The sequence below is a fragment of the Labeo rohita genome, chromosome 5 (genome assembly GCF_022985175.1).
Source record: "Labeo rohita strain BAU-BD-2019 chromosome 5, IGBB_LRoh.1.0, whole genome shotgun sequence".
Taxonomy (NCBI): domain Eukaryota; kingdom Metazoa; phylum Chordata; class Actinopteri; order Cypriniformes; family Cyprinidae; genus Labeo; species Labeo rohita.
Window position 1 is genome coordinate 45,907,811 of NC_066873.1, and position 72,089 is coordinate 45,979,899.

A 72,089-nucleotide genomic window follows, 5' to 3' on the forward strand; every position below is an offset into this window, starting at 1 on the left:
ATTATCATGCTCTTGTCGCTTTATTTTTAACTCTATCTCCTTCAACTTAAACAAAAGTAAAGGGTCTGATTTAGATGATGATAATTCAGCTGTTTCAGCCGTTTCTAAACCCTCACTTTTTTCCATTTCACTATCTATATCACTTTCTACCAGCAACAAACCTTGCTCAACAAGTTTAGCGTACACTTCAGCTTTAATTACTTTTTTAGTTGCAGAAGTTTATATGGAAACATTCAAAATTTCAGCAATTTGCACAAGCGAAATGTATTAAATTGCTGTATACTAGGTTTAGAAATAAACGCTCCGATATCTAACAGTGTAACAAAAAAGCAAACAATGGTATCATTTAGACATTTGTTAATCACACTCGTTCAAAAAATTATAGCTGCGAGCAGCAATTACCAAATTAATTGTTGCTTACTAACAAAAAAGCAAACAATGGTTCGAGCATTTAAGGCCTTTAAGGTGCTATGCAAGATTGTTCAAAATGAGTTTTGTCATATGATATGAAGATCTAGTGTTTGTGTGAATATATGAACATATATTTAGCAATTTGAGACCATTTACCATAGAAATCCTGTGTTTTTGAAGCTTATAGCGCCACCTATGGTCCGATCTCTATGAAACGTTGCATGCTTGTTAAGAGTCATCTGCCACATGTTCTTACCAAGTTTTTGGAAAGTTTTGAGTTTTTGTTTAGGGTTTATAGGCTTTTGGGTAGATGTGGCCACACCCCTTTTGTAAATGACCCCGTTATAGCTAACCAAAGGACAAAATTCAATTTTATTTTGATAATTATTGATCTTGGGAGTCCAGAGAATATTACTGCAGTGGTCTGCTCAAGATTGAGTGAAAAACCTAGGACTAGTTCGCAAAAGTAGGTTTTTAACATATTTGTGAATATTTAATGAAAGACTTGAATGACATCAATGGTTCTTGAGGCAAAGTTGTTCATCATGAGGAGATCTATCAAATGATATGGAGATCTAGTGTTTATGTGAATATACTAGCATTTATTTAGCCATTTGAAGCCATTTACCATACACAGCTTGTGTTTTTGAAGCCTTTTTAACTGTTATAGTGCCACCTATGGTCTGATCTTCGCGAAACTTTGCATGCTTGTTAAGAGTCATCTGACACATGTTTTCTCCAACTTTTGTAAAGTTTTGAGTTTTTGTTTAGGTTTTATAGGCTTTTGAATATATGTGGCCACGCCCCTTTTCTAAATGACCCCGTTATAGCTAACCAAAGGACAAAATTCAACATTTTTTTGATAATTATTGATCTAGAGAGTCTGGAGAACTGTGCTGCAGTGGTTTGATCGAGATTGAGTGAAAAACCTAGGACTAGTTCGCAAAAGTAGGTTTTTAACATATTTGTGAATAATTAATGAACGGTTTGATTGACAGCAATGGTTCTTGAGGCAAAGTTGTTCATCATGAGGAGATCTATCAAATGATATGCATATTGTGTGGATGTGTGAAACACCACGTGATTACAGAGCCATAAAACTCGTTAGCGCCAACTAGTGGCCGATTTCTTTCAAAATTCTTACAGACCTTTAGGGCCATGAGTCGAACATGCCCAGTGAGTTTTGTTCCGATCGGCCTCCGTTAACCTTGTCTAATAGGTGCTCAAACTTCATTGGCCGATAGCGGCCATGTTTTTTGAGATACGCCAATGTCCTCATAGACCCTTATGGCACGTTGGACAGAGACACTGCATACCAATTTTCAGGTCGATCGGACCAACGATTGCATAGTTATAGTCATTTTTATGTTTTTTCAGGCTTATAGCGCCACCAAGTGGCAGAGCTGTGCAATTTTTTGTATTTGTCCAAAGATTGAGTTTATACACATGTGTATCGAGTTTGGTGAAGATATCTCTTTTGGTTCATGAGTTATAGTCATTTTAGTAAAAATGGCCCCCCACCTGACAAACTTTTTGGGGCCCTTTCGCAACGATGAGTCAAAATTTTACATTTTTTTGATAATTATTGATATTCACTGTCCAGAGAACATTTCTGCACTGGTTTGGTTCCGATCGGGCGAAAAACCTAGGACTAGTTCGTAAAAGTAGGTTTTGAATTTACTTCAAAATGGCGGAAAACCCGGCCCCGTAGAGCGAATCTGATTTTTAGGCTTTTTATCGCCTTGACCCAAGGATTCCAAATATCAAATTTTGTGAGTCTATGACAAACGGTCTAGGAGCTATAAGCATTTTTGCATTTTTGATCACTGTAGCGCCACCTATAGGCCGATTGGGCCGGTTCTTTGCGCCTGAGTAGCGAGGGTGACTACTACCTTCTGACCAAGTTTCAGCTCTCTAGGCCTTACGGTTTGGGCTGCACGATCAGTTCTAGGGAAGAATAATAATAAAAAAAATCCTAACAATTACAATAGGGTTTCAGCACTGCGTGCTCGAACCCCTAAAAAGAAATACCGGAAAAAACAAGTGGACGAGCCCCCATTTGTTACGAATAAAATTAAACCCCTACTCAAAGAGAAATAAATTAACCGTAACAAGTAAACAGGGATCCTCTTTAAAAGATCCCTGGGGTCCCCGCTCTCACTCCCCAAAGTTTCACGACCACAAAACACAGTTAGAATGCAAGAGAAGAAATTTATTAAATTAGAATGGACAAAAAAAACAGCATAAACTTCGGGAGGGGAAACGCCAAAAGAAAATACAATAAACAAAACTAACTACCGTTCGCAAAACTAACCTAGAAAAGAGATTATAAATAAAAAATACAAAATCTTCCCTCCCTACTAACAAAAACAGGAGAAAAACGAACATAACAAACAGGCACCCACCTCCCAGCCGTAGTCCACTTAACAAGGATCAGGAAGTAAGGTGACAAACATAACAGCTACCAAACACAACTCAATTGTACTTATTCACAGAATAACAACAAATGTCTTACTTAGCGATCCTTTCGCAATCACTCAACATAATCGACAGAACACATCAAAAACGGAAAGGGGAAACCAGGAGAGCGGGGGAGCCGCCGAATCCTCCATCGCAGCAGCTTAAATACTGCGGCCATCATGCCGGTCGCCAAACGTATCCGTCCTCATGAGCCACTCCACCTGAAAACAATTAGGGGTAGAACAAGAAAACACAAGCTACACCGTAACCAAGCAACAACCTACAACCTCTCGTAACACACACACACATGAAAGCATGTGTTACACACACACACAAACAGACACATCTTAGATAGAATCATGGCAGTTTTATACTACACTTATTACACGGCTCTCTGGAATGCTTGATTCTGATTGGTCAGTTGAGACATTTGCAGGTTCGTTCTTTTCAAATAATAACCGCTCCAAAGTAATAACGCATAGCCGGTACTACTTGTATGTTTGAAATCCCTCCGCGCCAACAAAGATTACCGTTTGGCGCCATCTTGTGAGAAACACTGGACAACCACAATTAACAATGGAAAAATTCGACATTAATTTTAACATGTACGGTAAAAACAAAAGGTTTGAACAGTGGATAGATTCGGACGAATCAAATGACTCCCCAATTAAGACGAAAAAACGAAAATTGAACTACGAAGAACAAACAACGACAAGACACAGAGAGCTTACTGAGACTGAACTTGACAAAATAGAGCATGACAGCTACGAAGCCAACACACAAAAAAATACAGAATGGGCAATAAAACTTCTCAAAGACTGGCTAAAAAGAAAAAAATGGAGACAGACTACGACAAGTATGAAGCAGAGGATCTTAATAAGGTATTACGATCATTTTATGCATCTGTTCAAAGTGCGAAGGGTCAGATTTATTCAATAGCCAGCTATATGGCCATCAGGACTGGCATTGCCAGATATTTTAAAAAGTTTGATATCCTGAAAAGTCCAACCTTCAACTCCAGCAGTGCAGTTTTTAAATCTACAATTAAAGCCATTCGTAAAGCTGGCAAAGACATTAGTCACCATCATCCACCGATCTCACCAGCAGACATGCATCTAATACGAAACTCCGATGTGCTGTCGCCCGACACAGCAACTGGTCTAGTTCGGAAAGTGTGGTTTGATGTACAACTACATCTAGCAAGACGAGGCAGAGAAGGGAACCGAGATTTAAGAAGGGATTCTTTTACCATGAAATGTGACGACAATGGCACCGAATACATTACTCTGTCCCACAATGCAGAGACTAAAAACCACAAAGACCCGAAAGATCCATGTAAAGAAAATTACAGAGGCTGCATCTTCGCTGAACCCAACAACCCTAAGTGTCCTGTTGCTACTTTCAAAAAATACCTGGCACTCTGTCCGTCAGACGCAGACGCATTTTATCTTCATCCACTACGACAAAACCAGGAAACACTGAACAAAAGAACAGTCTGGTACTCTAAAGAGCCGATGGGACATAACTACCTTGCCAAGATGATGCCCACAATCAGCGAAGCAGCTGGCCTCTCACGAAGATACACAAACCACAGTTTAAGAAGCACGGCTGTGCAACTTCTCTCGCGTGCCGGATTGGAAACGAGAGAGATTATGACTGTGACCGGACATAGATGTGAAAGCAGTCTTAAGACTTACTGGACTCCGACCACCGCTGACAGACAAATGGTAGTATACTCTCATCAAATCCTGACAACAGCTTGGCAAGCAGTAAGTGTTTGTATTAAATATAATATTTATCATAAAATTCAATCACCAACATAGTTTAATGATAAGTTTTTTTTATTATTTCTATGTTTTTTAGGTGCCATCAACAAAAAGTCCATAGAGAAAACTTTAGCTGACTCTACCAAAAACATCAACTTCAACATCCCCGCTGGGACCACATTTACAATGTCACAGTTCACAATTAATGGAAACGTGCAATTTAATACTTGTAAATAAATAAAATACATCCGTTATTATATATTCATATGTAGATGTTATAAATTGTCTTACTAACATTTGAATGTTAGTCACTATATCGTTTCGCGGAAGGATAAAAATGTTAATTTAAAACAAATATGCCAATAAAATGTTTCAAATTCATATTCATGTCCAGTTTTTTTCCTTATGTGGCAAGTAGCCGTGTAATAAGCGGGATAATGTACAGGCAGCCTGTAGTTATCGCGAAATAAGCCCCTTCAGCGTGATACAAGACCCTCCGCTTCGCGTCGGGTCCTGATCACACTGTCGGGGCTTATTTCTGCGATAACTACCGGCTGCCTGTACATTATCCCTTACATAACACATGATACGTTTCAGTCACTTATTTTCATGGGCCAGAATAAACGGAGAAAGTGATGTAAAGTCACACATGAGACAGTGTGATGCTGTGTGTCTCTGTGTGTTCGGTCTGTGTTGATTGTGTGACTGTGACGTCTCTGTAGCGACTCCTTATTCACCATCAGCTGATCCTGAGGAAACTGGACTGACGTCTAAATACTGAGAATCCTACAATAAAACACACAGACAGTCACATATGAGTATGAGACAATACTGCTATCACACCAGCAGATCCATTTCAGAAAAAACACAGCCATATTAGTATATTCATATTACAGCCAGCGATATGAATGAACAACTGATCATAGATTAATAACAGTAAATGATCAACAACTACTATGACTTACAGACACTGTAAGAGATGAAAATATTCAAATATTCATAAATCAGTCACATAACTGAATTACATACAGTTTATACAGAGACTAAAGTGGAGCTAAATTATTATCTTCTTTCCAATTACACACAGGAGGTCTGTTACTGAACTTGAGTCAATTTAAAAACTTGAAATAAACAAAGACTCACAATGGTCTAACATCTGCAGTTTATAATGTGGATCATCTTTCAAATCAGAGAGCAACTTCACTTTTGATTTTCCTAGACTATTCCCAGAGAGATCCAATTCAGTCAGGTATGAGGGGTTTGATTTCAGAGCTGAAGCCAGAGCAGCACAACCTTCATCTGTGACACCACACTTGCTCAACCTGTAGAGAACAATGACACTTTTGACTCTCTCAAACATGGTCATAAACATCTAAATTTAACCTATTTAAATATAACATATTTTGTGCTAATATATAGAGTTGATACTCCGCTCCTGGAGTCAAACTCCGCTCCTGGAGGATCACTGTCCTGCAGATTTTAGCTCCTACCAGACCTACCTAGAAGTTACTAGTAATGCTGAAGGTCAGGTTTTAAGCAATGTTTTGATTTTCTGTCATGATTGTGAAAACATTTGTCATTGTAGATCATTCCTGCTGCATTACAATTGCAATAGTAACTCACATCATTGTTTGGGGAGAAAACTGGACAATGTAATACTTTTTTCAACTTCTTCTACATGTAAAAACACTAAGGGAAGTGGGTTGAGGAGGTAAAAAAGACAATTAATATTGTCACTGACTAAACCGTTGGTCTATCACTCAATAAGATAATCCTGAGTGTTTTTGGAAGTTTTGTATTTTGTTTGGTTAACACTACCTTTGTGTAGCATCTGGACCAATCAGACATACATTAATTGTTACATTTAAGTCTAGTCAAGTCAAGTCACCTTTATTTATATACCGCCTTTAACAATACAGAATTGTGACAAGGCGGCTAAATTGAAGCCAACAAGCCAGCTATATGCTGGAGCTCTGGAGACAACCCCCAAAGCAACTAACACCCCAAAAGGGCTCAGTTGCCAGGATGACGATCTGATAAGAGGTTATTGCCCAGAGGAATGCACATTTGCCCATGCTACATTTGCCCATAGGAAAGACACAATGCCTATAGAAATAGACTCTTTCCTAGTCATTCACAGGCAAACCTTTCTTTGACCTTCCTATCACACATAGCCCAGGTCATTGTGTACAGTATTACTGCATTTTAATTTTGTCTGTTGTGTTTGTATTTGTCTTTCTACTGTTTTATGCATGCGTTATGATAGATGACTAGTCGTATAACCCACCTATGCCATGTTTGGTCTCTTTGAATTCGTATTTTGATGATCTAAAAGATGGTGTAAATTAGATGTTGATACCTATGCAACATATTAGTGTTTTAAGAAACCTTAGTAGTTTTTGCATCAACACCCAATGGAATTACATATGCAAAATACCATGCTCACAGACAAAGAGTCGTAAACTTTCCCTCCAAAGGTGAAAGTTACCATTGGTTCGTGGACCTCCTGGAGGCACAGCCTCCAGAGAGCTTAAAGGCATCAAACGATTGATCGCCTCCCTCTCCTCACTCATCTGCAACATCTTCTGATTGCTGCCCGTGTGGAGGAATCCACGGGGAGCCTGAGCCGGCACAGGGCGTGCCCGGCGGGCCCGACAGGCCCAACATACAGAGCTGTGGCTCTCGACCACAAAGAGCCAGACAGTTCCACTCAACCCTGGAATTCATCTTCATTACTCGCCTCAGTCAGTCAGTGGTTCTTTTGGAACCTAAGAAGATGAGCTAGAACTCTTCAGGACGTCCCTAAGCACGCGCCAGGCCTTGCGGCCTTGTCTTTCCATTCCCCAAAGATCACAGGACTTCAGCTTGGTCCCTCTCAGCTCTTGGTTCTTCACTTTTCACATGGGAAGAAACTCCCAGTCACCATCGAGTCAGAACATCTTTGGAATTCATCACTCTTCAGACCCGGAAGAACGTGATTGCAATTCCAAAACCACCACTGCTCCAAACCATCAAGACTTTCACCTGAGACTGCATTTGGACACTTGTTCAACGACCAAGTGTATGCAAGTATCGTACATTTAACTAAACAAACAGAGGTTTAGCAAAAGCTGTAGACAGCACTGATGGTTTCACTCAGGTGGCTAACTGACTCTTTTCACAGCTTCATTTCCTTGTCTCTCTCTAACTGCTTCTCACTGACCATTTCCCCATGCATGAGTGATTTCATGTTTGTTTGTTTAGATTAGTTATGTGTTAGTCCTTCGTTAATAAATATTGTGCACAAATTACATGAGTTTTGATTCTGCCTTGAAAATTAATGTCCCTTTATGATTCCGATTCGAGCTGCATGCTCTAATGAAATGGTACTTTAAGAAAGATATTTTCTGTGGCCAAGAAAATATCATTTCTTAGAGTTGATATAAAGATTATACTGAATGTTCACTGGGCGAACAGATTAGTTGATGGAAAAATTTATTCTGCTACAGTTACTACTGGCAGTTGATATAAATAATTGTAATTAATCATAATTAATTGTAATTATTTATACACATTTCCCTTTGAGCTAAAATTCGCTACATTTGCCAGTATGACTCTTACAGTTTTGTGAATTTGCAGAACTTGTACACAGCCACTACAACAATGTTCACAAGCTTGTGACGTGTTGAAATAAATATACAAAAAAACACAATGTGTTTGTCACCTTCTTTTAGCTTGTTGAACACACTTTCATTTGGACATTTCTAGCATGATGGCTGAAGCAGCTGCATCCGGCAAAAGCAAAAAAGGTAAGCAGGTATTTGTATTCATTTCAGTCTCATTAGCGGAGCTGGAGCATGATCCCCAAAAGCCCGGGACATACCAAGCCATCGGTCGGCCATTGCTCAGTAAGCATCTGTCAGGCTAGTTTGTTTGCCATTGGCAAGAGTGAGAACTCTGATTGGACGTTAAGTTTAGCGAACAAGTCAGTGCCCAAGAATTGAAGTGAAAGTAATGAAAACAAGCATGTAAATGAGGAATGGGCAACGTCATTAATGAAGGGCTACTGTCCTGCAGAGTTTAGCTCCAACCCTAATCAAACACACCTGAGGAAGCTCATCAAGGTCCTCAGGATCCCGACAAAATCAGTGAGTTTGATCAGGGTTTGAGCTAAACTCAACAGGGCAGTGGCCCTCCAGGACTGGAATTGAGGAACCTTGCTTTATGGATTAAAGGAAGGTGTAACTGGACATCTTAAGCAGCATCAAGTGTCTGTGATTTATTTGTATATTTGGTTTATACACATTGGGCCTCATTCATGAAACGTGCTTAAATAATTTCTGAGTAATCTACATGTAAAACAGACCTTTCCGAAAACTCTCCTCCGGATTCACAAACGCTTTGTAAACGTCCGACTTGATCATAAAACGTGTATCTTAATAAATTCCAATCATTCATAAACAGGGCGCACATGCACGCTCATTCACAATTAGCATAATCCCCACCTATGAATTACAGCTACGCAAAACACGTGTCCAGGAACGCAATGGAATATCTGGTCTACTTTCTCAGGTTTGGCTCCAGTATACTGCATAAGTGAAAAAAAAAAAACAAGATTAATAGGCCATATGTCTAACAATAAATATTTCATTAACGTGTGTTGACAAAAGAGTTTTTAGCCAGATACAAAAAAATGCCAGGCGCTCTTCTGAAAACAGCCAGCCGGTGGCACAATTGAGAATGCTTTGGTGGCACAGGGTTTTTTCTAGCTGAGGTGCTTTGGTTGCTATGATTAGGATATCCACGGTGGCAACGTATTACTAGCATTTAATGTTTAAGAATTTTACTAAATATAAAAAGTACTAACCAGTATTGACTTCTCTATTTACAGCTGGGTAAATAGTGACAGTGATGAGCACGGTGGTTTACAATTATCAACTCAGCTATAAAAAAAAAATAAATAAATAAAAAAAGAGGGCAAGGGCAAATTAACTTGTAATTTATTATGGCAGTGCATCAAAATTCAGTGTCATCAGATTGCTAAAAAAGAACACAGAACATTTTATACACCATTTACATGTGGTAGGGAGCAGGTGTACATTTCTTTCGTACCAACTAACATTTTGAAAATATGAAAATTTTCATGAATTCGGAAGTTTGCGTCAGAACGGCTGTACAAACGGTTTACACACAAATTCGTTCTGCTCGTGTTTCAGGAATGAGGCCCATTGTTTGTTTTAAATATTGAACAAGCTATATAATTTGGTTATGGGCCATATCAATGATAAACAAGGCAAGCCAAAATGAATATAGAAGTAATCCAATAGTCAGAATACATTAATATATAATTCACTAGATTGTCATCAATAATGAAATACAATTTATAAGTAAGTTAGTGCAAAAAGAGGCTAAACACTTCAAATATACTTTACAATGTGCTTCATGTTTGAGAGTTAAAAATGATCTTACCACAGTTTCTCCAGTTTACAGTGAGGATCCTTCAGTACAACACAGAAACATTTCACACCAGAATCTCCTAGTTTATTCCAAGACAGACTCAGTTCTGTCAGGTGTGAGGGGTTTGATCTCAGAGCTGAAGCCAGAGCAGCACAACCTTTATCTGTGACACCACACAAACTCAACCTGTAGAGAACAATGACACACTCTTCACTCTATCAGATCAGTTTAGCTTAGCTGTGAATCCACGGTGGAATAACCATTAGCCCCTTTACTCATACAATTAAATACCTGCCAGACACTTTATTTCCATTCTTTTAATATTTAACTTCTGTTTAAAGTGAACACATCTCCAAGCTATAATGTACTGGAAAAGAGGGAGATGGATGGGATCAGGAAAAGGTAGATTTGTACTCGGGTTGGTGTCAAAAGCTAAGCTCACTGCCTTTACGCTTTACTCTCTAATCTCAGACATTTTATCTGATGGGCTATGTGCACTACATGTAAACAGATAATCCATTTAAAAGGTTTTTCTATTGCAAAAAAGGGTTAAAAAATGAAAAATAAAATAAAAAAAAAATGATGTTTATCTGCTTAGCCCCAAGGCAACAAGATGTAGGTGACTCATTGTTTACACAGTGCTTCTGCATATGCGTCTATGCCAGAGCACGTTCACACGCCACATGCCGGCTGTTGTAAACTGTTCAGTTTCTTGCACAGACCAATTGTTTCATGTCTAAAGACCTTAGTGTATCGTCACGAGCCGCAGGGTTTAATTAGGTTTAGTCTGTGCATTTTTTTTCGACTCTCAAACCGTGGGTCCCATTGACTGGCGTTATACGATTGACAGACTGCAACAGTTTGAATTAAAAATGTTTGTTTGTGTTCTACTAAAGAAACAAAGTCACCTACATCTTGGATGCCCTGGGGGTAAGCAGATAAACATCACATTTTCATGTTTGGGTGAACTATCCCTTTAAAGCCACACATGTACAAGAAACAAAGTTGGTCACACAATGATTTACTTTCTGTACATTTTGACTGACAGATGATAAGTACTCTATTTGCAAACAATACCTAACTTTTTTATTTTGTCTGACTTGTTTTGTGTTTAGATCTGCCAATGTGTTTAACATTTTTGTTTTGTTTTTGAATGTGTAATCTTGTTTTCAAAATTGTAATTTATTGTGCATTTCACATACAGTATACTTTATAGTGTGTCATATGACTTTACCATAGTTTCTCCAGTTTACAGAGAGGATTCTGTAGTACATGAGAAAGCTGCTTCACTGAATCTCCTAGTTTATTCACAGATAGATCCAGTTGTCTCAGGTGTGAGGGGTTTGATCTCAGAGCTGAAGCCAGAGCAGCAAAACCTTCATCTGTGACACCACAATTATACAACCTGTAGAGAACAATGACACACTCTTTACTCTCTCATATACATTATATCTGTATGTTATGCAAAATATCTGCCTTATATCTGTCTTGACTGATGACACTATTCACTACACAGCATGTGTGAGTCACACTTGGATAGGTTAAATGCAGAGCACAGATTCCTAGTATGGGTCACCATACTTGGCCACACATCACTTCACTTTCACTATATGATCTTACCTCAGTTTCTCCAGTTTACAGTGAGGATCCTCCAGTCCAGCAGAGAGCAGATTCATACTAGAACTTCCTAGTTTATTCAATGACAGATTCAGTTCTCTCAGGTGTGAGGGATTTGATCTCAGAGCTGATGCCAGAGCAGCACAACCTTCATCTGTGAGACCACAATTACTTAACCTGTAGAGAAATGAAAACCATACATGTGAAACGCTATCAAAAAAGCAATCAATATTTTCTGCAATGAACAACTTGCAATTCCAATATAATGAAATCATACCATGAGAAACAATTTTATGGGCAAATTTACAGAAAAAGAAAAATGTTATGACAGGATTAAATCAACATTTATCTGTTAATTGAGTAAAATTGTAAATGTAATTGTATTGTAATTGTGTATTTGTGTTAAAACATGCTGAAGTTGTGTTTGGTCTTGTACTGTATTGCGTTCCTTGTCAGTGTTGTGCGCTTTATTGGCCCTTTGTTTTGATAAAACATTAAAGCGTGTTCAGCTGAATTCAATTACAGTTTTGTCAGACAGGTATAAAAAAGGTTAGTATACTGCGGAAGACCATCGACTCTGCCGAGCAGGGACACCGACAAGGGACATCAAACATGAACAGCCATGAAACTTTTCTTATCACTGCTATGCTGATGACACTCAACTCTATCTCTCATTCCATTCTGATGATCCGACAATAGCTGCTCACATCTCAACATGTCCAACAGACATTTTTTGCTGGATGGAGGACCATTATCTTCAACTCAACCTTGCCAAAACAGAACTTTTTGTGGTTTCAATGAACTTATCACTTCATCACAATTTCACAATCCAGTTAGACACATCAACCATAACTGCTTCAAAAACAACCAGAAACCTTGGAGATGTGATTGATGATCAGCTAAATTTCTCAGACTACATTGCTAAAACTACCCGTTCCTGCAGATCTGCTTTATAGACCTCAGGAAGATCAGGCCATCATCATGCTACACAACTCCCTGTTCAAGCTCTTGTTCTATCCAGGCTGGACTATTGCAATGCTTTCTTGGCAGGTTTTCCAGACAGTTTTATCAAACCTTTACAATTATTACAGAATGTAGCTGCAAGATTAATCTTTGATGAGCCAAAAAGAACGCATGTCACACCTCTGTTCATCAATATGAGCTTTTAACTTTGATTTTCTTAATGTTTTAACAATGAAGTGATTGTTCTCATTGATACTTACTGAACTGATCTGGATTCTTTAATCACAGGCAGCAACTTCTGAAGAACTTTCATGTTTTCAGGCTTATTTGTTACTTTAACAAATTTATCAAGACAAAACTCATTCAGTTCCTCTTCTGATGTCAACAACACAAAAATTACAGCTGACCACTGAGATGAAGAGAGTTTCGCTTCACTTATTCTTCCAGATTTCAGATACTGTTGTATTTCCTCCACTAGTGAACGATCACCCAGTTCATTCAGACAGTGGAACAGATTGATGGATTTCTCTGGAGAGTCAATGATCCTGATCTTCATCTTGATGTGCTCAGCTGTTTTTTCATTGGTGTCAGAGCTGCTTCTTGTCTGTTTCATAAGTCCTTGTAGAAGAATCTGATGAGACTCCACCGAGAAACCCAGAAGGAATCGCAGGAAAAGATCCAGATGTCCATTGTTACTTTGTAGAGCCTCATCCACAGCTTTCTGGTGCAGCTCAGTTAATGAAACATGTTTTGAAGAATTGAGCTTAAACCAGTCCTTTGCTTTAGACCAGAAACTCTGTTTGGTGACTGGCTCAAACACATTTCTGTTGTGGTTTTTCCAGCAAAGGTGCACGTATAGAGCTGCTAGATGTTCCTGAATGCTCAGATGAACAAAACAGAAGACTTTCTCCTGATACAAGCCAAACTCCTCTCTGAAGATCTGAGTGCACAATCCTGAGTACACTGATGCTTCTGTCACATCAATGCCACACTCTCTTAGGTCTTCCTCATAGAAGATCAGGTTGCCTTTCACAAGCTGCTGAAAAGCCACTTTCCCCAGTTTGAGGATCAGGTCTTCATCTGTCACCTTCTTCTCATAGTCTTTCTTATGTTTAATGTTGGTCTGAAGAATCAGGAAATGTGTGTACATTTGAGTGAGAGTCTTAGGAATCTCTCCACTCTCTGCTCGATTCAACATCTTCTCTAGAACAGTGGCTGAGATCCAGCAGAACACTGGGATGTGGCACATGATGTAGAGGCTCCTTGATGACTTCAGGTGTGAGATGATTGTATTGGCCAGACTCTGATCACTGATTCTCTTCCTGAAGTATTCCTCCTTCTGTGGCTCATTGAAGCCTCTTACCTCTGTCACTCGATGGACACACTCAGAGGGGACGAGATAAGCTGCTGCTGGTTTGGAGGTGATCCAGATGAGAGCAGAGGGAAGCAGATTCCCCACAATGAGGCTCATCAGCAGCACATCCACTGAGGCTGATTCACTGACATCACACAACCTCACATCGCTCTGAAAATCTAGAGACAGACGACACTCATCTAGACCATCAAAGATGAACAACACTTTATACTCATCTCTGGATATTTCCAATTCTTTAGATTCAGGGAAACTGACATGAAGAAGATCTGTAAGACTAAGTTTTTTGTCCTTCATCAAGTTGATTTCTCTGAAAGGAAGTGGAAATATGAGCTGGACGTCCTGATTCTCTTTCCCTTCAGCCCAGTCCAGGATGAACTTCTGCACAGAGACTGTTTTTCCAATGCCAGCGACTCCCTTTGTCAGCACAGTTCTGATGGCTTTGTCTTGTCCAGGTAAAGGTCTAAAGATGTCATTGCATTTGATGGCTGTTTCTGCTGTTGCTGCTCTCCTGGATTGTGTCTCAATCTGTCTCACCTCATGCTCATTACTGATCTCTCCACTCTCACTCTCTGTGATGTAGAGCTCTGTGTAGATCTCATTCAGGAGTGTTGGGTTTCTCTGCGTCGTTGTTCCCTCATACAGACGCTCAAACTTCTTCATCAGATTTGATCTAAATGTGTTAAGGACTTCATGTCTAGAAAATTAAAGTACCACATTATTACATGAGTTACCGAGGTAAATGTACAGTTTTTTTTTTGTTTGTTTGTTTTCTGTGTTACAAGACACTGAACATATCATAGGGTTTATTAAATGTCACAGTTATAAATTACGTATTTGAATATTGTATGATGATGCATTGCATTAAGAAAAATCCCAGAGTTTACCTTACACCAGGATACATGCTGTCTTGTGGTTGATTCATAGACTGGTCATATTTCTTACAGACGGGTTTTGTTACAACTGGTCTGGGTGACAAGATTGACCTCAATCAAGAATCAAACATTGGTGACATTTTTCTCATTACCTTAATAACAGTTTAACAGACTTTATTAAAAATACACTTACTCAAGGTCACAAATGCAAAAAATAAATACCAATTAAATAAATGTAAATAAATACACAAACAGTGTTGGGGAAAGTTAATTTTAAAAGTAATGCATTACAATATTGAGTTACTCCCTTAAAAAGTAACTAATTACGTTACTTAGTTACTTTTTATGGAAAGTAATGCATTACTTTACTTTTGCGTTACTTTTTAAATCTAGGGAAGGGCTTGATTGTTTGTTTTTAATATAAAAGTTCTATTTTTGGCAAATGTAAAAGCCTTTTCACACCAAAAGCCTCAGGCTTTGAGGAAAGTTAAATTCATGTCTGTACAGTAGACCGCAGAAGAAAAAATATTTCTTCAGCAATATAAAAAAAGGAAAACAAATGTTAGATTATCTTCAGTAATTTTTGCTTATTAGTATGGTTGAATTGGATCAATGAAGGTCAGCAGCAAAGACATCTGTTAATAAAATGGGATTAAATGCATGAAGGATATTTGTATTATTTGACATTTAATTATTGCAGGTTTGTGTCATATTCTGAGTTAATTTCACTGTTTTTATTCATTTTGAGGAATACTTAATCTGTTTTGTGTGAGTGAGATGGATTAACGCATGTTCACATTTATTCTAGAACTAACATCTTACTCCCGATTTCTCTCAACATGAGGACAGGAGAGCTTTTAATCAATAAATGGGGGGAATATTAACTGGTGTTACTTATTTGAAAAAAGTAACTCAGATATTTTCTTGTCAATTAAAAAGTAATGCGTTACTTTACTAGTTACTTGGAAAAAGTAATAATATTACGTAACTTGCGTTACTTGTAATGCGTTACCCCCAACACTGTACATAAATAATTCTACTCTGCTCTATATCTGCTAGTTGTCATTAGATTTACTGCATTTCCTAGCCAGGTTTCTGCTCGTATTCATGTATTATAGTGCTGTTTAATTATGACAGTCTAATTTAAAATGTCTTACAATAATCATATCTTTTAGAAAAAAAAATGTAATACTTGAGGTTAAATTTTGTGTCATCACTCTTAAAATCGACTGGACGATACAAAGAATTGTCACTCCTCATAGACACACAGCTGGGCTCTGGTTCTGATTTCTTCTGGTGAACTAAACTGTAACAGAGAGAGATTGAAGGTACACTAAGTATTTTCATAGATGAGTCTGTCTGTGTGAGCAAATGTTAAAATATCAGATGAAATAATGAAATAATCACATGATAAAACACCATAATAAATATTTCATTTATGTCTGTTAATGAAATATTGTACCTGAAATGTTGTGGATGACCTATAGACTCATCACTCTTCATAAACACACAGCTGGGCTCTGCTTCTGATCTCTTCTGATCAACTGAACTGTGACAAGGAATCCTTTGAATTACTGTATTAATATTAACTTTAGATTTAAAAATATATATATATATATATGATCTATTTATTTTTATTATGTTGATACAGAAACCATAAACTAAGGTTCTCTCATAAACTATCTGCCATAATAACTAATATGAATACCATAATAACATGAATACCTAGTATAAAACAAAAACACGCACTGAACTATTTCTTGCCATTTCTTGCACTGCTTTTGGCGTTTCAGTTTGGCAAAACTTTTAATTAAGACTGTCTTTTTATGTAATTAAAAAGGGGAAGATGCAAACCATGTCCTGTGCTTCATGGATATGAGGAGCTGGAGATGGCCAATCAGCTTACCTCATACTACTGTCATTTTGATAGTGGAGGTGGTGATGCTACTCCAGTGTTTTCGGTATTACCTGATATGGATTTTTCAGTTGGTTTTCATATTAATGAAACAGAGGTTAGTCTGTTTGTGGAAATGTCTTATTTTATTCTTTTGAATTGTTACCATCAGGTCGACGATACTGTGTTCCCAGATGTTCAAAAAATAAGTTAAAATTCTCATTTATTCCCCAAGCAATTAGGTTTTTAAATTCTTCTTCTTCTAGTGGTAGCTGATGGTCAGTTAGACTGGATATTTTAATTAGATTTAATAGTATTAAATTACCAAATGTCATCAAACGTCTGTGTGAGTGCATGCTGCAAACATAATTTCCCTACAGGGATAAATAAATACTGAACTGAACTGAACTGATATACATAAACTATAAAATATGTTAATTTATGCACTGAATACTTGGTCGGCAGCACAAATTACCGCAAATTCCTTGCTCCTAGTACAAAAAACCTAGCACAGCATCAGTAAAGTGTGACATGTAAGCGATCAGCCTGTGGCACTGCTGAGGCACTACTGAGCCTTCAGCTCGTCTGTATATTGTTGGGTCGACTGGATTCGGCTCCATTCTGGCTGTCTGCCATGCGGCAGACGGCCACCACATGGTCAATAAAAGAGCAATTTCTTTCTTCTCTGGGCGTTATTCACAGCGTTTCCGACCCTCCTTGCATCGGCTGGGCGCTGTTTCCTCCAACCAGAACATGCACTGGCACACCCCTTGTGTTCCCCCATGTCCTGACACAGCGAGTTCATTCAGACGATTTCCCTCGCCAGGGAGATCCTTTGATTGGTTCCCACCTAGCGAACTCGCCGAGCAAAACAGCCACTGGTCCTCGGGGCTTCTTACCTCCAGCCGCAGGCCACAGTTCCCCCACTCCAGGTACGTCAGGTGTAAACCCCTAGCGGAGAGTTTTCTAGATTGGCTGAACTTCCCCACCCCCCCCCCTCTGGCTTCTCAGGACCATTCAACTCGGCTATGCGATCCAATTCGCAAGACACCTGCCCAAGAAGGGTGGTGGGCTCAGACCAATCCTAGATCTGAGAATTTTGAATTGGGTCCTTCACAAGCTCCCGTTCAAAATGTTAACCCTCAAACACATCCTCACGTGTGTCAGGGTTCAAGACTGGTTTATGGCTATAGACCTGAAGGACACATACTTTCATGTCTCGATCCTTCCAAGACACAGGCCGTTCCTGCGGTTTGCCTTAGAACGTTGGGCTTACCAGTACAAGGTTCTTCCCTTCAACCTCTCCCTGTCGCCCCGCGTCTTTATGAAGGTTGCAGAGGCTGCCCTTGCCCCCCCTCAGGGAAGTGGGCATTCACATCCTCAATTATCTCGACGACTGGCTGATGCTAGCTTACTCGTGAGATTTTGTTTGCACACACAGGGATGCGGTTCTGAAACCACCTGGCTCTTTGAGACTTTGGATCAACTGGGAAAAGAGCAAACTCTCCCCAGTGCAGAGTATCTCTTTTCTCGGTGTAGAACTGGACTTGGTCAATATGACTGCACATCTTTCCCAAGAGTGCGCACATGCACAATCAGTGCTGAGGTGCGTGAGAGCACTCAGACTCAGAACAGCGGTCCCCTTGAAATACTTTCAGAGGCTCCTGGGGCACATGGTATCCTCAGCCGTGGTCATGCCACTGGGCCTGATGCACATGAGACTAGGGCTGTGACGGTTGCAATGACAACCGTGCCACCGCGGTCTACGGTTGCCACCGGTGGTACTGCACGTGATGTCACACAATCTATAACAAGCATAAAATACAGTGTTTCTACAACAATTTTTCTGGCGTGGCCATGTTTAGTGTCCCCGCCGGCAACAGTAGCGAGCGCAAGTGCTTTTGCAGCTGCTGGAACAGATCCATGTTCATACGCACACAATAGGCTAAAGCTTGCAAAACTCCGGGAAAAGAAATAAGGACATACTTGAATGAATTATTAATAAACCAGTGGTTTCTGAGCCAGTGTCGCTAAGATGACAATCTCGACTCACCATCTGCTCATTGGACGCGCTTTTAGAGAGAAATGCATCTCTACGGATTTTATAATGAAAGAGTTTTTGTTTTTGATTTGAATTTTTTAGTTTTAAGGTAGTATAGTAATAATTTAAAGTTTTCTATAGATATATTTATCTGTAAGGCAAGTATTCACTGACTTTCGTTTCATTTTTGTGCAGCTCTCCTGTTCAACACTGAGACATCAGAAAGCGCATCTTATTTGTTTTCTTTATTTTTACAAAAGCACAACATTTTGTTAATATTGTGAGTGCACGCAAATAATATTACACTACTTACAATTCCGGATTATATATTATGCTTACCTTTATGAGCAAAGATTACGGCGTATTTACGTTTTTTTTGCAAGTGATTGCGCTGGCGCCTCCATGTCCTGCAAAGCGCATTTAGCTTCCCCTCTCCAACAAACGATTGTATACGCATAATAGTGTGCATTTATCTAAGTTAAACATTTAAAATAACACTGTGATATGCTTGAAGATTTTATTTTAGGCAAGTCGTGAGACGCTGGACTAGGGTTGGGCGAGGTTGTTACGAATTTATGCAACAAATGTTTGTCTAATATTTACCGTTCTTATTTTGGCTACTTATTTAAATGTATAATGTCTTTGATATTTACTTTAGTGTTTTGTAGGCTGAAATAAACACGCATGTTTGTTATGTTTCAAAATTACATATCAACACCGCGCCACCGATGGTAGTTGGTCCATTACCACCGCAATGGAAAAAATCTGCCACCATCACAGCCCTACATGAGGCCGCTACAGCACTGGCTTCACATCCGAGTCCCGAGATGGGCTAGGCACCAAGGCACATACCGTGTGAACATCACACCGTTGCGTCGCAAAACCTTCAGCCCTTGGGAAGACATTTCTTTCCTGCGGTCAGGGGTGCCCTTGGAACAAATGTCCAGACACATCGTTGTCACAACAGATGCTTCCAAGATAGGCTGGAGCACCGTGTGCAACAGGCATGCAGCCTCACGGGTATGGACAGGCCCTCGGCTGCTTTGGCATATCAACTGCCTGGATTTGGCCCTGCTTTTGGCCCTGAAGAGGTTCCGACCTTTGATCCAGGGCAAGCATGTGTTGATCCACATAGACAACACAGTGACTGTGGCGTACATCAACCACCAGGGCGGTGTCCGCTCCTTTCGCATGTCACAACTGGCCTACCATCTCCTACTTTGGAGCTAGCACAGACTCAAGTCTCTGCGTGCCACTCACATTCCCCGCGATTCCAATCGTGTGGCCGACTCCCTGACATGACATATTTCACTCGGAGAAGAGTGGAGGCTCCACCCTCAGATGGTCCAGCTGATTTGGAGTCAATTCGGCCAGGCACAAGTAGATCTCTTTGCCTCACCGGAATCCACTCACTGCCAGTTATGGTACGGTCTAACCGAGGTCCCCCTCGGTATAGATGCACTGGCACACAGTTGGCTGAGGGACCTACTCAAGTATGCATTTCCCCCAGTGAGCCTCATCACACAGACCCTGTGCAAAGTCATGGAGGACAGAGAGCAGGTTCTTCTGGCAGCCCCGTCTTGGCCCAACAGAACCTGGTTCTCGGACCTCGTGCTCCTATCGTCAGCTCCTCCCTGGCGCATTCCTCAGAGGAAGGACCTCCTTTCTCAGGGGAAGGGCACAATCTGGACGTGACCAGGAGGTCTTCAGAGACCTTCCACCATCAGTGGTAAACACCCTCTTACAGGCTAGAGCCCCCTCCACTAGGCGATTGTATGACCCGAAATGGCACATTTTTGTGAACTGGTGTTCTTCCCAAGGGGAGGACCCACGGAGATGTGGCATCAAATCTATGCTATCCTTCCTCCAAGGAGGCCTGGATAGGTACCTGTCTGCCTCAACACTCAAGGTCCATGTGGCGGCTATATCAGCCAGTCATGACTTGGTGGAAGGCAGATCATTGGGGAAGCACGATTTGGTTATCAGATTTCTTAAAGGCACCCGGAGGTTGAATCCTCCCCGGCTGCATCTCATCCCCTCTTGGGATCTCGCTGTTGTCCTTTAGGCCTTACAGCGAGATCCATTTGAGCCTCTTCAGTCAGTCGATCTTAATGCCCTCTCCTTGAAGACTGCCCTCTTGAATGCGCTCACTTCTGTCAAAAGAGTGGGAGACCGCCAAGCCCTCTCCGTCAACAGTTCATGCCTAGAATTCGGACCGACAGACTCTCATGTTGTCTTGAGATCCCAGCCTGGATACGTACCCAAGGTACCCACCACTCCCTTCAGAGATCAGGTGGAAACCTTGCAAGCTATTCCTTCCCAGGAAGGCGATCCCAACCTAAACTGTGAATGTCTGTGTGTGGGCACTTCTTCGCCATTCAAAATCAGAGCGCACATTTTCACTTTATAATACCGTCTTATTGCTCTCTTTGTAGCAGGTGTATTTTAAAATGTTTTCCCGACAAATCCTGGACTCTTGCTCAAAATTTAAAAATTAATATAACGACAGCTACAAAAAAATGCAACAATACGCCCGCAAAGTTGTTTTTGTTCGATCCTGACGGATGACAGCTGAGTGGAATCCGGGAAAATAAAGCATGGAACTTTGACCAATGAGAGGACAGTTTACTCACGCGTAACTTGTATTAACACATTTGGTCCATTTAGAAACAGGTGTGAAAGCACCCTTACCCTCTGGAGGGAGTCAATGATTGTCTTCTGGACCACTGCCAAGTTAGCAGTCTTCCACATCTTCGTGGTTTCAAAAAACAAGAGATACCTGGAATTTATACTGTAGGGATGGACATTTATTGAAACTCAAACGTAAATATTCTAATATTTTGAGATACTGGATTTTTGACTTTCATGAGCTATAAGCTCTAATCATCAAAATTAAAACAAACAAACAAAAAAACTTTTTAAATGTTTTGCTTTACATGTAATGAAGTTTTTCACAATATTCTAATTTTGCAATTATGCACCTGTATATATATATATATATATATATATATATATTTATATTTAATGTTGAAAGGGTGTTTGTTGTGAATATTTTGATTTGGTGACTGTTCACACATTCTTTGTTTCGGTCACATGCAGCATTTAAAAACATCATGTCCAAAAGCTTATGTATTTTACATATTTACAGTGTTGGGAAGGTTACTTTGGAAATGTAATAGGTTGCAGATTACAAGTTACTCTATTTAAAATGTAATAAGTAGTTTAACTTTTCAATTACTTTATTAAAGTAATGTAACATTACATTTGATTACTTTTTTATTACTTTTCTAAATTTATAATATTTTCAACTGTTAATCATTTTGAAACATTTAAACCAGGCAGAGTTAACCTTACAGTAGCACTCAACATTGATTACTGTCAGACTTCTAAAATCGTTTATCACTTGAATTAAGATTATAATAAGTAAGGCATAATATACCTTATCATTTATATCTTTATTTTGTGATAATAACTGGCTGGATTTGCATTATCCCACTAATAACACAGATCCTTGCCACAAAAGTAAATAATTAGACACAAAACAGTGATCTGAGTTGGAATATTAGAACGCAAAGCTTCCATGAGGAAATCAGTTGCTAGCAAGCGACAAGTTCAAACTAGACAGACATTTAAGGGATACAGTGCGGTCATACCACTTTTATTGCGCAACATTTCACCACATAAATAATTATGTACTAGTACTAGTTTCTACAGTGTACAAAACAAAATGGCAGCAGCTGTGTTTGTATTAAACAAAGTGAGTCCATGATACCAGGATGACAGAAATTGTACACATAATATGTGTTTTAATGTTTTATTGGCTAACAAATGCAAAGCTTCCACCAAGAAAAACTATCAAGTGTATAGCGCTGACTTAAGTTCCCTGGGTGTGTCTGTGTTATTAGCTTTTACCAGTTGTTTTCAGGGAATGACATACCTGACATATCCTCTGCTTTCTCAGGGAGGTCATTGGTGAATCCTCTGCTTTGCCAGGTAAGTTTAAAAACAGTTAAAAACTGTGCTAACGAATTTATCCTGTGCTTGCCAGGGACGTTTTAGAAGTGTTCTGTTGTGTCAGAAAGACATTACAACATGTTTAGAAGGAATTCTAGGCTGATTCCAACAAATGAGAAAGGTGAACTAGCTAACCTTTTATGGACTGTGAATTCAAATCATTGTTAGGAGAGCACAAGGACTCAATTGTGACAGAGTCAGTTAGACTGAATTTGACAAAGAAATTTGGTATTGATCCAGAAAATGTATGGACAATCGAAGAATGCAAGAATGTATTGGGAGCATGTATTCACAAGAACAATGTGAAAGGCATTATTTGCTGCCACCAAGAAGTTGGTTTAGTGCTAGTTACACAACAGTCTCAGCGTAACTCAGAGCTAGAGGAACAGAACAAAGAACTCCGTGCTAGAGTATCTTCTTTGACTAGGAAATTGAACCGCATCAAAACTTCAGCGAAAACTGATGTGAAAGAAGTTAGTCAGCCTGATAACAATTATGCTTGAATATCTCAGGAAATTGAGGGAATTGAAAGTGTTCCTCCAAACTCTTCTGTTGTCCAAGTACAAACTATTGCCAAAGCACTAGGACCTAAAGATATAGAGAGACTATCCCAGAGCTTACCCTCAGCACACACAAATTTTTCTGAGTTTAGAGGAGCATTGATCAGTAAAATGCACCTCTTCGACATGTCTTTATCAGAAGTCACACAGCTTGTGTCACAAATTCTAACTGAATATGAATTCAAACGTTTTGAGTCTGCTGTTACTTCTGAACTACAACATGCCAGTAAAGGCAATTTGAGAGAGGGTGTTTTGAAAACTCTAAAGAATCACTTACTGTGTGCAAAGGAAATAAGAAACTGTGAGTGAATACACTGAAAGGTTCTGTCAGACAGCTGTAAGTTACAGTGGAATAGTTGATAATCCTGAAAGTGTGCTAGATGGCAAGGGACCCCTAGTCCGCATCTGGTCAGATGGCCTTGTAGCCGAGTACAGAAAAGCATTGCCATTCCTAGATCTAGCTTGGTCTAACAGAACTCTCAGAAGTAACCTAGACTGCTTAGCTTCATGGGAAAGAGACTCTGATGTTAAAGCCAGAGTAAAGATTGCAGCAGCATCCTTTCAGGTCAACACAAAGAACCAACAGAAACGTAAATGTCCTAAGAGGGAGGGCAGTTGTCATTACTGTGGTAAACTGGACACTGTATGAAAGAGTGTAGGAAAAGCAAGAAGACATTAGGAGTAGTGAACAGCTTTACTCAGCTCTTACTCAGTCTACTTACCACTCTGAAGCAGCCCCTCCCCACTTTGCCGAACTGTTGGAGCAGCTTGCTCAGGTGTTAACTGTTAGGGCTGTGAGTGCTTAATTTCCCCAGTACTGTACAAGATTAAATATTCTTTGCAAATAAAACTACAGGAAGGTGACCGTCACACCCTTCCATTGAGAGAACGCCAGTTAAGTACACTCACAGCCTTCAAAGCTATACTACAACACACTCCAGTCACTCACTTTATGAGTTAATGATGTTTGCTATGACTGATGTGTCATTAAAGGATATAGATGTTGCGCAATAACGTTTGCAAACCAATTACAGGGACAGACTAGAATACACACAGACCACTGAGAAGCCCAGGGAAGAACCGAAGTGCAACATGCCTCGGGGGCCAATCCTGTGGTAAAGACTTCCTCATGGGTTTCCCCGATCAGTAGTTTATCCCCACCTCACTGGTCCATAGGTGTCAAATGACTTAAGACTAGGTCAACAAAACCACTATATAATCACTAGACTTAAAACCACTATGTGATCAACAGAAGTCTAAAAAATTCATGCATAGACATGCATGAATACTGCTGATATGCTGTTTCTTTGTTTTCTTGTGTTGCAGGTATGTGTACATGCCATGTCATCTTCATAAGTGGCACCCTGGTGTAAAGCATCACCTCAGAAATCCATGAACAAGCTTCATGTAGACAAAGAGTCATTTGAGTTAATCTACATGGAAAATGGACTACAGAAAACTACAGACTACTCAGCTATTCAGGCGCCATGGACTTCAGGACTTCCACTCTTATGCTACATGGTTTTCCATGTCATCATGTAGCTTGTACGACATGTTACCGTCTGTCATATGTGCCAACAGTTATGGTTCTGAAAAGAACTATTACACCTAATTTAATCTAGGACAAGATAAGGAATAAGATATATGTGCCTGTAACTATTTCAAGTTACATAAACTACAATGTATCACTGCCTTAGTTAGACTTTTGATGCGCTGCGTGGCGCTGCAGTCATTCTCAATAAAGAACAAGATACCCAAAAGTCTCCTGGTCTTCGCTTCTGAGTTTCCAACACTCCCCGACACTGCATATTTACAATATTTGTAGGGGACTTCCATGTTAAAAATGTTGTGGTTAAGCATTAGCTTATATGTTTATGTTGAAATGTTATCAATTCAATTTTACACATTTTTTCATAATCTGTCTGTAAATGTTTGTATCTCAGGGAATTCATTGCCTTTTTAGGGGTATAAATCAAGATATTTTTTACATATAGATTCTGTGGTCTATAGACTTTAGACATGTATGCAATTGCAAATTCAGTGAGTATTGAGAGATACACAAATAAACCTTCTTTAAAAGCCTGTTATGTCATATTTGACATTTACTTTTTAACATAAAAAAAAATAAAAAATATAAATGCCTAATCAAGAAAACCCGAGCTGGTTCAGCCCACATGTTCATCTTGAATTAATACTATAACAATATAAAAGTTATTCTTACGTTTACATTATGAAAATCATGAAAGATTTCACAGCAAATACTTCATTTGATTTAAAAAAGATTGCATACAACAGGTTTATCAGCAAAGTTTTAATCATGCTAATAATTAATAGGAGCTAGATCTCTTCTTATCAAATATGATACAGCTAATATACTCATAAACAGACCCAAATAAAGGGCAGTCATGGCCTGAGAGCGTAAAGCGTAATTTAGCATGCATTCAAAGTACCTGCATCCTGGAGAAAAATCTTCTTCTCGGTGTGTTTGTGTGTCATCCATGACGAAGCTGAACAGACAGAAGAGTGAGATCTCCAGCACTTACTATGGGTGGAAATGACAACAATCATTCAGTTGAACGGATCCTGAGAGTCGGAGAAACAGCAGAACGACGGTGACGTTCACTCAAATAAACAATGTTAGTCTTATGTTAACTCAAATGCTAAAATGAACCACGAACCACAGACCACAGGAAACAGCAACGAAACCATTTTCTTTGCTTAATAGTAGAGCTAACAAACGCATATCAAAGAACACGTGAAGAAATATGCGAAAGAATGAGGGCGTTACCTGCAGCGTCGAATCACCTGAGCATCCTCTGCACGTAACGTCACATGTATTCTCCACTGCTCTCGACACTGCCCGTGGATCTGCTTCTTCTAATGGCACATTAAAATAGCACAGGATTTTCTACATTTATTATCAATTTCATCTACGTTTTTTCAGTGTATATCAATCCAGAAACCAAACCAAATATTTAAATGTTTCCACTCGTCCAGAGCTGGGAAATAAATAAATTAATTAATAAACATTTTTGCTCTGAGCAGCCAACCACTAAACAGTAAATTATCTGCAAAAACTAGGGATGCACTGATCATGATTTTTCATGGTGGATTCCGACTGCTGATTTTTACAAGCAAATGGGCAGATTCTGGCATCAATTGCTGTTTATTTTTCTTTAAGCAAGAGACAAGAAATTATGAAAGTGTGCATGAACAATATGTTTACTAACCACTGTATTTTAATGATAATCCATACAAGGATGCTTTATACATGTAGCATGAGGCGTTATATTTTATTTTAATTAGATTGTATAATTTTAGGATTTAAAGCAAGCAAAATGTTCTGACTTTAGCTTTGTGAAATTATGCTGAAAATCCCACTCTCTGACAGCAGCGATATAGCATTCAAAGACACATGTAAATTAACATATAAAAATTTATATAATACTGTAAAGCTGCTTTGACACACACTTATTTCCAGGGGTGAAGCAATATTTAGGTAGGCAGAGCAAGATACTTAAGCGCTTTGTCTGTGGCACATTGTGATTGGATTTATTGCTGTCAATACAGAAGACAAACCAATGGGCCGATCGATCATTTAATCAAAAATCGATCATTTTATGTACAATTTATTCAAGATAATTTCAAGATACTTTTTGTTCCCACTATATACTTCTCAAATCTTCAACTCAGGGCAATTTAACATACATTTGAATACTGTAAAAGTGTTTTGTATAAATTGTTTTAAACAAGAAGTGATGGCTTTACACACACTATTATATTCTCTAAAGGAACATTTGATCTCAAATTTCACCATCTTCATCAAACAGGTCAACAACATATAAAACATTTTTCTTGTTTGAATACTTCCTTTTTATTGTAATGGTTCTGTTAATCCACAAGGTGGAACCATGTGGTGTGAAGCTGTGGGTGAATATTATTTTACAGTAGTAAAAGGCTGTTTGTGGAAATTTGAAAGCTTAATTGGCTTTTTGGAAATCTTATGGAAATTTCGTTTTCATCCTGTCAATTTTCTCTTCTATGTTTACTAATCTTGTATGTAATTCTTTAGACATTGTTAAACCTAAACATTTCACTTTAGATTAAACAAAAATGGATTCTACTTTCTCCACTTTTTTAAATTTAGGCATAGGCCTGATGCTGTAGAAAAAAACTGAAATAATGTTCAGGACTTTCGTAATTATAGATTTATCTTTTAAAAATATTACTGTGTAATTAGCAAAATAATTTGATACCCATAATCAAAAATGGTAATTCCTTTTAATTGTTTGATGGTTGACAACTAAATAAGCTAACATTTGAGTGCATAATATAAACAGTTAGGAAGAAATTTCATTTCTAAGAGTCATACCTGAATTAAGGGATATATAAATGTCATTCTAGAATATTTTAATAACCTTGCAAAATCCTTCTCCAAAACCAAACGTGAATATAAATTCATGCGCCACCATATCGAATGCTTTTTTTTAAAATATCTATAAATAAAACAAGGCCATCTGATTGTATCAGTGATTGATAGTCAGTCATATCCAGAATTAATATGATTTTCAATATATCTTTCCTTAATGAATGCTGAGTTTTCTAACAAGTTTGAGATAATTAGCATACAACAAGGCAAGCTATTTAAAATCTGTATATAATAGAGTTGTTGGTTTCCAATTATCTAATGATAGCAATTGTTTTTTGGGTTTAGGTAGCACAGTTATTAATTCTGTTTTCATTGTAGGTGATAAGCTCCATTTCTGAATGCATTCTAAAAATGCAAAATATAATAATTTATGAATATCCTTCCAAACATAATTTTAAAATTCTATAATTAAGTTAGACATAAAAAAAAAAATCTATTGCTCTTTAACAAATCATTATTCAATTTCTTAATATTAGGAGAGATCTGAGGTTTCTTAGAAATTGATAAGGACAGAGTAACCATACAATGATCTTTAGGAGGGTCAACTAAAATTTTACATTCTGCGACATTATTACATAGTTTACTAAAAATAAGACAGTAATTTAACATCAGACATTTCCTGAGGGATTAAACCATGTATGCTGAGTACTGTTTGGGTTAGATACCCTCCAGTAGTCAATCACATTTACAGTTTTACATAAATCCAATATAATATGTGTATAATATAGTAGAATGTGAACCACTCTGAGGTCTCTGGTTTAGCCATTAATTAGGGACTATATTAAACTCATCCCCTATTATCATATTTTCTTCTTTATGTTTTTTTTTTTCAATTATTAACCAAATGAGTTAATAATAATAACCAAAGTTTATATATAACATCTGTCATGTATTTCTACTGCTATCATTAACCAGTGGCCTTTATTCCCTTTAAAAACAATTACTGAGCCTTCAAATCTGTTAAATAATACCATCACTCCAGCTGAATATGAAGATCCAAGTGCAAACAAGACTAAATCACACCAATGTATTTTACAAATGTTTTCATTGTTCAAAACAGAATGAGTCTCTTGTAAGAAAAGTTTGCTTTTTGTTCCTTGCAAAATAAAAAATAGTCTTACACTTAATACTGTTTTTTAAGCCCATAATGTTCAAAGATAGAAAAGAAACCGACATAAATTAATAACGCAACCGTTTCAGTATGCACTCAACTTCATTAGTATTTAAACGTATTTAAAAACTCTTTAACAAAACCATACCAGCTATTACATACAATATGCATTTTAGTTAAACACCTTTTCTTATACAGTTTTAGCAGATTACTTCTATCTGATATGTGACAAACCTTGGATATTTTAAGTATTTATAGTGGGATCATCAGTTATGTGTCAACTATACTGAACCTTTTTCAGTTCGCCAATGTCTTCTTTGTTCTCTTTAACTGTGTGTGAATTCTCCTATATTCTCCTTTCAATAACCATCAGTCGTTGATCTTGCTCTTCAAATCTCTTAATTAGAGTTTGTGTTGCATCAAAAATCATTTCCTTTGTGATTTAATCTGCTTGTTTAATTTTGTCTTTTGCCTTTGTTTTTACTTTCTTGGGATTCGGGCCGGGGAATGGTGTATGTTCATATGTTGTTTTTGCAGTTTCTACCATCAGAGCTTCAATTTCTTCTTCCTGACATACCTCTGTGAGCGCATGTATGCTGTATATGGTCAGAAAGCCTGGTAGATTTATCACAATCAGGTTTTCTACTACACAGTTAGACAATAATGATATAAAGTAATAATTAGAGAAAACATTATTTGTTTCTCTACTGTACTTAGAACAGTAAGTACCAAGTAGTATATTTGTATCACTACTGTACTTAATACAGCATTAAAGTACAACAATATATGAGACTGACAATGTTTATACTTCAAACTCATGTTATAGCATCGAGTTTGAAATAACCTCCTTCTGTGAATGTAGCTTTTATCACTGAATGAGGCAGAAATTATATTATTTTACAGTATTCTATACAGTGATAAAGGCTGAAAGTGATAAATGACGATAAGCACTACATTATAAATATACATTATCCTTATGAAAAATATATGAGATGTCTTGAAGAACACTGATAAACCGTACACCTTTGCAGTGGTGAGCTAATTCTCTTAACATTTAAGTCACTCATTTTCATTGGCCAGTACAAAAGGAGAAAGTGATGTGATGTCACACACACGAGATGCGATGTGTGATGCTGTGTCTGTCTGGACTGATGTCTAAATACTGAGAGTCCTACAAAAAAAACACACAGACAGTCACATATGAGTATGAGACATTACTGCGGTCACATCACATCAGCAGATCCATTTCAGAAAAACCACAGTATATTCATATTACAGCTGGAGATATGAATAAACAACTGATCATACATTAATAACAGTAAATGATTAACAACTACTATCACTTACAGACACTGTAAGAGATTAAAATATTAATATATTCATAAATCAGTCACATCACTGAATTAAACAGTCTAAAGTACAAAGACTAAAGTGAAGCTGAATTATTATCTTATATTCTCCAATTTTACACACAGGAGGTCTGTTACTGTACTTGGGTCAATTTAAAAACATTAAATTAACAAAAACTCACAACAGTATAATGTCTCCAGTTTATAATGTGGATCGTCTTTCAGATCAGAGAGTAACTTCCTACTAGAATCTCCTAGTTTATTCACAAACAGATTCAGTTCTCTCAGGTGTGAGGGGTTTGATCTCAGAGCTGAAGCCAGAGCAGCACAACCTTCATCTGTGACACCACAATCTCTCAACCTGTAAAGAACAATGACACAATGTGAATTGTAGTTGAAGCGTGTGTTATTGACTCTGGTCTTAGAGCAGGAGAAAAGAGATATAATGACAAGCATTGCCACATACTGCTGCTGATAGAATGAGATTTATGCATGTTGATGCTCAATGGTGCTGTTTGAAACTGTCATGTGCTTCAGGACTGAACAAACGCACAGAGCCGAATGTGAGATATTGTTTCATAGTAAAATAAGGGTGGATCTGTCTGGAGAAACAGTCACTTGCAGCTCTAATAAACACTTTGCTTTACAGGAGCCATGTGTTCCCCATTACAAGTTTATATATAACATCTGTCATGTATTTCTACTGCTATCATTAACCAGTGGCCTTTATTCCCTTTAAAAACAATTACATTTATTTCCTCTTGTGATCAAACACATCGAGCACATTTACATCAGGGGTGCCCAAACCCAGCCCTGAAGGGCCGGTGACCTGCAGAGTTTAACTTCAACCCCAATAAACACACCTGAACCAGCTAATCAAGCTCTTACTAGGCATACTAAAAACTTCCTAGCAGGTGTGTTGAGGCAAGTTGGAGCTAAACTCTGTAGGACACCCCTGATTTACATGGAAAAAAATGTTCAGATTTTAACACCATTAAGACAATACTCTGATAAGAATCTACCATGTAAACAGGAATTTTTGATTACCTTAATTCAGCTGAAGTCATACTCAAAGTAAACACAAATCGAATTAAGACATGTGGAGTATTCCTATTTTAGCCTCATTATCCAAGTGCAGTATAGCCATGTACACACAATCACACTATTACCATCATGTAGGACTTTACGGCACATTTTGTGTCTGGATACACACAGCAAACAAAAGAGGCAAGAGATAGGATCGATCCTGGAGGACCACTGTTCTGCAGAGTTTAGCTCCAGCCCTGATAAAACTGACCTGCCTGTAATGTAACTTTCTAGTAGGGGTGTAACGATACATGTATTTGTACCGAACCGTCACGGTACGGGCATCTCGGTTCGGTGCATGAGGCCTTACAGCGAATACAGGCAATTCACCCTCAATCCAGAAGGGGGCGCCTGCAGTAAGGCAACTCTGTTTGATAACCACCGGCAAAAGAACAGTGAATGCCAGGAGTTGCGCACTTGAAAACAAATACCACTAGACAGTGATCATGTGCTAATTCTGAGTTTAATGTTACTTTAAAGGCTTGTGCACTCAACTGTCTGCAAAATGGAGCTTTGTGCTCTCGTATTATTTGTGATGCATCTAAAAGCTAAAGTATTATTTATTATGTACATTATAGACTTTGTACTTCAGTCGCGTTCTAACGGTGACACAGTGAGACGGGCGCACTCATGTTTGGTTCAACAACTGCGCTGTCAAGTTAGCAATGCAAGAAGACTGGAACTGATATGTTTTGTGTTTGTGTGCGCCGGGGCGATTACTTCAACTTTACTCATATCAGCAAAATCAACTTAAAAAACAAACAGAATGTCGCTTGTCTGCCATTTGAGTTTACTTTCTGTCACAAAACTGAACTGAAACTCAGCAACCCTAAAACCACTCATCTCCACCCCGATCGCTGAATCCACCCAACTTTGGCCCCTGGATATTGTATTCTGCAGTGAGGGGCTATTGACAAACATTTCCACTAGTTAGCGTGTGTACATCCTATAGAGAAGATGCCGTGTTCTGCGCTGTGCAAGTTTGTTTTGTTTTCATTGCTGAAAGATGATGATCTGAAAAATCAGTGGTTAAAATTCATTTTTTCCATGATACCACAGCAATACAATTCAAACTTTGTTGCGCTCCTGATTTTACAGAGGACTGCTTCACTAATCTTGGCGAGTTCAACACCAGATTCGCTGAACGCCTGTCCATGAAAGATAAGTCCATACCTTCTTTATTTGGACCAACAAGCATCTTCAAACCACAATCTGTAAGTACGAATGATACGGTATGTGTATATTTTCAGTTGAGAGCCCAAAATATCCAGTTTGTTTGTGATAATATGTGATATAATCTTAATAATAAAGAATGCAGCCATATTTTATTTTACAAACTATGTTGTTGAATCACGTGAGCACTTGGCTAACATATCCATCATTATAGTTTTGTGAAGTGTTTACAGTTTAGCAGCTAAATTTTAACTGTGGCCATGGTTTGCTTGCAAGCGTTAAACAATTTTTTTTATGTTATTATTTTAAGAACCGATTGGAGCACTTTATTTTTGTTTTATGTAAAGGTCCATGCTTTGTCACTGGTAGTGCTCGCTAACTTGCTCAAGTACTCCTTTCTGTACCAAATCACAACAGACTTGGCCAGCTGAACAATCAGAGCAGAGTTAGCTTATGTAAGGAAGGGAGGGGTTTTGCTCAGAACTGCTCAAAATCACTGAGAAATGACTCTAATATTAAATGTATATTTTGAGAAAATTACAATGTTTTTTGACTTAGATGCATTTACACCTGTTGTAGGTGACTCCAACACAATATCAGGACACTTTTAAAAAAATCATATGACCTGCTCTTTAAAACTAAACATATTCAGACTGTCTGTTGAACATCATGTGATGTGATGGAGATGAAACAAACTTCATTTCTCAGTCATTTCTGCTGAGATTTAGTCCGTTTAGTGAACATTGCTGATTTTATTTTTAGAATTGACATTAAAGGATATTTTACTGAATACAAAGACGTATGCAATATCAGAGAGATCTTACCACAGAGTCTCCAGTTTACAGTGAGGATTCTGTAGTACATCAGAAAGCAGCTTCACTGAATCTCCCAGATTATTCCTAGACAGATTCAGTTCTCTCAGGTGTGAGGGATTTGATCTCAGAGCTGAAGCCAGAGCAGCACAACCTTCATCTGTGATGCCACACTTACTCAACCTGTAGAGAACAATGACACTCTTCTCTCTCTCAGGTCAGGGCCTGTATTCACATAACATCTTAAGGCTAAAAGTAGTTTATAACTTAACCAGCCTAGGAGAAAATACTGGGTGTGTCAATCCTAAATTTAGGACTCCTAAATTTTTTGCTCTAAAAGTATTTCACAAAGCGTTTTAGCGCTAAAACTAGCTCCTAAATCTGTGAAACGTTAGGAGTAGTGAAAAGGACTCCTTAGTCACTAAGATCAAATTACAAACTATCCTTACTGCTGAAAAAACAATACATCACAGAATTTATACTGATTTCCACTACAAATACCATTATAAACATTACAAACCGTCAACTTTTAACAATTAAAACCATTAAAAATGGTTTCCTATAGTGTGTTTTGGGACGTTTTAACAAGCCACCAACAGAAGGTGACCAATTACCAGTAGAGACCATCAGGCACCATTACATTACAGTTGCACAGACTCTATTGGAAGAGAACTGAACTGAGCTGGACAATGACGACACTGAATCAGTGATTAACAATGATCAGTAATATGAACTGAAAAACTGACTGTTTACTATTGTCCTCTTGCATTGTCAACACACTATTTTCCAGCTGTATAAATTAAGGTAAAAAGATGATTATTTATGATTTTACCACAGTGTCTCCAGTTTACAGTGAGGATTTCGTAGTACATCAGAAAGCAGCTTCACTGAATCCCCTAGACTATTCCTAGACAGATTCAGGTCTCTCAGGTGCCAGGGGTTTGATCTCAGACCTGTAGCCAGAGCAGCACAACCTTCATCTGTGATGCCACAATCATACAACCTGTAGAGAACAATGACATAGTCTCTCAGATCAGATCACTTTGAGAGTCAATCAATTATTAAAGATAAAGGACAATGTAAAGCACAAATCAATATGTTTGATCAACATGTTCTCACTCCCAACTCATCACATATTGACACTTGGTCAGGACCCTTTGGTTTAGGGTACCCCCTTATCGCCATTTTTCGACGTGCAGGGTCCTCCAGTGCTTTAAATAAGAAACCCTTGGTGTCAATGTGCTGACGCGAAAGGCACTGGGAATTTTATTGCCATGATTAAATTATATATTGGGTAATAATATTGCTATTATTGCATATATGTTGGGGTGTGATTTTTTTCAATGCAAATAGTCACAACAGTTTTATTTATATTACACTATTTACACATTTAACCCAACCCCTGCCCCTAAACCTAACCATTTGTCAACAAAACACAAGATATAACAGGCAGATACAATTATATTCATAATTTATTCAAAAAGTATTGATATTTCAAGTCTTCCGATGCAAAACGATTGATTTGTAAGAAGAATAGATGTGATCGCCGTCTCCGTCCGCCGTCCTGTGTGCTGCTGTAGTCTGTCTGTGCACGATTTAAAAAAATGCCGCCAGCCTTTCGACAGCCTTGAAATGCTATTGGCTCTTGTGTGTCTCTTGACCGATTGCGGCACACTAATGTTCGAGTCTATCTTTTTGAATGAGATGTGAGCATGACAGTGTGTTAACGGAGTGTGATCATTTCAGCGATTAAAACCTTAAATCTTTGCATAAAGAGAGCATATGGCCTCAGCAGACTTGGAATGCAATAGGACTTGTTTGTAATGCTTTTATACTGCTTGTTTATGGTCAATTTCCGCAATAAATACCTGTGACTGTACTTGCAGACATATTTGTCTGCTACATCTTTTATATTGTTTAGAAATGGGTAGGTTTAGGGTAGGGGTTGGTTTAGATGCTCCAATGAAAGTATACATTTATATAAAAGTATTTCTATTTTTTTACAAATGCATGCAAACCATTAAATTAAGACAAACAACTGAAAACAATGGAGGATCCTGCAAGTCGAAAAATGACACAAAAGGGGTACCATGGGTGTCAAAAAGTGACACTAGAGGCGTCCTGACCAAGCATCAATATGTGACAAGTTGGGAGTGAGAATGTGCACTCTGACTGTAACTCAACAGCTGACAGGCTCAACCCAGCAGTTGGGTAAAAAAAAAAAAAAAAAAAAAAATCCAACATTAAAAAAGACCCAGCAGCTTAGTTACAGAAAAACTACCCAGTACCTGGGTAAAAAAATACTGAAAATAACCCAATAAAATGACTCAACAGGCTTAACAGAATTTCAGTTAAAAAAATAACCCCGCATTTTTTAGTGTATGAACCTAACTCAACTATCGCTTTGTGTTGTTAGTCAGATAAAATGCCAGAGAGAAGAAAACCGGACATAGGATAGCAGAGTAGGATCTATTATATTATGCAAAATGTCAGTTTTATGCAATATCTGTCTTAACTGATGACACTATTCAGTACATAACGAGTATCATATGACCTTACCACAGTTTCTCTAGTTTACACTGAGGATTCTGTAGTATTCACTGTAATTCTACACTGAGGATTCTGTAGTATTCACTGAATCTCTGAGTTTATTCCACGACAGATTCAGTTCTCTCAGGTGTGAGGGGTTTAATCTCAGAGCTGAAGCCAGAGCAACACAACCTTCATCTGTGACGCCACAATTACTCAACCTGTAGAGAGATTATAATCGTACTTGTGAAACACTATCAAACTGCCAAACTATCAAACTATTATCCAAGGTTCACACAAATAAAAAAATTTTAAGACTGGTTTAAATCAAAATGTATCTATTAACTGAGCAAAATTGTAAATGTATGTAATTATATTATAAATGAGTAAAAATATATGTATTAAATAATACATGTAACAAACTTTTAACTAGTTTAACAAGTTTAAAACTTATCTGCATGCTAGACTGTAACCTGGCAGATAGTTCATGTGTTTAAATTTAAGTTTGAATCTCGCTCTTGTCATTCCAGATGCCCTTCTGTAAAATTTCAAAACTCCAAAAAATATAAATAATAAACAATTATAATTAATGACTATCTTGGAGATTTTAGTTGTCTTCAGAATTGTGTGTTCAAGTATTCTGCTGTTTTGCTCCAATAACTGATACGTTGAATTTTAGGAGATTTGGGCTGCTGTACATATGAGCTGCTTCTCCAGTTGTTTTGTTGCACTTGATTTCTGCTTGGTCTTTTATGCCAATTCCTTCTTTATGTTTATTTGAACATTTCAAACAGGAAAACTTGAATTATAGTTATATGAAATTTTCTTTTTACTTTCTTTGAATGCCTAAAGAGTTCTTCAGAACAGTCTACACGACTGCATTCCAAAACAGTAGGCATCAATCTCCGAAAGCAATGACTGCATTTATTATGTTTCATCTGCTAAGGCACAAGTAATTTATTATATATGAAAATATTATATATTCAGTGGCTTCTCCTACTTTTCATAGTGATATTTAATGGCAGTTTATCAGGAAGTGACAATTTGGTTCTCTTTCACTTGTTGGATGGAAACAGTGATTATTCACAAATGTTCCATGCAATATTCCAGTTTTGCGCATAAGTTAAATTTGAAACTTTGGATGGAAACATAGTCACTCTTTTGGAAATGCATAAAAATGCTGACCACTAAAATAACAGCTACAGCACTTAAGAACTTTAATTTTCCTAATGTTTTAACCGTGAAGTGATTATTCTCACTGATACTTACTGAACTGATCTGGATTCTTTAATCACAGGCAGCAACTTTTGAAGCACTTTCATATTTTCAGGCTTATTAATTCCTTTAACAAATTTATCAAGACAAAACTCATTCAATTCCTCTTCTGATGTCAACAACACAAAAACTACAGCTGACCACTGAGATGAAGAAAGTTTGGCTTCCTTTATTCGTCCAGATTTCAGATACTGTTGTATTTCCTCCATTAGCGAACGATCACCCAGTTCATTTAGACAGTGGAACAGATTGATGGATTTCTCTGGAGAGTCATTGGTCCTGATCTTCTTCTTGATGTACTCAACTGTTTTCTCATTGGTGTCAGGGCTGCTTCTTTTCAGTGTCATAATTCGTTTCAGGAGAATCTGATGAGACTCCACTGACAAACCCAGGAGAAACCGCAGGAAAAGATCCAGATGTCCATTTTTACTCTGTAGAGCCTCATCCACAGCACTCTGATGCAGTTCAGACAATGAAGCGTGTTTTGATAAAATGAGTTGAAACTTGTCCTTCAATTTAGAATGTGCACTCTGTTTGGTGATTTGGTCAATCACATTTGTGTTGTGGTTTGTCCAGCAGAGGTGCACATATAGAGCTGCTAAATGTTCCTGAATGCTCAGATGAACAAAGCAGAAGACTTTCCCCTGATACAAGACAAACTCCTCTCTGAAGATCTGAGTGCACAATCCTGAGTACACTGATGCTTCTGTCACATCAATGCCACACTCTGTCAGGTCTTCCTCATAGAAGATCAGGTTTCCTTTCACAAGCTGCTGAAAAGCCAGTTTCCCCAGTTTGAGAATCATGTCTTCATCTGTCACCTTCTTCTCATAGTCCTTCTCACGTTTGATGTTGGTCTGAAGGATCAGGAAGTGTGTGTACATTTGAGTGAGAGTCTTGGGAATCTCTCCACTCTCTGCTCGACTCAACATCTTCTCTAGAACAGTGGCTGAGATCCAGCAGAACACTGGGATGTGGCACATGATGTAGAGGCTCCTTGATGACTTCAGATGTAAGATGACTGTATTGGCCAGACTCTGATCACTGATTCTCTTCCTGAAGTATTCCTCCTTCTGTGGCTCACTGAAGCCTCGTACCTCTGTCACTCGATGGACACACTCAGAGGGGCGAGATCAGCTGCTGCTGGTCTGGAGGTGATCCAGATGAGAGCAGAGGGAAGCAGATTCCCCACAATGAGGTTCATCAGCAGCACATCCACTAAGGCTGATTTAGATATATTACACAGTTTCACTTTGCTCTTAAAGTCCAGAGGAAGACGACACTCATCCAGACCATCAAAGATGAACAACACTTTATATTCATCACTGAATATTTCCATTTCCTTAGTTTCAGGGAAAAAGACATGAAGAAGATCTGAAAGACTGAGTGTTTTGTCCTTCATCAAGTTGATTTCTCTGAAAGGAAGTGGAAATATGAGCTGGACGTCCTGATTCTCTTTCCCTTCAGCCCAGTCCAGGATGAATTTCTGCACAGAGACTGTTTTTCCAATGCCAGCGACTCCCTTTGTCAGCACAGTTCTGATGGCTTTATTTTGTCCAGGTAAAGGTCTAAAGATGTCATTGCATTTGATGGCTGTTTCTGCTGTTGCTGCTCTCCTGGATTGTGTCTCAATCTGTCTCACCTCATGCTCATTACTGATCTCTCCACTCTCACTCTCTGTGATGTAGAGCTCTGTGTAGATCTCATTCAGGAGTGTTGGGTTTCCCTGCGTCGCTGTTCCCTCATACAGACGCTCAAACTTCTTCATCAGATTTGATCTAAACATGTTGAAAACTTCATGCCTATAAAATTAAAATACCACATTTTTACATGAGTTACAGAGGTAAATGTACAGAGCAAAATATCTTCTTTTGCTTTCTGTGTTATGAGATGCTGACCATATCATAGGGTTTATGAAATGTGTCAGTTGTATTTGAGTGATGTGTGATTATGCATTGCATTAAAAAAAATCCCACAGTTTACCTTACACCAGGATATGTGCTGTCTTGTGGTTGATTCATAGACTGGTCATATTTCTTACAGACGGGTTTTGTTACAACTGATCTGGGTGACAGGACTGACCTTGAATCAAGAATCAAATACTCTGAAATTGGTGACATTTTTCTCATGACCTTAATAACAGTTGTGACTTTATTAAAAATTAATCTGCTCAAAGTCACAAATGTAAACAACTTAAATAAATGTAAACAAATTAAGAATTCTACTAATTCTACTGTGCTCTATATCTGCTTGTTTTCATTATATTTATTGGATTTCCTAGCCAGACTTATGCTCATGTTTACTTATTATAGTTATGAATAATTATGACAGTAATTCAATATATCTTACTATAATCATATCTATTATTATACAAAAATATAATACTTGATGTTAAACCTTGTGGCATCACTCTTAAAATTAACTGGTTGATGCAAAGATTCATCACTCCTCATAGACACACAGCTGGGCTCTGGCTGTGATTTCTTCTGGTGAACTGAACTGTAACAGAGAGAGATTAAAGGTACACTGAGTACATTCATAGGTGTTTCTCCTTGTTTGAGCAAATGTTAAAATATCAGATTAAATAATGAAATTATCGCATAACAGAACACCACACATTCTTTACTTTGCTCTGAGGCAACATTTAAAAATTGTGACCATGCTTTTGTTGTGGAGAAAAATTCACTCTCATATCAAAGTTGATGCATTTCAGACATATCCAATATTTGTAGGGGCTACACTTAAAAAAACGTATGATATTTATGCTGAAATGTTATGAATTTGATTTTTACATTTTTCGTACTCTGCCTGTATAATGTTTGTATCCCAGGGGATACATCACTCTTTTAGGTGTATAAATAAAGATATGTTTTACATATAGACTCTGGATTTCTGGAGGTCTAGATTTTAGACCTTGTAGCCTATTTCAGAAAATCAGTTCAATACTTCAAACTCAAATATGTTGACCATTTTTTGTCAATCAATCAATCAATCAATCATTAATTTAGTTTTAACTGAATTCAGTTTTAAGTCAACATGGATTTCCTTCAGGCATGTGTATATACACACATGTATACATATGTGTATGCATCTATCAAATAAGTTAATAACCCAACAAGAATAACTCAAAACATATGCAAACTTCCATATAAGAAATTACAAAATACATATAGTTTGCATGTGTTTTTGTTTATCATATTTCAAACATCAGGATTTTATGGCTCAAATATGCAATTCATTGCAATTTAGTGAGTATTGAGAGATACACAAATAAACCTTTCTCAAAAGCCTAAAAAAAACTTTTTAGCATTAAAAAATTATAAATGCATAATCAAAACTCAACTGTTTCAACCCACAAGTTCGTATTGAATTAATACAGACAATATAAAAGTTATTCTTACATTTACATTATAAAAATCATAAAAGATTTCACAGCAAAAAAATATTTTACTTGATTAAAAAAAATAAATAAAAATAAAACATGAACTATCAATCAAAAGGCTGAAGGCATAAAGTAGATTACAACAGGTTTATCAAGTTTAGATTTATAGGAGCTAGATCTTTGCGTATCAAATATTATACAGCTAATAAAATAGACCTAAATGAATGGCAGTTATGGCATAATGGTTAGAGAGTCGGACTGCTGTATGTGTGCACCTGGATGGGATAAATGCAGACCACAAACTCCACTATACTTGGTCACACGTCACTTTCACTTTCACATTATAATTATTGTCTAACAGAATATTAAAACTACTGTTTACTGTAACTTACGACAGAACAAAATGTTTTTAAAATGTAGCTAAAATACTATAACACGCATTGCCAAACAAGCATTTTTCAATCACTTTATACCCGCCAAGGGTTAATATGTGTTCAAGCAAAGTACCTGCATTCAAGAAAAAAATCGTCATCTCGGGGTGTTTGTGTTTCATCCATGATGAACTTGAACAGACGAAAGAGTGAAATCTCCAACACTCACTCTGGGTGGAAATGACAAACAAATCATTCAGTTGAACGAATCGAAGACGAAGAGTCGGAGAAACAGCAGAACGACGGTGGGAGTTCACTCGAACACACAATGTTAGTCCTATGTTAAAACAAATAAACCACAGACAACACAAAACCTCAACAAAACTAATTAATTTGCTTAAAAATATGGATATTAAACGCATATCAAAGAACATGTACTTCAGGAGAAATATGCGAAAGAATGCGAACGTCACCTGCAGCGTCAAATCACCTGCGCTTCCTCTGCGAGTGACGTCACATGTATTCTCCACTGCTCGCGACACTGGCCGTGGATCCAGGCAATTAAAACTTAAGTTGAAAAAATTCAGTTTTCTAATACTTAAGGTTTGTGCCTTAATATTAAAAGATGTGAAATTTTAGTTTTAAAAAATTCTTCCCACTGATCTGTGGATGGTATTCCCGATAAAGAAGCAGTTAATTACTTAAAATTAACAAGACAGTCTCCCTGAAGTTTAACCCTGCCTTTGAAAAAAAAAATAAAAATTAATCTTTGGTTATTAAGGGACTCCCTTAGAGGTAGAGTTCTACCAAAAGCAGAAGGAATTTCTAGATTAACATATATTGCCTCAACCTCAAGACGATAAAACTGTCAAAACTATTTATCAGACTTAAAATTTTTTTATGGAAGAATTGCACTGCATTTGTAAATCTGTTGTCATAAATTTCCTTAAAAATTATGGACTTGACTTTCTGACTTTTCTGTATTTCTCTACTTTAAATAATACTCTCAAAATTAATTGGTTAAAATTTAGTTTGAATAAACCTTGTTTGTGGAATTTTATTCCAAATTTTATTTTTGACCAACTTGGGGGTCTTTCCTTGTGTGATTATAAGGTTGAGAAATTGCTAGTGAAACTATCTGCCTTTCGTGCTCAAGCTTTGTTGGCTTGGAAACTGATCTACAAGCACAATTGTTTTTATTTAAAACAGTTGTTGTATTTTGTATAAACACAAAAGTATTAAAAAAAAAAAGCTGGTTTGATAAGGGTATTGTTTTAGTGTCTAATTTGTTTAACACTCAAGGGTATCTTATGACATATGATGAGTTTCTTGTACACTTTAATTTTCCTGTGACCCCAAGGAAATCTCTCTTGTTTTTTTTCTGCATTTTAATTAGGGCCCGAGCACCGGTGGTGCGAGGACCCTCTTGGAATTGCTCCGTTTATTATTATTATTATTATTATTATTATTATTATTATTATTATTATTTTTATTCTTCTTCTTCTCCAAAATGAATCGCATTTTTGAGGGCCTAAACATGCCCGAAAAGTCATGAAACTTTGCACACGCATCAGACCTGGCGAAAATTTACGTCTGATATAGGTTTCAGAAGTGGGTGTGGCAAAATGGCTCGACAGCGCCACCTATTCACATTCTATGAAGTGCCCCTCCCGCTACGTTTCACGTACATGTATGAAAATTGGTAAGCACATGTAACACACCAATACCCACAAAAAAGTCTCTTGGAGGAAAATCCAAAAAAGATATTTTTCATTTTCTCAGCAAATTTTGTGTCATTTTTGCCATTTCCAGGCGTCGTATTAAAACGAACTCCTCCTAGAGATTTATTCGGATCAACACCAAATTTGGTCAGTCTAATCTAAAGCCCTTTGTGATGTTAAATTGCGAAGATCTAAACCAACAACATGTATGCTAGACCCTACTCCATCTAGGCTACTAAAAGACTTGCTTCCAGATGTCACAGTTCCTCTTCTGAATACTACTAATTCGTCATTGTCTTTGGGATATGTCCCCAAAATCTTCAAACTGATTGCTGTTAAGCCTCTCATTAAAAAAACACAACTTGACCCCAACAAATTAATTAATTACAGACCAGTCTCAAATCTCCCTTTTCTGATGTTAAGATGTTAGAAAAGGTAGTATCCTCACAATTATCTTCCTTCCTACAGAAAATGATATCTGTAAGGATTTACACTCAGGTTTTAGACCGTACCATAGTACTGAGGCTGTTCTTATTAGAGTCACAAATGATCTGCTCTTGTCATCCGATCGTGGTTGTATCTCACTGTTAGTGTTACTGGACTCAGCAACAAGGCTCAGTACTAGGGCCATTACTTTTTATGTTTTACATGTTACCCTTGGGTGATATCATCAGGAAACATGGTGTTAGCTTTCACTGTTATGCTGATGATACTCAGCTCTATATTTCTTTGCGGCCCGGCGAAACATTCCAATTTGAAAAACTGATGAGAAATTTCTTACTGCTAAATTCTGAAAAAAAAAATCATATTTAAACAGTCTTCATGTTATGTACACATGCTGTTCACACATATCTATCTGTGTAAGTACAATTTTGACTGTATTATTGTGCCCCCTTCAATTGCTCTTGAAAAATTTTATGTTTACTGTCCCCCCCTACTGTTAGATGAAATTTACGCCCTTGAGTGTAGTGATTCAGTATATTTAGTGGTCTCTTTAACTGGACTTTTATTAATTGATTTGTCAGTCACTGTTCAACTGAATTGTCAAAATGCAAAATTTTATAGAATACTTTGTTTTGTTACACACTGACACAGCTTAATAAAAACAAAAATAAATTAATAAAAACAAAACAAAACAAAAAAACAAATATAAATATATTAGTCATATTTGTTAATTTATTTATTTTATGGACCCATGAGTCAAAACTTTCAACTGTGTGTGGTAACAACTAAATTAGCAAATGTTTTATTATAATATATTAGATGATGCTTCAACTCTTTCAAAGGGTACTTATGTCATTTCAGGTAATAATATGTAACTTTAAAATATTAATATGCACCGTTTGGAGTAAATAACGTCCAAAGGTTTTGAAAGTGCCGCACAGATGACAGCTTTTCTACCATTTTTGTTTCTGTGTAAATAAATGCACACTGTTCCTGTGGTGTCCTCCCCTAAATAAAAATACGACTGGATGAGATTGATAATGAATATATCGTGATACCTGTTTTTATCAGCCAGAAGAAAGTCCAGGGGTGAATGCTTTGCTCCCAAAGAAGAAGAAGAAGAAGAAGAAGGTGAAGAAAAAACACTTTAGAAACAGGACAGCTGAAGGGGACAGCTGAAGAGGAAGATCTGAAAATGCTGATACTGGATGACGAGAAGGAATTTCCAGCGTTTCCGGTGACCCCGAGCGAATCAAAAAAGAAAAAGAAAACAACAAAGTCCTTTCAACCTGCGCCTGATTCCGACACATTTAAATAAAACTTAAAGGCAAAAAATGGGCTGCTGGCCTTCTTACCCGCTACCAGACATGGAGTACAGCATTCGGGAAAACAACCAGTGGCCGCTGAACTACCAACTATCCCTCCCAATCGCTTTACACACGTCGCAGCGAAACATCCAGCCCACGTCCCGGCACGGTAGCCTCGGCGAAAAGCAAAGCAGCACTCACCTACAAAATCCCCCCCAAACAACAAAAGACCTCATATCTTTATTGACTCCATTAGAAATGCAGCAGGTGTTTGTCTCTTTCCCCTAATGAGACAGAAGATACTACGGGCGTTACCACTACGTTTACATGCACAATCTTTGGTTCGATTGGACTGAATTCATTCCGATCGATGAATCTGAATGTAGTGTTCACATGAACGCTAAATAAACTGATCAGGTTTATATGGCACAAGCTTCAAATCGGAATAGATTTTTTTTTACACGTACACACTGCACAAATATAGATTTTCTCACTGTTTGAATATAATAACCTCTCTCCTACACCTTTTCTTTATTTGTTTTTAACAGCAGAATTAATATTTATCCATTTATGGGTAAATATTAAACTTTGGGGGCAGTCATGGCCTAATGGTTAGAGAGTCGGGCTTGTAACTCAAAGGTCGCTGGTTTGATTCCCACACCAGCAAGAACTGAAGGTGGGGATTGTGAATAAACTGCTCTTTCCACCTTCAATACCATGACTGAAGTGCCCTTGAGCAAGGCACTAAACCCCCAATTGCTTCACAGTTATGTTTGCCAGTTTTGACATTCACAGACTTTTAGTATATGTTGGTTATTAGTGTCCTGTTTCCCTTGTTTGAATTCCCGGTTCTCGTTTGTATCATTAGTTTCCAGCTGTGTTTGATTTATCATCTCATTTGCGTTGCCTTTATATACCTTTCCCTCACATTCAGTCTAGTCACTGTTATGCTAGGCTGTGTTTGCAAATTCTGTCTGCCTCTTTGGATTGGTCAATAAATGTTGCATGTTGGAATTTATTTTTCTGTCTTCGCCTTCTTGCCTGCAAGCAACCGTGACCGATTTACAGTTCAGATAGTAGTTTCACTAAAACAAAAAGTTTTATAAAATGATAAACTTCACTTTTCAGCCTTTAAACCAAATGGATAAGTCAAAAGTATTCATAATTGTAATTGAACCAATTATTATCAATAAATTATTATATTAATTAAATAACATATTAATACATTTTACTGTTTAGATTTTTATAATGCATTGTCTTCCTAACGATCCACCATTTCACATTTACAGCTCTGTGTGTTCACATTGGTCTGAATGGAAACAAAAGGCTTATTGAAAATTCACATTTATTTTGTGCCAGCAGATGGCACTTTTGGTATGGCAACAACAATAAGAAGACAAATGTAGATGTCATACTTGAAATGAAACAAAATTAGTAAAATAAAACAAACAAACAAAAAAATAAAAATCACACAAAAAAGACAAAAGCACACAGCAAAATTTGTGAAAATTAAACTACAAAATATATATATATATATATAAAATATTCAGATAAATATACAAAAATAAATGTATATAAAATAGCTCATTAAAAACATTAATGTACACTATAATAGTATACAAATCCTACTAAAATAACACTGCTCCTCCTTTGATTCACAGTGCCTTCTTCCAGATGTAATCTACACACTTACACATTTATTGTGGTAAGAAGTCTGCAGAATGTATTTAAATATGACAAAATGCATTAAATAGAGACTACAAAGACGTTGAAGACTATGCTATGTTGGTAGTTATAATATGTAATATTTAATAAATACACAAAGAAGGCTGTGAATATTTTATGAATGATGGGCTATAATATAATGTAATACACACTTTGTAAGAGCACATAATAACTGAAGAGACTAAACTGCTAAATAGTGATGAAACCTTAAAGAAATAATGACTAGCTTTTAAAATATCCACTTTCCCTCATATATTCATGTATTTTAACCCATTTTTACTTTTACATTTATGCATATGGCAGATGCTTTTATCCTAAGTAAGATACATTTAAGGTAAACATCGTATTTTATCAGTTCATGCCTTCAGTAGAAATCGAAACCATGACCTTAGTGTTGCGAGCGCATACTCTACTGTTTCTAATTATAAAATGTGCAGCAGTTTCTGGGCTCTGACCTTCTCTTGATCACTAGAATTATTTGTCACTGCTGTGGAACTATAATTATACAGAATTGTAGAGTTTTGAAAAAATGTAGAGGCAGGATTTTCCAAAGAGCCTGTGTTGGTACTGAAATATTACACGTTTGTTGAATTTTCTTTCTTTTCTTTTTTGTGTGTGTGTGCGGCAAATGTTCACTTTAGCAAAATTGGCAAATTTACTCATTTTATAAATATTGATGACATATTTCCTATGTTATAAAATATATGTGTAAGATTTAAACCTCTCTTATACTTAATATTTTCTTTTGCATATTGCAAATATGAAAGCATGTGTTATGCTGCATGCACGTCTATTTTTATACATTTTCATTCACTCCCAATTTCTTTAAATAATGTTGAATTAAATACAGGGTTTCTTCAGATTTTATGAAATTAAACCAGTGTTGCCAAGTCTGTGGTTTTCCTGTGGAATTGGGCTACTTTAACACTGTTGCCACGGGTTGTTTTGATGTTATCAGGGGAACCCAGACAAAAAAAAAAAATTGTATTTTATTCTCCGGAATGAGGTTGTTAACGGGGACCCCCCTCAAAATGCAATTGGGCTAGTTTTGAGTAGCAATCGGGTGTGTTTTGTTGTGAAAACCTGGCAACCGTGAAGTAAATGTAAACCTTTTTAAGACCAAGTAAAGAAAATCTAAGGAATAAATTGATATTGAAGTCGTATTATGAGAAACTGACCAAAATAAAGAACAAATATGAATGTGGTTGTGAGTTCTGAAAATGTACAGGTATGAGTTTGGTTATAGAATGCGGTTGTTGCTCCTGTAAATAACCGTACTGTATGTGAATGTAACTGTATTAAGGACTCAAATACAGGACTGACAACTGCATTTTGTCACCTTATATTCCTGCAAACAGAAATCACATGACTTTGGCAGTTAAAAACAAATGATTCACAAATGTTCTTCGCAAAGAAGTGCTTCGAAAGAACCCATTACTAATTTGAGTGAATGACTTTGCAAAGTTGATTCAAATCTTCAAAAAGTATTATTTCTTCCATCACTACACACATGAATGTGAAATACTGTATGCATCTATAAGGCCTTCAAAAATCAATCAGTATCACCCCAGCCCAGTATTGTACATTTTTGTAATGCTCTGCTGCACCCCATTACATGTGCCCTGTTTGTTGTTAGGAAGACGAAAGCAATTGAAAGTGACATTTTTTTAGGCTTCTCTGCCTCAAATACATTGTATTACAATGCAAGCATGGTCTATGCAATGCACTTTTTTCAGTTATCTGAAATAACCTCCTTCTGTGAACTGATGTGGCTTATCACAGAATGAGGCAGAAATTATATTATTTTACAGTATTCTATACAGTGATAAAGGCTGTGTCAATTAACATTGCTTTTTAAATATATAATATCCTATTGAAAAATACCTGAGATGTCTTGAAGAACATTGATAAACCATACACTGTTGCAATTGTGAGCTAATTCTCTTCACGTTTCAGTCACTCATTTTCAAGGGCCAGTGTACAAGGAGAAAGTGATGTGATGTCACACACACACACACGAGACAGTGTGATGCTGTGTGTCTCCGTGTCTTCAGTTTCTGTTGATTGTGTGACTGTGACGTCTCTGTAGCGGCTCCTTATTCACCATCAGCCGATCCTGAGGAAACTGGACTGACGTCTCAATACTGATAGTCCTACACTAAAACACACACAGACAGTCACATATGAGTATGAGACAATACTGCTATCACATCTCATCAGCAGATCCATTTCTGAAAATAAACAGCTAGAGGTTTTAGTATATTCATATTACAGCCAGAGATATGAATTAAACACTGTGTAAAGTACACAGACTAAATTGGAGCTGAATTATTGTCTTATATTCTCCAATTACACACACAGGAGGTCCGTTACTGAACTTGGGTCAGTTTAAAAAACTTCAAATAAACTAACACTCACCATAGTAAAAATTCTCCAGTTTATATTGTGTATCGTCTTTCAGATCAGAGAGTAACTTCACATCAGAATCTTGTAGTTCATTCCCAGTTAGTTTCAGTTCTCTCAGGTGTGAGGGGTTTAATCTCAGAGCTGAAGCCAGAGCAGCACAACCTTCTTTTGTTATGCCACAATTATTCAAACTGTAGAGAACAAAGACACAACGTGAATTGTAGTTGAAGTGTGTGTAGTTTGTTATTGACTCTGGTCTCAGAGCAGGAGAGGAGATATAATGACAAGCATTGCCACATACTGCTGCTAATAGAATGAGATTTATGCATGTTGATGCTCAATGGTGCTGTTTGAAACTCATGTGCTTCAGGACTGAACAAACACACAGAGCTGAATGTGAGATAGTGTTTCACAGTGATATAAGGACGGATCTGTCTGGAGAAACAGTCACTCGCACCTTTAATAAACACCTACAGGAGGACTTTTGCTTCACAGGAGCCATGTGTTCCTCATTACATCTCATTTATTAACCCTTGTGATCAAACACATCATTGTGTCATGTTTGATTCCATTTTGAAACGGAATAGAAAGGTATAATACTCAAGATCTTAATGTACAAAGTAAGAACTATTGCATATATTATTATATAGTTTGATCAGGGATTGAGCTAAACTCAGCTGGGCAGTGCCTTTCCAAGACTGGATTTGAGGAACTCTGCCTATGGATTAAAGGAAGGTATAACTGGACATCTTAAGCGACATTAAGTGTCTGGGATTTATTTATATGTTCTGTTTATACCCAGTGTTTGCTATATATTTTGGTTATGGGCCATAACAGTGATAAACAAGTTAGGTCAAATGTAATATAGAAGCAATCCACAAGTAGTCAGAATACATTATCTAATATACAATTCAATAGGTTATGTTATTAACTACAATTTCATCTTGTCATTTCTAATCAGTAGGGGAATAAGTAATAGTTTGTAAGCAATCAGGAAGTTGTAATTTGTAAAGTGTGGCTCATGTGTTACAGCTCAGTCTGTCAGATACAGCACGTGTCAACAACTCAGCAGCAGAAAGAGGCTGAACACTTTATATATGTTACATACTTAAAGGAGAAGTCCACCTCCAGAACAAAAATTTACAGATAATGTACTCACCCCCTTGTCTTTTTTTCTTCAGTCGTAAAGAAATTATGTTTTTATGAGTTAAACATTTATGCATTTTTCTCCATATAATGGACTGATATGGTGCCCTGATTTTGAACTTCCACGATGCAGTTTAAATGCAGCTTCAAATGATCACAAATGTGGTTGTAAAAGATCCCAGCCGAGGAAGAAGGGTCTTATCTAGCGAAACAATTGGTTATTTTAATTTTAAAAAATACAATTTAAATACTTTTTAATAACCGATCACTTCGCTAGATAAGACCCTTCTTTCTCGGCTGGGATCTTTTACAACCGCATTTGGGATCATTTGAAGCCGCATTTAAACTTAAAATGTTTCCCTCAAAAAACTATTTCTTTACGACTGAAGAAAGAAAGATATGAACATTTTGGATGACAAGGAGTGAGTACATTATCTGCCCATTTTTGTTCTGGAAGTGGATTTCTATTTTATTATGCTTTACAATGTGCTTCATGTGTGAGAGTCAAAGATGATCTTACAACAATATCTCCAGTTTACAGTGTAGATCCTCCAGTACAGCACAGAGAAGTGTCACACCAGAATCTCCTAGTTTATTTCCAGTCAGATCCAGTTCTCTCAGGTGTGAGGGGTTTGATCTCAGAGCTGAAGCCAGAGCAGCGCAACCTTCATCTGTGATGCCACAATTACTCAACCTGTAGAGAACAATGACACAAACTTAAAGCATCAAAAATGAACAAGAGGATCTTGCGCCCAGTTCCATTCATATGTAACACGATTTCAAGTTAATAACAGTCCATCAAAGAGCAAAAAACTCATCTTGGTCCAATTTATGTATTCAATTTTAATGTTGTTCTGTAAAATAAAATAAAGTAAGACAAGAAAATAATTCTGATCATAATAATTACAACGGCTCTATTAAATCATTTATTATAACATTCACACATAGCGTTAAAATTGGGATCTTTAATATTTTCTAATGTTTTAAAAAGAAGCCTCTTCTGCAAGAAGATCAGGGCACTTTCTGTAGCCAGAATGAGGTGTCAACACACTTCGTACTATGTATTTTTCTCAAGTGAGGTATGCATCTTATTCCTAGATTCATCTTGGAGATTTCTTGTATTTGATATCTTTGAATTGGCTGTATAATTGCCATTATATATATCTACCTGACTGCTAATAAATTGTTACATTTCATTCTATTCCTATTTACTCTGTAATTATTGACTCTAGTAGATTACGATGTATCCTTGTTACCGCATTTCTTGCAACAGGTTAGTAACGGACTAAAATTAAGTTGAGATGGAGTATAGGGCACATCAACTGTACCTTTAGAGATTCGGCTAACACTTGGTATTAGCTTGGTATTAGTTCAAGTGTACTTAGACTGTAAGGGCTAAAAGGGAATTTCCATTTAAGTAAACCGAAAGTTGTTCGACCAACCTAAATAGGGTGAGCCTAACCTCTGTTTACTGTAATATTACTGTAGCTAAGTGTACATGGGAGACCATGGCATGACCAAACCAAAGCTACTATTGGAGAATTAATGTTGGTCGGCTTATATCTATAATAGTGGTCGTGACCTCTGACTAGAGATAATGTTGCTTTATTCAAGTGTGTACAGATCTATGGGGACTAAATAAAAGTACTTTTAGAATGAGCAAGCATAGGGGCAGCCATCTAAAATATTAGTCAATTACCGTGGTCTAATATCCAAGACTGATGAGAATGTGACCATAAGGTACGCTAACGGCCGAAGCGATATCTTTGAGCGACATGAGCACCCGAATGAATGAGTACAACAATATTAAAGAGTAAATAGAATCATTAGATGTCTAGATAAATTAGAATATTCATTTCAGTGCATCCCTAAGAATTTGTAAAGAGTATCATGTGTTACAGCTCACTCAGTTGAACTGACAGCAGCAGAAGGAGGCTGAACACTTCAGATATACTTTACAATGTGCTTCATGTGTGAGAGTCAAATATGTTCTTACCACAGTTTCTCCACTTTACAGTGAGGATTCTGTAGTACATCAGAAAGCAGCTTCACTGAATCTCCTAGATTATTCCCAGTCAGATCCAGTTCTGTCAGGTGTGAGGGGTTTGATCTCAGAGCTGAAGCCAGAGCAACACAACCTTCATCTTTAACACCACAACCACACAACCTGTAGAGAACAGTGACATTACTATTGAGAGAACTATTACAAGCTCAACAAACAAGTTACACACCAGTCCATCACAGGACTCACAAACATTCACACCTAAGGCAATTTATAGTGTCCAATTCAGCTCTGCTGCATGTCTTTTGATTGTGGGGGAAACTGGAGCACTCAGAGGAAAACCACACAGACACTGGGAGAACATGCAAGAAAGGCCTCCTGGCTCTGGGACTCAGTATGGACCTTTTTGCTATGACACAATAGTTACTCACTGAGCCACACTGCCGCACCATGTAATAACATATTCATTTTGTATGATTATATTATAATTAAAAGTGGATACAGCCTTAATGAGACCCTACTTGTTGCTCTCCCTAAAGCCCACTTCTACACCTACTCCTAACCCTAAACCTAAACATGTTTAACCTGCGAAGCTCCATGAAGTGAACCACAGTTTTGAGAATGGTAAAAATGTGAGCTGTCTGGTCAATTAGAAGGCCTATTAAATAACCATTAGGCACTTTATTCTCACTATTAAATACCTGTCAGACACTTTATTTCCATTTCAGATTTGTAATTTTGTTTTCAAAATCATTTATTTTGCACTTCACATTCAGCATACTTTACAGTGTGTCATATATGAGCTTACCACAGTTTCTCCAGTTTACAGCGAGGATCCTGTAATACATCAGAAAGAAGCTTCACTGAATCTCTTAGTTTATTCCAAGACAGGTTCAGTTCTCTCAGGTGTGAGGGGTTTGATGTCAGAGCTGAAGCCAGAGCAGCACAACCTTCATCTGTGAAGCCACAACCATTCAAACTGTAGAGAACAATGACACACTCTTCACTCTCTCAGATCAGATCAGTTTAGCTGTGAATCCATTATTAAAGATAAAGTACAAACTTAAAGCACAAATCAATATGTTTAATGGATAATTAGACTGAGGTCTAAAGTCGCAGAACACAGGAACAATTCAAACAGGACGAATAATATTTCTCATATACCTTATATCTATATACTATTCAAAATGTCTAAGTAATCAAAATCTGTCTTAATTGATGACACTGTTCACTACATAGCATGCGTGAGTCATATATGATCTTACCACAGTTTCTCCAGTTTACAGTGAGGATCCTTCAGTCCAGCAGAGAGCAGCTTCATACCAGAATCTCCTAGTTCATTTAGAGACAAATCCAGTTTTGTCAGGTGTGAAGGGTTTGATCTCAGAGCTGAAGCCAGAGCAGCACAACCTTCATGTGTGACACCACAATTAATCATACTGTATAGAGACAAAAATCATACAAGTAAAACTATCAAACAGTTATCAAAAAAGCAATTAAATAAATTGTTGGAATGAGAAACAACTTGCATTTCCAATATAAATAAATTCATTCATACCATGAGGGAAAAAAACAAAACATGTATTTCTTAATGTTGAATTTTCCAAGTTTCATAGGCAAATTTACACAAATTAAAAAAAAAATGTTTAAATTGGATAAAATCAGCACATATCTATTAACTGAGGAAATTGTAATTGTAAGTAATTGTATTGTAATTGAGAAAAAATGTAATTACTGTATTAAATAAACCACTTAACTTTTAACTGGTTTAACAAGATTAAAACCAATCCATAGGCTGGACTTTGAATGCCTGAAAAAAATCTTTTACAGTGTCACTATATTGAAAACACATCAAAATGCCTGTAACTAATAAAAGTGAGGGAATAACTTGTGACACGTCAATCATCCTGTAAATTTTATCCACCAAATACTAGACAAACATTGAGGCATTTCTTGAAGGATCAGAAGATTGAAACAAAACAAGACAAAATGCTCTTCTTTCCAGCCAGCCTCTCCCACAACAGGTTTAAAATCTCAAATAATTAAAGAGGTGGTTGATTGTGATTTCAATATCTGCAAAGTTACAAGGCTGAAAGTTCAATGCAAACGGAGATATTGTCCTTGAAATTTATGGCAGTTTAATGCCTACAAAAATGGCTCGTAGGGACTACAACAAGCTACCTCCCGGGTTGGCGACATCACAAACCCAGATATTTACATAAATCCTGCCCCGGGAACATGCAACAAAGAGGGTGAGGCAAGAAGAGTAAGAGTTGTTGCCATGTCGTTACAACTAGGGGTGCACAATAAAATATATTGTCCCTCTCACACACACACCCCAATCGAGCCCTCCTGCCCCTTTGAGTTCCGACTAAACTGCTCTTTCGGTCTGGTCTAGGTGCCCCGGGTTGGCGATTTCTGCCGAGGGGGACCCGTGAATGTGCCCTTGTATTATACACTATGTGTACAGACAGACAGATTTTTTCCACATAATTATGAGAAGCGTTAAACTTGGACGCACAAGCAGTCGCCATGGTAGTGAGCTATACTTGCTGGGAAATACTTCTTACTGTTACAAAATAAACAATTACTTTACAAAACTGCTACAACGCAATCATGTATTCTGCTGTATTAAAGCTAAAACCGTATATTAAAAGCTAACATAAGCAATAGCATTTACAAATCACAGTGCATCTAAAAGTATAAGACAACAACAAAGAAACATACCATTCTGAAACGTCCTGTAATAGTCGTGCTTGCACAGGTTCTGCGCGATCCACTAATATTCTCTGGGTCTCATTCGGGCTCAAATTAAGCAATATTGCCGATGCTATTGTTTACAATAGCAGAGCACATGTGAGGGGCGTGACGTTTCTGAACGCGCACTAGCAGTTTAGAGAATCACAACACACTGGGCTAGCTAACCAGTCTAAACCCATTGCATATTTCCGAGAGAGCAGCTTCACAAAAACAAGAAATCATCAGAGCGTTCATCAGAGAAGGGACAGAGTGGTGTTGAATTAAGGTAAATTATGTGAAAAGTTATGATTATTTTTTAAAAAAACGAAACATTAAAAAGGTAGACTGCACCCCATAAACACAATCATGAGCTTTTAACTCTGATTTTCTTCATGTTTTAACAGTGAAGTGATTGTTCTCATTGATACTTACTGAACTGATCTAGATTCTTTAATCACAGGCAGCAACTTCTTAAGAATTTTCATATTTTCAGGATTATACTTTTGTTTAAGAAATTCATCAAGACGAAACTCTTTCAGTTCCTCTTCTGATGTCAACAACACGAAAACTACAGCTGACCACTGAGATGAAGAGAGATTGGCTTCCCTGAATCCTCCAGATGTCAGATACTGTTGTATTTCCTCCACTAGTGAACGATCACCCAGTTCATTTAGACAGTGGAACAGATTGATGGATTTCTCTGGAGAGTCAGTGGTCCTGATCTTTTTCTTGATGTACTCAACTGTTTCCTCCTTGGTGTCAGGGCTGCTTCTTTTTAGCATCATTATTCGTTGAAGGAGAATCTGATGAGACTCCACTGACAAACCCAGAAGGAACCGCAGGAAAAGATCCAGATGTCCATTTTTACTCTGCAGAGCCTCATCCACAGTTCTCTGATGCAGCTCAGATAATGAAACAAGTTTTGATGAATTGAGTTGAAACCACTCCTTAAATTTAGACCACAAACTCTGTTTGGTGATTTGGTCAATCACATTTGTGTTGTGGTTTGTCCAGGAGAAGTGCACATATAGAGCTGCTAGATGTTCCTGAATGCTCAGATGAACAAAACAGAAGACTTTCCCCTGATACAAGCCAAACTCCTCTCTGAAGATCTGAGTGCACAATCCTGAGTACACTGATGCTTCCGTCACATCAATGCCACACTCTCTCAGATCTTCCTCATAGAAGATCAGGTTGCCTTTCACAAGCTGCTGAAATGCCAGATTCCCCAGTCTGAGGATCATGTCTTCGTCTGTCACCTTCTTCTCATAGTCCTTCTCACGTTTTATGTTGGTCTGAAGGATCAGGAAGTGTGTGTACATTTGAGTGAGAGTCTTGGGAATCTCTCCACTCCCTGCTTGACTCAACATCTTCTCTAGAACAGTGGCTGAGATCCAGCAGAACACTGGGATGTGGCACATGATGTAGAGGCTCCTTGATGACTTCAGATGTGAGATGACTGTATTGGCCAGGCTCTGATCACTGATTCTCTTCCTGAAGTATTCCTCCTTCTGTGGCTCATTAAAGCCTCGTACCTCTGTCACTCGATGGACACACTCAGAGGGGACGAGATCAGCTGCTGCTGGTCTGGAGGTGATCCAGATGAGAGCAGAGGGAAGCAGATTCCCCACAATGAGGTTCATCAGCAGCACGTCCACTGAGGCTGATTCACTTACATCACACAACCTCACATAGCTCTGAAAATCTAGAGACAGACGACACTCATCCAGACCATCAAAGATGTACAACACTTTATATTCATCACTGGATATTTCCATTTCTTTAGTTTCAGGGAAAAAGACATGAAGAAGATCTAAAAGACTGAGAGTTTTGTCCTTCATCAAGTTGATTTCTCTGAAAGGAAGTGGAAATATGAGCTGGACGTCCTGATTTTCTTTCCCTTCAGTCCAGTCCAGGATGAACTTCTGCACAGAGACTGTTTTTCCAATGCCAGCGACTCCCTTTGTCAGCACAGTTCTGATGGCTTTGTCTTGTTCAGGTAAAGGTCTAAAGATGTCATTGCATTTGATGGCTGTGTCCTCTGTTGCTGCTCTCCTGGATTGTGTCTCAATCTGTCTCACCTCATGCTCATTACTGATCTCTCCACTCTCACTCTCTGTGATGTAGAGCTCTGTGTAGATCTCATTCAGGAGTGTTGGGTTTCCCTGCACTGCTGTTCCCTCATACAGACGCTCAAACTTCTTCATCAGATTTGATCTAAACATGTTGAGGTCTTCATGTCTGGAAAATTAAGACACCGCATTATTACATGAGTTACAGAGGTAAATGTACAGATCTTTTTATTGTTTGTTAATTTTCTGTGTTATGAGACACCAAACACATCATAGCGTTTATGAAATGTGTCGGATATTAATGATGTATTTGAGTGATGTGTAAAGATGGACTGCATTTAAAAAATCCCCCCAGTTTACCTTATACCAGAATACGTGCTGTCTTGTGGTTGATTCATAGACTGGTCATATTTCTTACAGACGGGTTTAGTTACAACTGATCTGGATGGCAGGACTGACCTTGAATCAAGAATCAAACACATTTTACTCATTACTTTAGTAATAAGTTGTGACTTTATTAAAAATGCACTAGGTCAAGGTCAAAAATGCAAAAAAAAAAAAAAAAAAAAAAAACATTTAAATAAATGTAAATAAATAAATAATTATACTCTGCTCTATATCTGCTCGTTATCATTAGACTTACTGCATTTCCTAGCCAGACTTCTACTCATATTTTTTCATTATAGTGCTGTAGAGAGTTTAATTTACAATGTCTTACAATAATCATATCCTTTAAAAAAAAAAAAAAAAAAAGGTATTACTTGAGGTTAAACCTTGTGTCACCACTCTTAAAATTAAATGGAAGATCCATAGAATCATCACTCCTCATAGACACACAGCTGGGCTCTGGTTCTGATCTCTTCTGGTCAACTGACCTGTAACAAGGATTCCTTTGAATTACTGTATTAATATTAACTTTAAAAAAAAACCAAACATTTTTATGTTGATACAGAAACCATAAACTAAAGTTCTTTCATAGACTATCTGCCATATAATTATAAGAGTTTAATTTAAATATCTTACAATAATCATATCCTTTACAAAAAAAAAGAAAAAAAAAAAGAGAGAGAGAAGGGTATTACTTGAGGTTAAACCTTGTGTTACCACTCTTAAAATTAAATGGAAGATCCATAGAATCATCACTCCTCATAGACACACAGCTGGGCTCTGCTTCTGATTTCTTCTGGTCAACTGACCTGTAACAAGGATTCCTTAGAATTACTGTATTAATATTAACTTTAAAAAAAAAAACATTTTTATGTTGATACAGAAACCATAAACTAAAGTTCTTTCATAGACTATCTGCCATATAATAAGAGTCTAATTTAAAATGTCTTACAATAATCATATCCTTTACAAAAAAAAAAAAAAAAAAGGTATTACTTGAGGTTAAACCTTGTGTCACCACTCTTAAAATTAAATGGAAGATCCATAGAATCATCACTCCTCATAGACACACAGCTGGGCTCTGCTCCTGATTTCTTCTGGTGAACTGAACTATAACAGAGAGAGATTAAAGGTACACCAAGTACTTTTATAGACGTGTCTCTCTGTGTGAGCAAATGTTAAAATATCAGATGAAATAATGAAATCATAAAACACCATAACAAAAATTTTAATTACGTCTGTTAATGAAATATTGTACCTTAAATGTTGTGGATGACCTATGGACTCGTCACTCCTCATAGACACACAGCTGGGCTCTGGTTCTGATTTCTTCTGGTCAACTGACCTGTAACAAGGATTCCTTTGAATTACTGTATTAATATTAACTTTTTTTTTTTTTTTTTTTTTAAACATTTTTATGTTGATACAGAAACCATAAACCAAAGTGCTATCATAGACTATCTGCCATATAATTATAAGAGTTTAATTAAAATGTCTTACAATAATCATATCCTTTACAAAAAAAAAAAAAAAAGGTATTACTTGAGGTTAAACCTTGTGTCACCACTCTTAAAATTAAATGGAAGATCCATAGAATCATCACTCCTCATAGACACACAGCTGGGCTCTGGTTCTGGTTTCTTCTGATCAACTGACCTGTAACAAGGATTCCTTTGAATTACTGTATTAATATTAACTTTAAAAAAAAACAAAAAAAAAAAACAACATTTTTATGTTGATACAGAAACCATAAAGTTCTTTCATAGACTATCTGCCATAATAACTAATATGAATACCATTATAACATTAATACCTAATATAAAACAAAAACACAATATAAATATGACACACAGCTCTGGCTCTGATTTTCTCTGAAAAAAAAAAAAAAAAAAACTATCAGTCAGAAAGCATAAAGTAGATTGTATACAACAGGTTTATCAGCAAAGTTCTGATCAAGTCAATAATTTATAGGAGCGAGATCTTTTCATATCAAATATGATACAGCTAATATATTCACAAATAGACCCAAATAAAGGGCAGTCGTGGTCGTGACCTAATGGTTAAAAAAAAAGAAAGAAAGACTGCTCAATGTGCACTTGGATAAATGTAGAGCACAAATTATAGGACTTGGCCACAAGTCACTTCCACTTTTACATAATAAATATTGTCTAACACAATATTAAAACAAATGTTTACTGTAACTTATGAGAGAATAAAATGTTTTAAAAATGTAGCTAAATGTAACAACACGCACTGCCAAACAAGCAAGTTTCAATCAGTTTATACCCGCAAAGCGTAATTTAGTATGCATTCAAAGTACCTGCATCCTGGAGAAAAATCTTCATGTCGGTGTGTTTGTGTGTCATCCATGATGAAGGTGAACAGACAGAAGAGTGAGATCTCCAACACTTACTATGGGTGGAAATAAACAAATCATTCAGTCTATCCGAGAGTCGGAGAAACAGGAGAACGACGGTGGCGTTCACCCAAATACACAATGTTAGTCTTATGTTAACACAAACGCTAAAATGAACCACAAACAACACGAAACGGCAACGAAACCATTTAATTTGCTTAAATATAATGGTATCAAACGCATATCAAAGAACACGTACTTAAGGAGAAATATGCAAGCATAGGTTTCTTCAGGAAAGTAACGGGAATTATTCTTCTTCTAGAGTTTAATGGCGGTTGGCAGACCGACTGAAAAGAGGCACCTACTGGAAAGGAGTATGAAGCGTATAATAGTAGGGAAGCCTGAAACAAGAACCACACGACTGTTCTACAGGTGCTGGTCATATAATTAGAATATCTTCAAAAAGTTGATTTCACTAATTCCATTCAAGAAGTGAAACTTGTATAATGTATACATTCATTCCACACAGACTGATAGATTTCAAGTGTTTATTTCTTTTAATTATGATGATTATAACAGACAACTAATGAAAACCCCAAATTCATATCTCAGAAAATTAGAATATTACTTAAGACCAATACAAAGAAAGGATTTTTAGAAATCTTGGCCAACTGAAAAGTATGAACATGTACAGCACTCAATACTTAGTTGGGGCTCCTTTTGCCTGAATTACTGCAGCAATGCCGCATGGGATGGAGTCGATCAGTCTGTGGCACTGCTCAGGTGTTATGAGAGCCCAGGTTGCTCTGATAGTGGCCTTCAGCTCTTCTGCATTGTTGGGTCTGGCATATCGCATCTTCCTCTTCACAATACCCCATAGATTTTCTATGGGGTTAAGGTCAGGCGAGTTTGCTGGCCAATTAAGAACAGGGATACCATGGTCCTTAAACCAGGTACTGGTAGCTTTGGCACTGTGTGCAGGTGCCAAGTCCTGTTGGAAAATGAAATCTGCATCTCCATAAAGTTGGTCAGCAGCAGGAAGCATGAAGTGCTCTAAAACATCCTGGTATACAGCTGCGTTGACCTTGGACCTCAGAAAACACAGTGGACCAACACCAGCAGATGATATGGCACCCCAAACCATCACTGACTGTGGAAACTTTACACTGGACCTCAAGCAACGTGGATTCTGTGCATCTCCTCTCTTCCTCCAGACTCTGGGACCCTGATTTCCAAAGGAAATGCAAAATTTCCTTTCATCAGAGAACATAACTTTGGACCACTCAGCAGCAGTCCAGTCCTTTTTGTCTTTAGCCCAGGCGAGACGCTTCTGACGCCGTCTGTTGTTCAAGAGCGGCTTGACACAAGGAATGCGACAGCTGAAACCCATGTCTTGCAGACGTCTGTGTGTAGTGGTTCTTGAAGCACTGACTCCAGCTGCAGTCCACTCTTTGTGAATCTCCCCCACATTTTTGTTTCACAACTCTCTCCAGGGTGTGGTTATACCTATTGCTTGTACACTTTTTTCTACCACATCTTTTCCTTCCCTTCACCTCTCTATTAATGTGCTTGGACACAGAGCTCCGTGAACAGCAGCCTCTTTTGCAATGACCTTTTGTGTCTTGCCCTCCTTGTGCAAGGTGTCAATGGTCGTCTTTTGGACAAGTGTCAAATCAGCAGTCTTCCCCACAATTGTGTAGCCTACAGAACTAGACTGAGAGACCATTTAAAGGCCTTTGCAGGTGTTTTGAGTTAATTAGCTGATTAGAGTGTGGCACCAGGTGTCTTCAATACTGAACCTTTTCACAACATTCTAATTTTCTGAGATACTGAATTTGGGTTTTTCATTAGTTGTCAGTTATAATCATCAAAACTAAAAGAAATAAACACTTGAAATATATCAGTCTGTGTGGAATGAATGTATACATTATACAAGTTTAACTTCTTGAATGGAATTAGTGAAATAAATCAACTTTTTGAAGATATTCTAATTATATGACCAGCACCTGTATATCTGAACCTTGGAACATATATTACTGTTCAGAAAAAAAAAAATTACCTGAGCCGCCCACCATTAACCAGTAGACTGTAAAACTAAAGATACACAGATCACGATTTGATGGCAGATTTTTTTTTTTTACAAGCAAATGGACAGATTCTGATATCAATTGCTGATTATTTTTTTCTTTAAGCAAGATATAAGAAATTGTGAAAGAGTAGATGAACAAGATGTTTATTAGCCACTGCATTTTAATTACAATCCAAACAAGGATGTTTTATACATGTAGCAGTTATATTTTATTTCAGTTAGATTGTATGATTGGGTACGAGGTACAGGTTCCAGTCAAGGCTTCTTTTGTGTCTTTATTTTAATTTCTGGATGATTAGTCTGAGATTTCAGATTCTCTTGTATCTGGCTTGCTCCAAACACTGATGTCTCACCGAGATGTTCTCTTTCCTCAAGTCTGCTATTTCCTTTTTCAGTTCACCAATGTCTTCTTTGTTCTCTTTAACTGTGTGTGAATTTGCCTATATTTTCCTTTCAATAACCATCAGTCGTCAATCTTGCTCATCAAATCCATTAAATAGAGTTTGCGTTGCATCAAAAAATCACTTTTGTTATTTCATCTGTTTGTTTAATTTTGTCTCTTGCTTTTGTTCTTATTTTCTTGGAATTCGGGCTGGGCAATGGTGTATGTTCGCATGTTGTTTTTACAGTTTCTACCATCAGAGCTTCAATTTCTTCATCATCACATGCCTCTGTGAGAGCATGTATTCTGTATATGGTCATAAAGCCTGGTAGATTTATGTGGAAACAGGACTATTACAATGAGGTTTTCCATTGCACGGTTATTGTGCCCAAAATGATTCACAACAATGATATATAGTAATAATTATAGAAATCTTGAGTGATAGCATTATTTGTTTCTATACCAAGTAGTATATTTGTATCACTACTGTACTTAATACAGCAAGTACAACAATATATGAGACTGACGACGTTTATACTTCAAACTTGCTATAGCATCGAGTTTGAAATAACCTCCTTCTGTGAATGTAGCTTTTTATCACAGAATGAGGCAGAAATTATATTATTTAACAGTATTCTATACAGTGACAAATGTTATGTTAATTAGCACTACATTTCGAATATACATTATCCTTATGAGAAATACATGATATGACTTGAAGAACATCATTGGACAGTTTAAATGGAGTAAATGATGTGATGTCACACACACACACGAGACAGTGTGATGCTGTGTGTCTCTGTTGATTGTGTGACTGTGATGTCTCTGTAGCGACTCCTTATTCACCATCAGCTGATCCTGAGGAAACTGGACTGACGTCCTACAATAAACCCCACAGACAGTTACATACGAGTATGAGACATTACTGCTGTCACATCACATCAGCAGATCCATTTCAGAAAATCTACAATATATTCATGTTACTGCCAGAGATATGAACTGGCTGATCATAGATTAATAACAGTAAATGATCAACAAATACTATCACTTACAGACAGTGTAAGAGATAAAATATTAATATATTCATAAATCAGTCATATTTTGAATTCTGAATTAAAAGTTTAAAGTACAGAGACTAAAGTGGAGCTGAATTATGATCTTATATTCTCCAATCACACTCACACAGGAAGTCTGTTACTGAACTTGGATCATTTTAAAAACTTTAAATAAACACTCACAATAGTATATTCTCTCCAGTTTATAATGTGGATGATCCTGCATTTTGAGGAATACTGAATTAGTTTTTTTGTGAGTGGGATGAATTAATGCATGTTCACATTTATTCTAGAACTAACCTATTACTCCTGATTTCTCTCAACATGGGGACAGGAGAGCTTTTAATCAATAAATGGGGGGAAAAATAACTGGTGTTACTTATTTGAAAAAAGTAACTAAAATATTTTTTGTCAATTAAAAAGTAATGTGTTACTTTACTAGTTACTTGAAAAAAGTAATAATGAGTGTTGGGTTCGAGTCCACCTAAGTCGAGTCAGACTCAAGTCCGAGTCCCAAAGGGCCGAGTCCGAGTCGAGTCCGAGTCCAAGGAAACACTACTGTTTGTCAGTATCTTAACATTGTTTTAACATTGTGCCCAAACTCGTTCCTGGAGGGCCGGTGTACTACAGAGTTTAGCTCCAGTCCCAGTTAGACACACCTGAACCAGCTAATCAAGCTCTTACTAGGCATACTAGAAACCCCCTGGCAGGTGTGTTGAGGCAATCTGGAGCTAAACCAAGGATCAGGAACGAGTTCGGGCACCCCTGTTTTTAACCTTTACAACTAATAAAACACAATGTCAATTGAAATGTAAGAAATGCAAATCTCTATTGGATCTTGCCATTTTGATTTTGATTTCACACCATCTCATAATTGGTGTCCTGCTCTGGTTAGCAAACTTAGTGTCATATAACACAAGTTATGGCTGACTTATGTCTTGTGACATATTTCAGAATGAAACATGTTTTAGAATGTGAAAAATTATAGGGCGGACTTGACTTTATGCATCTTTATGGTAAATGTATAAATTCAAGGGTGGTGGTAAAGGAGTAGGTATCTTGGTGAATGAGACCAAGTCCAAGAAAAATAGGCTCATTTTCCAACTCCCCCTAAAGTTAAACAGTTGAGTTTTACCCTTTTTTTTATCCATTCAGCCAATCTCTGGGTCTGGCGGTAGCACTTTTAGCATAGCTTAGCATAGTTCATTGAATCCAATTAGACCATTAGCATCTCGCTCAAAAAATGACCAAAGAGTTTAGATACTTTTGCTATTTATAACACGGTCGGCGATTGCAGATTTATGCTGCTGTCACTTTAAGATCTGACGCACAGATCAAATATTTTGATGCATCAGTATTTCTCACAACTGTTCAGGTTTACTAAAGACAATTACCAATTGCATTGACATGAATAGTCTCCAAGACGAGCATGTGTATGCTTTAATAGAACTTAAGCGAAAGAGAACTCTGCATTCGCACACTGACTGAGAGGCGCGTTCTGTGAGCGTGCTTTGAGTATGTGCGCACATAAGTAACCTTCTGTACAAGACTTAAACACACATGCAGATACTGAATATCACTTCGTGATAATGCATCGAGTCACTGACATTTCCGTCAACTGTTCCTGGACTCGGCTGGACTCGGAATATTTTCAGAGTCCGAAATGCTCGAGTCTGAGTCAAGTCCGAGTAAAAATGTGACAAGTCCAAGTCTGCTAAAAAATTGTACTCGAGACCGGACTCGAGTCAGAGTACAAGTCCGAGTACCCCAACTCTAGTAATAATATTATGTAACTCACGTTACTTGTAATGCATTACCCCCTACACTGCTACTCATAAACAATTAGCTGATATGCATATTGTAACGGAGCGAGGGAGACGTAAAGCGAAGACGAACAGAGAGTTCATAGGCTGGGTGTGTGTCGCTGGGTGCTACCACTGTGCGGGGAGCTAGGACAGACGTCCCCATTTGAGATTGGGGTAATGATAAACCGACCTTGGTGACCTGGGTGCAGCAGATGGGACGTGACGTGACTTTGGATGATCAGACGAGACGAGACGAGACTCTGGGAGGTCAGACGTGATGTGATGAGGCTCAGGGCGACCAGCTGAGACGTGACTTGACCCAGGAACAACAGCAGTAACTTGACTTGGCTCATGAAGATCAGCTGTGACTTGGCTTGACTCGGGAAACACAGCTGAAACTTGACTTGACTCAGGAAACACGACTGAAACTTGACTGGACACAGGAACAGCAGCTCTGACTTGACTCAGGAAATACAGCTGTGACGTTACATAACACTGGTATGGCAGGAGTGACATGACGGAGCTTTGTCTTCGCCACCATTTTGTGAACGGGCTCCGCTGTAGCCGCCATTATAAGTAAGGCAGGCGAGGGTCGATCCATGGCGAACGTAATCCAAAGGGCGAGGAAAAGGGGTTTTCTGAACAAACGAGCGAGAGGTCCAAAAGGCAGGCGGCGAGACAGACAAAACGAGATGACCAGGCAAGAAAGCTAAACTTAGGGAACAAGGGAACTAGGAAACTAGGGATACACAATACAAACTCCAGTACACAACTCCAATACTCGTCCAGATACTAGGGGAAGTCCAAGGCTTATATAGGGTCTCTGATTGGCTGCAGACGATTAGCGCAATGGCCGATGGGGAACATAGTCAGGGGTGTGGAGCAACAGTCAGAGTAATGTTAATGTGCGAGGGCGACATCTGGTGGTGAGCGGTCCGAAGGTCACCAGCCAGATTCATGACACATATAAACAGCCTTTTTATTAACAGAATAGAAAAATCATGGCTGATAGTAAGATATGCAAACGTAAAAGAGAACCAAACTGGACACAAGAACAGCTGTTACTTCTTGCCCAATGTGTTAATGACAACAAAGATATAATCAAAGGAAAGTTTGGAGTTGGTATAACCTCCAAAACCAAAAATGTTGCGTGGGAAAACATATGTGTGCAGATAAATGCAGAGTGTTTTTAAAACGTGTAAGTTCAAAGGCAGATTGCTTTGGGATAGTTGGGATTTGGTCTTAGTGACTTAGGAGTCCTCTTCACTACTCCTAACATTTCACAGATTTAGGAGCTAGTTTTAGTGCTAAAATGCTTTGTGAAATACTCTTAGGTGTCCTAAATTTAGGACTGACACGCCCATTATTTTTTACGATTTTCTCCTAAATCGGCAAGTTATGAGCTATTTTTAGCCTTAAGATGTTTTGTGAATATGGGTCCTAAACTTCATCTTTAGTCTCATTTTAAGACTCATTTCTGATGAAAAGGACATTTTACTAAGGACAAAGACATGTGACTATTGCTGTAGAAACAAACAATGGTCTTCTCAAATTGTCAATAAAGCTCAAGAAGCAGAGTTCCAAATGTCAAAATAAGACTTTATTGAACACAGCAACAAAGCCGAGATGACAGCTGCCGCATCTGAGAGGGCACCTTAGACTCACAGTCTACATTAAGACATCCAATATTGAAGCAATCATTGAAACAATCACCAAACTGATCAGTATATTGAATGTGGTTATAACCATAAGAGAGATCTTACCACAGTGTCTCCAGTTTACAGTGTGGATTCTGTAGTACATCAGAAAGCAGCTTCACTGAATCTCCTAGTTTATTCCCAGACAGATCCAGTAGTCTCAAGTGTGAGGGGTTTGATCTCAGAGCTGAAGCCAGAGCAGCAAAACCTTCATCTGTGATTCCACAGTTACTCAACCTGTAAAGAACAATGCTCATCAGTTTAGCTGTGAATTGGTTATTAAAGATAAAGTACAAATTTAAAGCACAAATCAATCTGTTTGATGGATCATTGAACTGAGATCTAAACTGTCACAGAACACAAAACATGATCATAAAACATCCAAAGTCTCATTCAAGAAAGAGAAATATTTCTTTAGCTATGCTGCCTGCAGTTGGAATCAGCTTCCAGAAGAGATCAGTGCTAAAACAGTAACCACTTTGAAATGTAGATTGAATACACATCTGTTTAGCTGCATTTACTATATGAGCACCGTGCTATGTCCAAATGATTGCACTGTACTTTTTTCCTCATGTTTTACTCGTAACTGTTTTAATTAATTTAAAATATATTTTTTAATATTTAAAAATGTTTATAGAGGTTATGCACGGATGTCACTTTCCCACTGGGACACGCCCCCTCAGCCAGACTGAGTGGCAAAAGAGCCTTCAGGGTGAATTGATTTAATAGGGAAGATGCGAAAACGTGAGTAAAACAAATGATAATCAGTTTAAACTAAAGGTTGCTAAACCTGAACCTATATAGTTTTTGTCAGTGTTTATTTAAAAACATCCAGTTATGCAGAATTTAAGATGGTAAATATTTAGTTGATGAGTTGTCAATACGATATACTATAATGCAATATATAGGATATGATTTTACTGCACAATTCAACATATTAACATGAAATAATAACTGCAAATCTGTGTTTCACTGCCTGGAGATGATTTGTTTCTTTGAACTGCAGCGATGAATTTGCTTCTCTTTTCAGTAGCTTTCAGCAGTCTGTAAAAATATACCTCAGGTTTCTTGTCAAATCTCTTTGTACAATAAATTGCAAAGCTCGTTCTCATTCGAAACCAATGCTGCCACTCAGTTTTTTTGCCACTCAGTGGGCGATGCCATACTCACTCCAGCTGACAGTGATGTCTGTTCTGGTTTCTTTTGTTACTTAGTCTGATGGTGGGCTATGTGCACTAAGTGTAAACAAATAATCCATTTAAATGGTTTTTGCAAACACTTACACAAGAAACCAAGTTTTTACTGTTTGTAGATCTTGACTGACAGATGTCTCGTCCAATAGCTTTTCCGTTTTGTCTGGATTGTCATTGTGTTTTCTGGCTTGTTTTGTGTTTAGTTTGCCATTTTGTTTATAATTTTTTGGTTTTCTTTTTGGATTTGTAATTTTGTTTTCAAAATTGTAATTTATTTAGCACTTCACATACAGTACACTATACAGTATATACAGTGAGTCATATATGTTCTTACCACAGTTTCTCCAGTTTACAGTGAGGATTCTGTAGCACATCAGAAAGCAGTTTCACTGAATCTCTTAGTTCATTCAGTGACAGATCCAGTTGTCTCAGGTGTGAGGGGTTTGATCTCAGAGCTGAAGCCAGAGCAGCAAAACCTTCATCTGTGACGCCACTATTACTCAACCTGTAGAGAGATGAAAATCATTCATGTGAAACTCTATCTATCTAACTTCTCTGACTTTGTCTGAACACCTAAAGTAATCTTTTACTGTATTGAAAACATAAAAGTGTCAACCACTAAAATAATAGCTACAGCACTTATGAACCTTTAACTTTGATTTTCTTAATGTTTTAACAGTGAAGTGATTGTTTTTATTAATACTTACTGAACTGATCTGGATTCTTTAATCACAGGCAGCAACTTCTGAAGAACTTTCACATTTTCAGGCTTATTAATTCCTTTAACAAATTTATCAAGACGAAACTCATTCAGTTCCTCTTCTGATGTCAACAACACAAAAACTACAGCTGACCACTGAGATGAAGAGAGTTTGGCTTCACATAATCTTCCAGATTTCAGATACTGTTGTATTTCCTCTACTAGTGAACGATCACCCAGTTCATTCAGACAGCGGAAAAGATTGATTGATTTCTCTGGAGAGTCAATGGTTCTGATCTTCTTCTTGATGTACTCAACTGTTTTCTCATTGGTGTCAGAGCTGCTTCTTTTCAGAATCATTATTCGTTGAAGGAGAATCTGATGAGACTCCACTGACAAACCCAGAAGGAACCGCAGGAAAAGATCCAGATGTCCATTTTTACTCTGTAGAGTCTCATTCACAGCGCTCTGATGAAGCTCAGATAATGAAAAATGTTTTGCTGGATTGAGCTGAAACAAGTCCTTCACTTTAAACCGCATCACGTTTCTGCTGTGGTTTGTCCAGGAGAGGTGCGCATATAGAGCTGCTAAATGTTCCTGAATGCTCAGATGAACAAAGCAGAAGACTTTCCCCTGATACAAGCCAATCTCCTCTCTGAAGATCTGAGTGCACAATCCTGAGTACACTGATGCTTCCGTCACATCAATGCCACACTCTCTCAGGTCTTCCTCACAGAAGATCAGTTTACTTTTCACAAGCTGCTCAAAAGCCACTTTGCCCAGTTTGAGGATCATGTCTTCATCTTTCACCTTCTTCTTATAGTCCTTTTCATGTTTAATGTTGGTCTGAAGGATCAGGAAGTGTGTGTACATTTGAGTGAGAGTCTTGGGAATCTCTCCACTCCCTGCTTGACTCAACATCTTCTCTAGAACAGTGGCTGAGATCCAGCAGAACACTGGGATGTGGCACATGATGTAGAGGCTCCTTGATGACTTCAGGTGTGAGATGATCCTGTTGGCCAGGCTCTGATCACTGATTCTCTTCCTGAAGTATTCCTCCTTCTGTGGCTCATTGAAGCCTCGTACATCTGTCACTCGATCTACACACTCAGAGGGGACGAGATCAGCTGCTGCTGGTCTGGAGGTGATCCAGATGAGAGCAGAGGGAAGCAGATTCCCCACAATGAGGTTCATCAGCAGCACATCCACTGAAGCTGATTTAGATATATTATACAATTTAATTTTGCTCTTAAAGTCCAGAGGAAGACAACACTCATCTAAACCATCAAAGATGAACAACGCTTTATATTCATCTCTGGACATTTCAATTTCTTTAGTTTCAGGAAAAAAGACATGAAGAAGATCTGAAAGACTGAGTGTTTTGTCCTTCATCAAGTTGATTTCCCTGAAAGGAAGTGGAAATATAAGATGGACGTCCTGATTCTCTTTCCCTTCAGCCCAGTCCAGGATGAACTTCTGCACAGAGACTGTTTTTCCAATGCCAGCGACTCCCTTTGTCAGAACAGTTCTGATGGCTTTGTCTTGTTCAGGTAAAGGTCTAAAGATATCATTGCATTTGATGGCTGTGTCCTCTGTTGCTGTTCTCCTGGATTGTGTCTCAATCTGTCTCACCTCATGCTCATTACTGATCTCTCCATTCTCACTCTCTGTGATGTAGAGCTCTGTGTAGATCTCATTCAGGAGTGTTGGGTTTCCCTGTGTCGCTGTTCCCTCATACAGATGCTCAAACTTCTTCATTAGATTTGATCTAAACATGTTGAGGTCTTCATGACTGGAAAATTAAATTACCACAATATCACATAATCTTTTTTGTGTTATGGTTCTGATCTCTTCTGGTGAACTGAACTATAACAGAGAGAGATTAAAGGTACACTGAGTACTTTCACAGACATGTCTCTCTGTGTGAGCTAATGTTAAAATATAAGATGAAATAATTAAATAATCACATGACAAAACACCATAATAAATATTTCAATTATGTCTGTTAATTAAATATTGTACCTTAAATGTTGTGGATGACCTATAGATTCATCACTCTTCATAAACACACAGCTGGGCTCTGCTTCTGATCTCTTCTGATCAGCTGAACTATAACAAAGAATCATTTGAATTACTGTATTAACTTTTGATTAAAAAAATATGATCTTTTCATTTTTACTATGTTGATACAGGAACCATAAATGTAAGTGGGTTACACTTAGAAAATTTGAAAAAAAAAAAAAAATTGTATTGTGCCATCTCAGGCTATGTAATTTGTTATTTTATGACTATTTTTGTACCTCGTTTTGGTATTTTTGTCGACACTGTTACCGACACAAGCATTACTAGAGACTACAATTTAACTATGTAATATCAGCATTTTAGTTCCTTATTTCACTGGGACTGTTTCAAACTAATCTGGTTCAATTGTTAGGGAAGGAAGATGATCAGATCTTGGTCTTTCTGTGATCATCTCAAACCAGACCAAGATCTTGATCCTGAAATTTGGTTTCACTTTCCTGAACATTGCAAGACTAGGATGAGAGTCTGAGGTCACCTCGCTGCTCTTGTTTGTAATTGAATTTACATGGATGCATTATTGACAATGAGTTATGGGTGAAAAATAGAGTTTTATTTTTTATTGTATACATTTTTTTTATAAATGATATTTGATACTATCCTATCATTAACAATGACAATAGTAATTGTAACAGTACCAGTGATACTAACTACAAAATTAAAACGTTTGAATTTTACACAGACAATCTTTAAAAACAGGGTGACACCTAATCTAATCTAAAAAGTAACAGGTTGACAGTAACTGGTGTGACGATTTCAAACAAATTTGCAAATTGCTAGCTAATAGTCAAGTTCACAAAAGCATGTGTTGTACACTTTGAAAGGGTGTTACTTGTAGATATTAATTATATTAATGTAATAAATAATTGTTTAAATGTACATTTTAAAAATGGTAACAGTATTGACATTGCATATTATTGTTATGTTTTTAATTCGCAAAATAACTTTGTTATATTAATTCTATGTTTTATTTCTTAGGGACGCAAAAGGCACCGATTTCGTGGAATGACCCAAGTTCTTTCACAATAACTAATATGAATACCATAATAACATAAATACCTAATATAAAACAAAAACACAATATAAATATGACACACAGCTCTGACTCTGATCTCTTTTGCAGCACCTTTTGAAGGACCTTTTAAAATAAAACTAAATAAAAAAAATTAAATAGTCACTTTATATGTGGTCTTATTGTTTTAAATAAAATTCTCATTTTTACATTAACACACACACACACACACACAAAACGATGGCATACTTTCAAATATGAGATTTAAAATAGTATGTAGCCTGTTCAAAGTACCTGTATCCTGGAGAAAAATCTTCTAGGGATGTGTCATCCATGATGAAAAAGCGGAACAGACAGAAAAGTGAAATCTCCAACACTTTCTGTTCACTCAAATACACAGTGTTAGTCTATGTTATCTCAATTACTAAAATGTACCACAGACCGTTCCAAAAAGCAACGAAACCACTTCATTTGCTTACAAAAAAAAAAAAAAAAAAAGTATTAAACGCATATCAAAAACACGCGTCCTTCCGAAGAAACATGAATGCGGAAGACATCTGCGGTATTATGGGATAATTTTTGTGCCAATAAGAATGAACGTAACTTTATTAAACTGAAGGTAACTTTCCAAGAAACGATCAAAAATATGCCACTGCAAAAGAAGAAAAACACAATGAAAATGAAAAAATGAACTCAGTCGCACGAATTTAACATGCTCTTCAAATATGCTTCATTCTTTGTTAATGATTTTCAAAGAATCGTTTCGCGAATCATGGATTCTGAATGCGTTGCCACAACTTTCGCTTACGCTTCGCAAATTTTCGTTTGCTGTTTTGGCACAAACCT

General features: G+C 37.4%; 2 protein-coding genes across 2 annotated transcripts; both read right to left on the bottom strand.

Moving 5' to 3' along the window:
* Positions 1-5,165: 5,165 nt before the first annotated feature.
* On the bottom strand, positions 5,166-59,570 carry LOC127165146 (uncharacterized). Its single transcript, XM_051109463.1, has 31 exons — positions 59,491-59,570; positions 59,196-59,287; positions 58,430-58,531; positions 58,134-58,220; positions 57,872-57,985; positions 57,571-57,684; positions 57,250-57,363; positions 56,849-56,947; positions 54,849-56,657; positions 52,943-53,116; positions 52,486-52,656; positions 51,672-51,842; positions 50,196-50,369; positions 48,542-48,720; positions 38,142-38,272; positions 37,887-38,030; positions 37,315-37,628; positions 36,091-36,119; positions 34,202-34,322; positions 33,382-33,456; positions 30,113-30,120; positions 25,860-25,947; positions 16,363-16,449; positions 16,093-16,206; positions 14,913-14,993; positions 12,914-14,722; positions 11,694-11,867; positions 11,308-11,478; positions 10,086-10,259; positions 5,781-5,959; positions 5,166-5,423 (listed from the first exon to the last, which is right to left on the bottom strand). Coding segments are annotated over exons 2-31 (7,059 nt in total). The 5' UTR covers positions 59,246-59,287; positions 59,491-59,570; the 3' UTR covers positions 5,166-5,421.
* A 5,136-nt stretch (positions 59,571-64,706) lies between these two features.
* Positions 64,707-71,665, bottom strand: LOC127165147 (NLR family CARD domain-containing protein 3-like). Its single transcript, XM_051109464.1, has 5 exons — positions 71,538-71,665; positions 70,175-70,261; positions 68,160-69,944; positions 66,326-66,496; positions 64,707-64,875 (listed from the first exon to the last, which is right to left on the bottom strand). Exons 1-5 carry the CDS (start codon positions 71,576-71,578, stop codon positions 64,707-64,709), a joined length of 2,253 nt encoding a protein of 750 aa, XP_050965421.1. The 5' UTR covers positions 71,579-71,665.
* Between the last annotated feature and the right edge of the window lie 424 nt (positions 71,666-72,089).

Bases quoted from the DNA above. Each gene is read 5' to 3' on its own strand.
- LOC127165146 (XM_051109463.1), bottom strand. From the start codon at position 59,245: ATGGATGACACACAAACACACCGACATGAAGATTTTTCTCCAGGATGC. The intron at 48,721-50,195 runs GTAAGATCATCT...TGTTCTCTACAG, and splicing joins TGTAAACTGGAGATATTGTT to TTTGAATAATTGTGGCATAA. The intron at 36,120-37,314 runs GTCAGCTGTAGT...ATCTCTCTACAG, and splicing joins AAACTTTCTTCATCTCAGTG to GTTGAGTAATTGTGGCGTCA.
- LOC127165147 (XM_051109464.1), bottom strand. From the start codon at position 71,578: ATGGATGACACATCCCTAGAAGATTTTTCTCCAGGATACAG. The intron at 70,262-71,537 runs GTACTTTGAACA...TCTTTGTTATAG, and splicing joins GATTTTTCTCCAGGATACAG to TTCAGCTGATCAGAAGAGAT. The intron at 66,497-68,159 runs GTAAGTATTAAT...TGTTCTTTACAG, and splicing joins AAAGAATCCAGATCAGTTCA to GTTGAGTAACTGTGGAATCA.